This window comes from Neolamprologus brichardi, chromosome 11 (assembly GCF_056152115.1).
Source record: "Neolamprologus brichardi isolate AB-2024 chromosome 11, ASM5615211v1, whole genome shotgun sequence".
Lineage (NCBI taxonomy): Eukaryota > Metazoa > Chordata > Actinopteri > Cichliformes > Cichlidae > Neolamprologus > Neolamprologus brichardi.
This window is the reverse complement of record NC_142114.1, coordinates 23,531,593-23,602,477: the sequence shown is the minus strand read 5'-3', so window position 1 is coordinate 23,602,477 and position 70,885 is coordinate 23,531,593. Positions and strand designations below refer to the sequence as shown.

Sequence of the window (70,885 nt, the reverse complement as noted above, 5' to 3'; positions counted from 1 at the left end):
GTGTTCAGTTGATCACAATGTCATTTAAAAAACTGAACGATATCACACATACTATCTGGCCTAGACTAATAAAAAGGATGTACTGTTGTATTTACTTATATTAACTGATAATAAAATAATAGAAATATCAATAAGAATCCAAGTCATCATTGTGCATAAAATGAAAGTGTAGGTTGATTTCCCAAGAGAAGAGCTAAACAAGTACACATGCTCAATTTTTTCTCTCCTTAGCTGCCACATTATGTAACAAAAGCCACATTTAAATCCAAGTATCTCTTATTGCTGAAGAATGAGTTTGCAAAGACTTACTGTTGGTAGCATGACTGCTTTCACCACTGGAGTAAATGGTATAAATTACAAATCTTAACAAATCTAATCCTATTTAATGTTGTTTTTTTGTTTGTGAAACCCCACACTGCTATTTCTGTATATTTGTTGTGTGTGTATGTGTGTGTGGGAATGTGTACCAGTATACTGCTGACTGCTGACCACGGTTTGAGTCCAAACCCAGCAGGTCTAATCAGCAGGTGGAGGAAACAGATGGTTCAGACATATGATTCAGCCATGACGTGTAACTCTAAGCCACCCTCTGCATTAATAAGCCATGTATATTTTGGTTGTTGTTTAGTGTAATGTATAGCTCGACCTCAGCCACTGATTGGTCAAGTTAACTTTGTATCTCACATATATTTCTTCAGGATGTGGTGACGTTATCAGTCAGTCTGCTGATGCTCAGTGGTCCATCTATGAGCCTCAGGTCCACTCAGGGATTCCCAACAGCACAGGGCTGTGTCAGCATGACGCGGGTGCTCCTTTGCAGCAAATAACAGTGGTTGAAGCTGAGCAAGGAGATGTATTCCAGCATTTCATGAGTTGTCAGTGCTGGGGAGGTCCAGGGATGGAAACCCAGAGATGTGCATGTGTTTATAGACAGAGGGAACAAGATGTTTTGGGTCACTGCTCATCAGGATCTCCATTTATCTACTGTGGAGGTGAGATTACACCTAGTTTCTAGGGTCTTTTCCTTAATGATATCCTTTCCCTTTACCTTAGCAATTGTGATATTCAATGTACTGAACTAAGATGTTCCATCGGAGTGTTTAAAGCTGAGATTGCTGTTGTCATTCAGCCAACGCACACATATATTTATGCAGGCATCCATTTGAGACATATCAAAATGTTCTTGTATTTGATTTAAGCAGTGAGGAGGAACGTGATCGTTGGAGTGGAGGTTGTAGAGGAGGTTGCAGTTGAAGACACTCTGGAAGTAATGTAAGTATTTAAGAATTATTATATCATATACCAAAATCATTACAGCAAATAAAGTAAATGTTTAAATATTATTTTGCACAACTAACACTTGTACACCTCATAACCTTTTTGTCTAACACATAAATACACTGCAGTTCGTACAAACATACTACATATGGTTGAAAAAGTTTGTTGCTTGTGTATCTCTTCCCAGAACAGAGGATATTTATGCAGACGATCTGCTGGATCCAGATACATCACAAGAAAACCAGCCGTATCCCACATGAAGCCGGAGTGCCTTTCAGTGTTTCTCAGTTTCACTGTACGCTCTGTAAATAAAATTTAATTCACAGTCAGGCGACAAATTTAAATGAAATGCAGTTGTATGTATTATGAAGACGCAGGGCTGAAAAGCTTACCTGGTGTTAACATGTCTCCAAAGCTTAGGGAGTCAATGCCACTCTTCTAAATGCCATAATTTGGTGTTATATGATGATAGTAAAAAATCCAATAGAAGATGTCCCATAGGTGTTGATTTGGGTTAAAATTTCATCACTTTTCACCACTCACATCATATGACCGAAGTAATTCTTATGTTTATCAAACTGTACAGTGACAGAGTGACAACTCACACCCAATTAAAGTCCTACAAAGCACTAACCTGTTACAACGATCACCAATGGGACAGAAATATTATATCATACCATAGAAATGAGCACTTGGAGAACAATTTTCCATCAGTGTGAATTGAGTATACTCAAGGGGACAAGAAGAATCAAACTATGCTGCACAGTTCTAAAATCCACTGCGTTATGACTGTATGGTTTAGAGTAATGTATTTATCAGATATGTTTGTATTCTACATGAGCCCTTGTCTTTGATACTTATGTATACAAATAAAAAATTTACAACTAATTTCTGAATTGCTATTATTTTTTATAATATAATATAATATAATATAATATAATATAATATAATATAATATAATATAATATAATATAATATAATATAAGCCCTGCGACAGACTGGCGACCTGTCCAGGGTGTACTCTGCTTCTTGCTCTATGACAGCTGGGATAGGCTCCAGCGCCCCCCCGCAACCCTGAAAAGGATAAGCGGAAGCGAATGGATGGATGGATGGATGGATGGATGGATAATATAATATAATATAATATAATATAATATAATATAATATAATATAATATAATATAATATAATATAATATAATATAATATAGCAACTATTGGACTTCAACTACCAGCATGCATCGCTATTGTTCTTCCGTCATCACTGCGCGCAGGATGTTCCGCTCTCCAGTACAGTGAACGATCCTTGTGATGATTTCAAGGGAAAATCTTTGTTCATTTTGATATAAAAACCCATCATGTCGGATTCATTACCGCCGCTAACTCTCCAGGACCGCATGGAGCGTCTTCAGGAGCTGACGGAATTTACTGAAAAGTGCAAAAAACAGATAAACGACATATTTGAAACGCTGGGATGGTCGCTAGACTACAAGAACTCCAACCAGGTAGCTAGCGTTTGTTTGGCTAATGTTAGCATTTATTGTTTAGTCAAAACAGCAGAAAACCTTCTCTGAATGTTTTGTTTTCCGTAGCAGCAATAGAGCAGCATCAGATTTAAGCGTTTAACTAAGTTTGAGTCCAGAGAGATTTGCTTAAGTGACTATAATGTAGTTTTTCTCTGCTACCTAAGCTAAGCTAAGTTTGGGGCGTTTTCAGTGAGTTTCTAATATTTTTTTCTGAAGGCACTCAAGCTTGGTGGTAGATTTGCTGGTTGCTCTCGCCTAATTGGCACTTTTATTTGCTGTAATGTGGTTCTATATTGCCCTTGTTAGTGGTCTACGTCTGATGTAATTAATATAACTATAATTAATATGTCATGCGTCTTCTAATAGTGTTTTTATGGTTGCATCTTATATTTACCGGATTTTTTAAATGCCGCTTTTCTTTTCCTGAGTTTTTTGTTATTTATTTTTTAATGTGCTCTTCTCAAAAGTTTCAACGAGGATGCTTTTGAAGCTACACTTTGGTTCAAATGTCTTTGTTTACATTAAATGGTACAAGTTTTCCTTCTTTTGATTACCACATATATATTTGTATCTTCTTGGCGATCATTTTCTGGTACTGAAGATTCAAAATAGTGACATCTCAAGTCATAATTCCCGCTCTGAGCAGCATTTGTCAATGACTGAAAGGAAAAACTCCCTTTGAACTTTACATTAGGAAGATTTCTTGAACAGCATTCAATAGAACTTGGCAAGGAAAGAAGGACATAGAAAAACAACGGCAAAAGTACGGAAGAGAGCAGACAAAAGTTAATGACATCTAAATCCAAAGGATTTGTCTTTTACAAATCCTTTTAGAATTAAATGTCTTTTACAAAGACATTTAATTCTCAGTTTGAATTAGACCTATTTTAACGAGTTTTGCTATGGGGTTAATTTGTGGTGCTAGTTGTTACATCATAGAAAAATATGCGTATTATTAGCTTTCATACATATTTACACAATACAGATTGTATTGAATTCTGGCCATGAGGTTGTTTAGTCCTTATAAAACAGTTTTAATAAACACTGCAGAAAAAAACCTTTCAGAAGGTAATTGTGTTACAGCAATGGTATGTTAATAATGCTTCTGTGTAATTCATACCTGATGTTAATTTAAATTCATTATTTGCTAATGTAATATGCTTGCATTCTCAGGAACCAATGGAGCAGTGTCCCTATGACCCTCACCACAGGGTCCCGGTCAGGACCATGGAGAAGCACAAAGCCTCGTGCAAGCTAAAAAAGATGGGCTACTCTGCCGAGGAGCAGGTAACACATGTAGTTACAGATTAATATGTTGGTGCTGGAATCTGCTGCTGTAGCCTGGCTGTACCAATTGCACCAGAGACAGCAGGGCAAAAGCAGTAAAGTAGACTACAAAAGCTTCTTGTTATTGTGCAGCCGACTACTGAAAACCTCATAACCTCCAGTGTTAATGTAAAGTTGTGTTTAATAATTGAAAGAGCTGTAAAGCTTATCACTACTTTACAGGCGGAGATGTACGACCCCTCCGTGAGCTATGAGAACACCAGCGTCAGAAGCTTTACAATGGGTAAGTCATCACAGAGGACTTTCTCTGGAAATTATCACCTTTCTTTAGTATAACCAAAGTTCACCCTAGTAAGATTAGATCTTTTCAGAAGACCACCTCTCTTCTTTGGAAATTTTGCAACTTGTGTTGTTAAAAGAAGGAAGAAATAATTCATTTTTTAAAAAAATTAAATAAAACAATCTCAACAAGAAACACTCAATTTTGTTTTCTTTGTTCTTTTTAAATGTACTTTAAAAAGTTTGTAGTGCAGTAAAAAAGATGTATACGGCTTTTGTTATGTGCCCTGTTGAAAGCCATTTTTATCTAGTTAATTATATAAATAATTTTGAATATTACTGTTTTGTTTTTTTTTCTTGGAAAAAGAACATATGTCGCCTTCATTTCATTGTTTACTAAATGTTCTTTGAACGTTAAGTAATGATGCTTTTGTCTTGGCGCGTAGTGAAACTCTTAAGAGATTTGTAGTAGAAAGGAAGGTAAGGATGGAATTTTTCGGTCAGGAATGTTTTAGTAATGTTTTTTCTGTTCTCATTCATCATGCAGACAAAACCACCCAGCATCAGGTGATCCTACAGGCGAGATCTGCTGCACCAATGATGAGGATGGAAGGAGTCTTCTGGCAAGGTAGCGGCTCATTTTATTCTGTGCATTCTTTTTCTAAGTACAACACACCAACGTACATTTACTAGAAGCAAAGGTACAAAGTTAACTCTGTCATCGCCAACTCATCATTGGCGATGATGAATTGGCGATTACTCAACCCCGCCACCAGACCTACATTCAGAATCCAGACCTGCTGTTAGATGTTGGAAAAAGAAAAAAGTTTGTTTTTTTTCCCCCTTTGACATGGTCAGATAGAATGGTTGGGATTAGGGTCATTCCTCTCCAGTGATAAACATGATTTTACAGGGTTATTCTTGAATATTCAGATGTTTAATTTTATACACCAAGAAAAATGCCATTAGTTTTAAAGTCCTCACTAAACTCATTGTAAATTCATTGTTCACTTTTTTTGGCTCTCACCCTCACCAAATAGTAACTAGTAATTAGTACTAGTAATTAGTAAAAGAGGAGCTTTTACAATTTCAATTTAGGATCGTCACGTCCTTTTCTAGTTTTGCTCCTAACATCCATGTGTTGTTTGTTCTGTTTGCAGCGATTGGGGTGAGTATTAGAGGAGATGGGCTCTAGAGAGGTCTGCCACTGGTTTCATGCCTCATATCCTTTACTGTCATATCCTTTCAAACCACAGGGGTTTGGGTGTGGGAAGGTTATCAGTCACATCTGCATCCTTGAACATACAAATACTTTTCCCTTTATGTGATGGGGAAAGTCCATACATGTAGACTCATCAGTCATATTTAGACTGAATGTTTAAAATACTTATGTAGTTTCTGCTTTCTGTCAAATCATCATCTAAAAGTATTGCAGTAGAAGGCCACAGTTCCTTACTGATGCTGAGTTATCATCAGAGCTTGGAAGCTGAACGGAAACGGAAACTAAACAGCAGCAAAACAAAAAGGGAAACCAGTCATTGCTGTTAGGTAATAACTAGGGACTAAACTTTAAAGTAACTTCTGTCTTTGTTCCTCACCCTAACATTAGAGCTAACAGGTGAATTTCCTCTTATTAGTGCAGCTACCAAAACAACCAATTACTGTTTATTCCTTGATTTTAACATAAAACTCATTGTTACAGCTGGGGGCAGCACAAACGATAAACCGATTTTTAGTTAAGTCCCCATATTTTCCCCTCAGTTATTGGTTCTGTTACTAGTTAGCTAACTAATGTAAGTCTATTGACTGCAGCCAACCGACCCAATGATGTCATGCTCTGTGCTGGCACAAGATGGCGCTAAACATAAAAAATCTTGAAGCACTTATTTCCTGTCAGTGTTAAATCTATGTCACTTTTTGAGAACAGGATCCATGGTGTAAATTCGCCTTTATGATTTTCTACTTTAACACTTAAAACCAAATTACTTTTATGTAGAATCCAATTTTGGCTGAATACAGAGCTACTTTGAGAAGTGATCTTAGGAATAATTAACCTTTTGACTTGCATTATGTGGACGTGTTTTGTAAGAGCAAACAGGTTATTGGTGACTCATCTGGGGTTAGAGTTGGGTTTCCCTTTGGCCACATGCAGAGAAAACTAGAAATTTAGAGAAACTAGAAAGATTGAATTTTTTGTTTTTCAGGATTCCAAACAAGCAAAACTTTAACTTATCCCAAACCTCTGACTCCGAGTGATCAGGTGGCTGTTTTGAGGTTGAAGTCCAGGATTCGTAATTAGATAAATGAACTAAAATCTTGTCTTTTAGTTTGTGTTTTCTCACTTAGCTTGTAAAACTTGTCTGATCCTTTATCAGGTCAGTACTCCGGTGAGCCGGTCGACGTGCCTCAGAACCACAAGCGAGCCGTGTGTGATCTCACTGTTGCCGACCGATTGGCTCTGTACAATCATGTGGTCGGCGTCATCAATGAACAGAAGGAAGCATCGTCCTCCAACGACGATCTCTACGTAGATTTGGTGTCCAAACTCCAAAAAGGTGAGATTTAACTCTAAGTTTAACTCTACACTTAGAGTTGCTGTAATTTTAGTGAAGGAAAACTTTTTTTGGGCTTTCTCTGGTGCAGTCCACATAAAAATTGTGTGTGTTTTTGTTCAGATGAAGAACAAAATGAACCAAAGACTAAACTGGAGCTGATGGCAGAAATGAGGGACTACAAGAGGCGGCGTCAGTCCTACAGAGCCAAAAATGTTCACATCACCAAGAAATCCTACACGGAGGTAAATGAGTTGATAAAGAACAATAAGTGTTGTCCTGATTCTAATCATTTACTTCATTTATATATAATCCATGATGAAGGTGAAATAACTTTTTTTTTAAATGATGAAGGGTGTTGTGAATCACAAGAACCGCTTTTCCCATCTTTAGTTGGAAATATCAAAAGTAACAGTACTTTAAAATGGTGAAAACGAAGGACAGCACAGTATAAATGACCAGTGGATTTGGTGAGCCGGATTTGGAAATCCAGTTACTCTTATTGTTGTTGTTCTTATTGAGCTCTTTCAACATAAAGTGTTCATGAAGCTGGACAGGCTTTTTTTTTCTTTTGTTAATTTATATAATTTGACTGCCACAAAGCAGCAAAAGAACAGACTGTCTGATAAATTGTTGAGTACTTCTTTTCCTCAGAAAACTCTCAGCCTCTGCTCCACTATCAGTTTTTCTGCTACATCACCCTACCCAACTCCAATGTGGACAGTTTCTCAAAATGCACAGAGACAAAACAGGCTTTATCTTGATGGACAAGAGGGCGAAGAATCCAGTTTAGATTCTACTGAGCAAGATGCTGGTCATCTGAATGTTGACTGACTGCCCAGATCTCAACAATACGTGTGTCTGTTTCACACAGGCAGAGAATTTTCGGTGGGAGCAGTATAGTTTTGAAAGACATGTTAGCTTATTCTGTTGAGCAGGGTAAACATTTATGGGAAGCAAAGCAAATTTTGTTTTATAAGTAGTTTTCTTGTCTTCCTTCTCTCACCATAACCGGTCGCGGCAGATGAGATCTTGTTTAATGAGGCATTAATAGACATGTTTATTGAAACTCTGGATTTTAACTGCTTTCAGTGTGTTTTTCAATATAATATCTGCACTGATTTTCCAGAGTCTTGGCTCTAATATATTCCCTTCACACTGTAGCAATAACAAGACTGGAAGAAATAAAACTAAACATTTTTGAACATTAAAAACTAAACTGAAATAAGAGAGTCAACTGGAAACTTTTTTTTAAAGTCAAAATGAAATAAAAATAGAAACTAATTAGAAAATGCTAAACTATGATAACTCTGACTGGAATACTAAATAAACTCTGCCTGGGAATCTCCAAACTGAAAATCTGATGCTAAGCTCAGCGTGTCGGTCCTCAGAGAGACCTGTCCTGTTTAAACCAAGGTTAGGAAACAGTAATGTGGTCTCTATGATCGCCCTGCAGGTGATCAGAGAGGTGATCAGCGTCCATTCTGAGGAACTTGCCAGACAGTGGAAAGAGGAGGAAGACGAAGAGGAGTCGATGAGAGTGGAACAGTCTTCCCACGGGTACACGAAGCACTCCTCATGATCATGTTTACGCTTCATTGACGATTAAGATATTGCATCAGAGGAGTTTATAGGTTAAAGACAATTTTTAAAAATTGTTTTGTTTTTCAGGCGGCAGGTGGATGAAAGACGCTCACCATCCTCAGAGTCTCACCACTCCCACAGTAAACGCCACCGCAGCCGGGAGCGAAGCCACGAAAGGGAGAGCAAGAAGAAGAAGAGTAGGAGGGACAGGTGAGAAAGGAGTTATCTAAGGGTTGTGGATGTTTATGGGAAGTTGTATCTTCTGTTCTAGCTCTTGTATACCACACACCAATTACAGAAACAACCACATGACATAATTTGCATCATCTTCACAGCTTAATGATTGAAAATATCTTGTTTTGTAACACCAAAATGTATTATGCATACTGCAGAGTTAACTTGGACTTTTTGGATCTTCACAGGGATTCCCATTCCCCAGATGACCACCACCACCACCACGATAAAAAGAAGAAAAAGAAGAAGAAGAAAAATGAGAGAGACAGGGAGAAGGAGAAGTGAGAGTGCTGAATCTGCAGTGACTGAAGTCGACTCTGAAGTCGCAGTGTTCACAAAGACGAGACTAAAAATAGGTTTACACACTGACGCATTTTGTAAAGATTTAAACGCAATAAAGTCTTTAAACCGAACATTCACTGGTTGAGTTTTATTTTGCTTCACTGACACCATTTTCAATCAGCACTTCAGCGTTTTACAACACAGCCACATCTTACCTCCCTCTGCATGATTGGCTGGGCTTTTTTTTTTTTTTCTGTTTTAACGATAACTTGGAATCTCAGACAGGAGTGTCTTAACTGTCCTACTTTCACCATAAGTTCAAAGGTTATTTTTTGGCCTTTAGTCTTTGCTGTTTGGGTGTGTTTACCTGGAAAGTCATTAAGAAAATGGAGTAAAGGGGGTTTGTGCAGTCTGTTTATAAAAAACAAAAAGCACTGCAAGTAAATGTAGGGTGATCATTTTACAGATATTTAAATTAATAGTCTGATAAAGAGTTCAGACTTTCAGGAAGAACATAAAAAGTAAATCTGACTGTTCACTGAAGAATAGTTGCAAAACTACGCACCTGTGATTCTTGTTCCTAGGTTGAAGAATGTAAAAATGACCAGTTTATACAACAAATTATTATTATTATCATTAATTGTCTCTATAGTCACACAATCTATTTGTGTTGGCATAAATGACAACATTGTTTGAAATTGCAACACAGCAAAACATTCGGTCTTTTGATTTAAGAAATCTTGTTCTGAGGGTAAAATGTGTTCCTCACTAAACTAATTTGAAAAAGTTTCACTGAAGCTTGAAAAATCATTAAATGATATAGTTTATTTTGAATGTATTTTTTATTTAGCTCATGAGAGGAAATACAAGGCATGATTATGGGTGCAAATTGTGGTCTAGATGATTACAATCCTCAAAACAGTTTTTTTAATCAGATGTTAAAACTGTTTTGTAACTCCAGACAGCAGCACATGGAAATGTGATATAGACATTAATGTGAAGACACAAAACCCCAAAATCTATTCAGCTTCCTTCTGTCCTGGTTTTTCTCTGCTCATGCTGGATTCTGGATCTGGTATTTCTCACCCTTTTGAGAAGCACAGATAGAGGACGAGAAGAACAAAAAAAGTCGAACAGGATCCCGTCCGTGCCTGGGAACCTGACGGATCCTGGAGAGACGAGAGTACAGGGGGAACCGTTGGGGTGATAATAGTGTAAGGGAAACTCCTCAGGGAACGTAAAATCGGGCTGTTTTTGTTCTCATCCATATCCCCAAAGAATCCTTTAGCAGGTCTGGTCTTGAGGGAATCACTGTGCAGCACCATGGGGGCCTCCTGTGATAAGGTAAGATTTGGCCCTGCACATTTTGAGGGAACTGTTAAATGTTGCTTATGGTAAAATAATCAGGGGAAGGTTTTAATTTGTCCTTAGTCCACTGGACAGTCTATAAAGTACCTCTCAGGCTGTTAGCAGGACCTTAAAATGTTGATATAGGCCTTAAAAATTTCAATATATAAGGTCTTAATTTCCATATTAAAAATGCAGATCTTCTCTTTTTGTTTGTGTTAAATCTGCAAAATCTGCAGACAGAATTTATCTAAAAAACTTTTTTGTTGTTGTTTACTGAAGTATAACTTGTGGTAATTTATTTTCATTTTTAAAGTCATTTTGGTGCAATACATCATAAACTAATTCTGTATTCAGCTGTTCAGTAAGTCATCTGTGTGGGAGTCATTTTGCTGAGCAGACACTTCTGATGAATATTTGTGGGTAATTTTTAGGTTCTGGGGAAGCTTTTTAATTCACAGAGCAGGCTGTGTTTAGATTCTTTGCTGACTTTGGATTTTTCTCTAGAATTCAAAAAAAGCCAAAGGGAAATTTATACATGGTGTAATGTTTGGCCATGTGACCAAATAGATTTTGCACACATTGGGAATGTTGGAGCAGCCTTTGTTTCTTTATAGCAATCCACAAATATGAACAAAAAAGTTAAATATGAAATGTGAGAGTATTCACTACCTCACAGCCCCAGAGGTCCAACGGGGCAGAGTTAATTGGGTTTGAATTTGCTTGTACGGTCTGTTACAGCTGTTCTCTTGGGTTGTTTAAATTCATGCACAAACTAGCCTCTAATAAAGGTTAACAAGGCAACATTTGTCTAGCAGAAATGTGGCAAATGTTCTTGTTAAATTATTGGATAATGAGCTCTTTTTGCTACTTTATTCAGGTCAATATTATATGAATCAATTGTTACTTGAATAAAGAAACAATATAAGAGTGAGGGATTCTTTAACACCAGAGAAGCTGAGCTCATTTGACCTTTTCAAGGTTTGAATCTTCCCAAAATTCTTTTTCAAGCACGTTTGATCTGAGGTTTCAGAAATCATTACAAAAATGTGGTTGTGGTCATTTTTATCCTCCTTTTATCCAGTTCAGTGACCTTGTGTTAAAATCTAATACACAGCCTTCCAGGTACAGAGCAGGTTTTTCCTGTGCTGGTCTGCAGCCTCACAGTGAGGCTTCAGGAATGTCAGATGAGTCTGAGAAGTGCTCAGCAGTCTTCCTCCTGACAAAGAAACCCCAGTCTGTTTAATTCTCAGGCAAACAGCAGCAACTCAAAACCTCAGCAACCTCATTGCAAATAAAGAGTCCTTTAAAGTGATTCTCCTTTGTTGGTGTAGCCCACCCAAACACTTCTCTGATCATATTTGATGCATCAAGTTCTGCTCTGAGGTCAGGAGGTTCATTAGTGAAAGCGGTTGCTTCACTTCTGATGTTTTTGATACTTGTCATTGGTTGTCCAACAAGTGGCAGTGTAAGATCTATGACTGTGAGTTAGAACTTAAAGTAAACTTTTAAATAAAAATAAAAAGACTTTAAATACAAGGAGTATTTTAAAATCACTTATGCAAAAAAAATGTTATGCCAGTGCAGCTCTGCTAAAACTGGTTAACTTGGTTATCAGTTTTAGTTAATAATCTTTCAGCAGAAATTTGAGCTGAAGCCAATGATGGTCCTTTTAGGAAGTACTTCAAAAAGAGCATTTCAGGAATGCAGCCTAGAGGTGAATGAATAAAAAACCACTGAGTCAGGAAAGGCTTTACAGATAACCTGCCTATTATTCATTCAATCAGACTGACCGTGTGGGTTAAATCAATATTTGCACATAGCGTTTACAGTGCTGGAAAAAATAACATGGAAATAAACAAAGACCATCAGAATTAAGGAGTTTTGTTTTTCTATTAAAATTTGTTTGGCTAATACAAAAACTGCCATAGGATTGTATTCTGTCAGTATCCTACCAGTAGTTTACTATGCTACCTCCAGAGGGCAGTATAACACCTGTCACTGGTCTAAGCAGAGACATAAAACCTGACAGTAATCAGTCACCTGAGCTGAGGCAACAAGACTGAAGACTGGAATTAGAGCTGAATTATGCTGAATTTCTGTTGATCAATATACTTAACACTCCCTTTAGGCTGTTTATGCAGCTCATGATTACTTTAAACTTTTTCTTTTTCTGAAATAAAATAAAGTTGGTTGGATCCTGGATAAAAGTTTACAATGTAAAAACACTTTACATGATGCACTGAGTAAATGGAAGAAAGAATCTGACTTATCAAGTCCCCTGGAACTAAAAAGCCCCCATAAAGCAGTCAAAAATACTCCCAGTGTAAAAAATTAGGTCAAACAAGTCAAAGTGGTGCAAAACTACATCAGCATGATTGCAATCTTTTTTTCTTTTTTTTTTTTTTTTTTACCTTGTTTGTTTACAGTTTCCCTTCACAGAGAAAGAAGCACTGCTGCAGTCCCTGTAGAATAATTTGTTTGTTTTTAGCCTGTGAAATATGATGAATCACGAGATGGATGAGCTACCTCACTGACAGCTAATTGATACCCTTTTTTGTGCATAACATTAAAAAAATACCAACAAGGGACTCAAGTCTAAAAACACAAGGTTCAGCATGGGCACTCTTCAAAGTAGAATAGTTGAATAGTTTGCAACAGTCTTTGTGTAGTTAGGGCTTGTCTACGATTTAAAATGGGGGCCTATCCCTCAAAGGATAGACCAATGAGCACCTGCAGTGACAGAAATGCAGAAGTCAAGCAGACGAGTGATTCTTGCAGTTGTCAGTGGAGGGATCCGGCGCTTTCTCTGTGAATTTCACATTCCCGTGGCAGAAGGCCAGGTGCTTGCTCAGATGTTGATTTACACATCTGTTGCTGCCACTGACGTCTCACGCGCCTACGTCATTGTCATCATACACTCTCACACACAAAATCACGGTTTAGTAACGCAGTAATGCAGTGTGCTTACGGGAAAGTAACAGTAATATAATTACTTTCTGTAGTAATCAGATTACAATAACGCGTTACTGCCCATCTCTGGTGGTCATTAAATGCACTTAACTGTTTGTGAATACAGGAGCCCCACCCACCTGTCGTTCAAATTCTTAGTGTGCAAGAAGCAGCCAATCAAAAGTTAGTTGGTTTAATTATTTAATTAAACCTAATTTAATTTAATTAATAGAGTCAAATGGAGGGATTTATTTAAATACAGCTGACAGCACTTGTAGTAGGAACAGTGGGTCAGAAAATAAACTCATCCAGCAGTGACATCTTAGTTTACAGTTTAATATTCATTCAGGTTGTGTGAAATGGTGAATTGTGTTGCATGAGTCTATCTGCTGTATTTGATGTGTCCCCTGCAGGCGTCGCTCCTCTCGGGGCTGCTTGTATTCATGCTGTGTGTCGCCTCTTCACACTGCCAGGAGGAATTTTCTGGATACCACTCAGGTCAGGGCTTCCTCATGCTGACACTGATTTAACTTTAACCTCAGGTGAAACAATAGCTGTTTAGTCTTGTTTTACTAAAGAACAACAGGTGACAGATAACACAATTATAGAATCCAGCTGAGGAATATTGTAAACTGGTTTCTTCTAGGTAACTAATCGACAGTTAATTATGATAAACACTGCTTAATTATTTTTAAAAAGTACCTTCACAACTCATTAGTAACTTTCTTGTTTAATATCGTAGTCAAGTAAAGGCTTATCTGGAGAAAAAAAGTAACAACTTTAAATGAAATGCATTGTTAGGCGAGCACAAAATTTATCACATATTCATTACAAACTCATATTTATTCAATTATTACCACAAATTATTGTTTGTTTCTTTGTTTTTTCAACAAAAAAAACCCCCTTCAGATTGTAACTTCATTTTATTCATAAACTTTAATGCACTGACTCAAATCACAGTTTTGCAAGAGAGGAGAGATGTTTTTGGAAGTTGTTGATCTGTATGTACAGTATGATGCAATTTTTATCCTCCCACATTTGCTGTAAGTTAAGGGCTCATCAGGGAATTGAACTCGGGTTCTTGCACACTCAAAACAGGAATCATACCCTTAAAACAACGAGTCAAATTTCCCCATGTGTCTCACACTGAGTTCTTACCTCATGTATTTTGCATGTCTATTCAGGTGAGGAACACACTTATGAAGAGTCTTCTGCAGTTGACCACTATGACAACTTAGCTGCTCCTCAGCCAGGTGAGATCAGTAACACAGTTAGTGTAAACTATACCAGAGGACACTCTCTGACTGTTTGAAGTCCTCGGGGCTCCAGACCAGGACTACTGACTGTAACAATGCACCACAAAGTCCAAACAAAACTAAATGTCTTAATATCTCCTTAGAATATCCACCAGAGCCGACTCATAGCTATGATGTGGACCAGATATTCGAGGAGGAGGATTATGACACTTATGGCCCAATCCCCACCCAAATCACCATGATCACTGAGGACACCTTTCCCTACATCACCACCACTGAGTCCCACTATGCCAAAGAGGACACTGAGATCGTGCAGGTGGGACAGCTGTGTGCTGGGAGTGTCAGGGGTAGCTCAACAACAATATTAAACTGCAGCAGGAAGAAATGTAGAGAGAGCTTTAAAAAACAAAAAGCCTCTATCAGTCTCTCTTTGTTCCAAGCCCCTCAACAATTTCATATTTGCTAAACATAAATAGGAACAGAGTTTTAGTTTCATATAGCATTCATAAAAACCTGACCTCTCTCTCGCATAAAAATCTTCCTATTAAAGGGCACTCAGCCCATTGTTAAGGGTCATTCAGTCCCTGTACAGCCAAGTGAAAGCTTGGTCTGCATTGTTGGCAATAAGTCGGATTTATTCCTTATGGGTTTTGGACTTTGGCAAGTAGCAGAAGGTTTGTACTTTGGTGGTTTCAGGATCTCATCTATGCTTTTTTGCAGATGATGTGGTTCTGTTGGCTCCCTCAGGTGGGAGCCTCCAGCATTAAGTGAGGTGATTGGCAGATGAATGTCCGCATTTCCAGGTCTGAGGTCATGGTTCTCAGCTAGAAACGGGTGGAGTGTCCACTTCAGGTCACAGGGAGGTGGCTGCCCCCTGGAGGCACTTAAGTATTATTACCGGCAGTCTTCTGTAATGGGCTAGATTTTCTACAAATTTTGTTTAGTGATGCTGAAAGCAAACTGCCTGCTAGAACTATCAGTCAGTAATTGCTCCAAAGTAAGGGCGCATCCACGATTTGAACCTACGAGAATCATAACCCTACACCATCAAGCCTCTCCTGCAACTTGTGGTTCTTCATGATGAAAATGACATACTTGTTCCAGAGCATAGCTAATCTGAAGCACTGCACAAGGCCAACAAGCGATTAAAAAAAAAAAAGATTGTTACGAATAATATAAAATTAGGATTATTGAATATTCCTCACCAATAATGAGATTTAAAATTATTTTAATGTGTCCATTTTAGTTTAAGTCAAGCAAATATGAGGTTGATTTGGTAACTGTTCTCTTATCGCACTGCAAAATTGTAGCAGCTTGATTTAAATTTCTTTAAAACAAGGAAAATGGAATCAGGAATGTCTACAAAACCATGTCTATGCGGGTGCATGGCATTGGGTGTAGTGAAGCTAAATTTGAAGGACACCATAGGTGTGATAATATTTGTTAATGTTGTGTTTTAGGTGCCATATGAGCCTGACACTGGCTCCTCAGAAGAGTCAGGGGGCGATGCAGAGCTTGGGCAGGTGAGGCCAACAGATTGTGACTGTGAGCCCGGAGAGCCTGGATTTGCTGGCTTCCCAGGACCAAAGGTACAGCCACATTGCATCACATCACTGCCTAAATGTAATCAATGGCCCCTTTGTTTCATTCTTACACTGCATGGCCTGATCCAAAACTAGGGTCAAATGTAGGTTTGTTCATGTTGTAGTTTTTGTTTTCCACAGTCTGATTCCTTTTCTCTTTCTCTCAGGGATCCAGAGGCCTGCAGGGTAAAACCGGTAAACCAGGGTCTCAAGGGAGAGAGGTAAAAGTCTTAAACATGAATAATGGATGTTTGTTTATGACAAGAATGCCTGATTAAAGTGATACTAAAGTAGCAGCTGCATATTCAAGTAGTTTAATTACTGGTTATTTATCCGTTTTGTGTTTTAGGGCTATAAAGGGACCAAAGGTGTTCAGGGAAGGAGAGGAGATACTGGACCAGTGGTGAGTAAATCATGCTACAGCAGTCACAGTTGATACTACCATGCAAAATAGCTTGTATTTACATTTGTAGCTCCCATAACACTGTGAAAGTAATGACAGCATTGGTGTTGTAACATAGAGTGAAAGTAAAAACTGAAGAAAAAATAAAATGAAACTGAAAATACTGAGTTTTAACGACCATAAAAGCCAGTCAGCTAAACAGAAAGTAAAAGAGGTATAAGCAGCAAAGGAAAGTTTGTTAAAAACCTGAAGCCAAACTGAAAGTGAAAGCTCTTCATTTAAAACTTAATTAAATTGAAAGTAATTCTGGTAATTTAAGTAATTAAAGACTAAAGCAGAAAAAAAAAATCTTGTTTATGACAGGAAAAGGGAAAAAAAAGTGTTTTGTGCTGTTTTAGTGTTATTTTACACAACAGACACCTCGAGGTGCCCCAACTAAAGTAGGATTAAGATATAATCAGTCATTTCAATAATTTCATTATTTTTATTTTTTAAATTGATTTCACCATATATCAAAAATTCACTGTTTATAAGTTTCAGCTGTTGCAATTTTTAAGACTATGAAACTGCTTTGTTGTGTGAGGAGAGTGAGTGTTGTGTATAAGCTTTGGAAATGCTTTTGCCCTTGTCTGTTGTAACCTTTGACCTCATCTTGCAGGGTGACCCTGGTCCTGAGGGAGATGAAGGAGCTTCTGGTTTTTCTGGAGCCACAGTGAGTTAACCAGTCCATCCTGAAGTGAAAGTTAACTGGCTACGTTTACATTTTATTGTGACTATTAAAAGATATAAGTGCAGAAAACCTTTTAAACTAATAACTGAATTTGTTTTTCACTAAAGAGTTAAGCTCTGTAAAGCTGCAGCTCCATCTGTGAGGATTTTTAAAACTTTCCTAAGCTTATTCATTGAATCTGTCAGGGAGAAACTGGACTTCCAGGAGAGCCAGGTGAGCCTGGAGATGTGGGTCTAAAGGTAAACACACACACACACACACACACACACACACACACACACACACACACTCTCTCTCTCTCTCTCTCTCTCTCTCTCTCTCTCTCTCTCTCTCTCTCTCTCTATCCCTCCCACCCCTCTCGCCTCATTGCTTACACTCAGTCATGTGGTTGGAGGGATGTTGATAGATGCATCATTGTTGAGTTAATGCACTGATTACAGTAAACATTTAGTATTTCCATAATGTCTGTGAATGTTTCATGCCGTTCTAACTTTTTTTTCATTTATTTATTTGATTAGCGTTCAAATCTCTCAGTGAATACAGAATAAAGATGCACGAGATAAGCACGAGATAAGGCTAATCAAAAAGGTATTGGCTGTAGCAAATGCTTATTATGCCAGCCCTTTTACCAAAAGATCCTTTAGGAAGCAGCTCATTACATAGGGCTCGAAGCAAAAGAGTAAAACAAAACAAACAAGCAAACAAAACAAGCTTTCATCTTAGATAAGTAAGTACATTAAATTAAATTTCATAATTATAATCCACTCAAAACAACTGAGAGTTTAAGTATTATTATTATTATTATTGCTCTTCTTCATTCTTGATTTATATATTTTTCTAATACTCTAGTTTTAAACATGTTTTTAAACAAGGAAAATGAACTACACCTTTTTAAGTCACTGTCACAACTATTCCATAAGTTAACTCCTCTAACAGAAACACATCTATGCTTTATGTTTGATCTTATCTTAGTTAAAAAAAAATCTGTTCCCCATAAGTCATTATTGACTCTCTCTGACTTCAAACAACTTCTGAGTACTGCAGCAAAGCAAGTTACTTTGTGCTTTATATGTTATCTGTGCCATTTTATATTCAACTAAATCATAAAATTTCAGGGTATTAAAATTAATAAACGAAATGTTAGTTAGTTCTATATAGTTTGATTGATTTATAATTCTTATAGCTCTTTTTTGTACCTTGAAAATAAGGAGAGTTCTGGTTTTATATGCATTACGACATATCTCTCGACAATAGGTCATATATGGAAGAACAATAAAGTGCGTATGATGAATTCCTGTTCAGGACATCCTTTATTTTGTAGAGAATAGCAACGGTTTTTGACATTTTTGTTTTCATGGTTTATATGAGACTTCCAGCTCAGCTTATCATCAATTATCACTCCAAGAAATCCATTTTTATATACTCTTTCAATTTCAGTTCCATTAACCCTGATTTTAGATACATTTTTCATTTGTCTAGTGCCAAAAATAATACATTTTGTTTTGTTTATATTTAACGATAACTTATTTATATCAAACCAGTTTTTTAATATATTTAACTCCCTTTCCACTGTAGTCAGAAGCTGTTCTAGGTTTTTACCTGAGCAATACAGAGTGGTATCATCAGCAAACAAAACACATTTTAACAGTTTGGAAACACTAGATATATCATTTATATATAATATGAATAATATGGGGCCCAGCACAGAGCCCTGAGGAACCCCACAAGTTACCTACAACTGATTAGATTTTACATTGTTGTTTTCGACATATTGATATCTATCATCCACGTAACTTTTCATCCACTTGTATGCTATCCCTCTTATACCATATATCTCTAGTTTATTCATTAATATACTATGATCGATTGTATCAAATGCCTTTTTTAAGTCTATAAAGAAACCAAAAGTATATTCCTTATTATCTATTGCAGTAGATATCCCTTCTACAAGTTCCATTACTGCCATCGAAGTGGACCTTTTCGTTTTAAAGCTGTATTGGTTATCACTCAATATATTTATCAAGTTTATTAACAAATAATTTTTCTGATGATTTTTGTGGGAGTAGTGATATTGGTCTGTATTTGGTAAACTGACATCTCTCCGTTTTTATTGATGGGAATAACTTTTGCTATTTTTGTTTTTGAGGGAAACACACCAGTTCGATAGGATAGATTACAAATGTATGTCAAAGGTTGCACTATATAATCTATAATACTTTTAACTAGTATCATGTCAATACCAAAACAATCAGTGGACTTTTTATTTTTAAGTGTTTTCACAATGTCAGGTATTTATCTACAAGTTACAGCATCTCTTCCCTTTGGAGCATTATTTTTTTCTGTGCATTATTTACAATATTTTTGTTTGTTTAAATGTCTTCTATGCTCCTGTCAATAAATAAGCAAAATATTTGCATAAAGATAGACAGACAATACCTAAGCAGCCTGCAATACCTGCAACAGATACATTTAGAGAACTATATGAAGTGTAATTATCAATTGCATCAACCCCATCAGTAAGTTTAAAATTCACTGAAGTGACATGTAATATAATAATAATTTAAAGAAAGCTCATTTGACCTGAAATTATGTGATTTTATGGTGAAAGAATTACAGTTCAGGGCTTCATAATATTACTTTGTGGTAGACGTCATAATTATTAGATCTATCTATTGCTATTTATATGATTTATTATAAATATATAATTAATTTAGAAATGTTATGGTTTTAAATTACAGATTTACATTGAGCCATTGTATTTTTATACTGTTTTGCATTTGTTTAGCCTAGCAGTTATTATGTGTTATTAGCAGCTCAAGTAGCCAATAATTAGCCAATAATTGCAGCGCCTCTTCTTGTTGACAGGGTGACATGGGATTGGAGGGACCCCGTGGAGGAGTCGGACCTCCTGGTGAGACTGTAAGGAACACAGCTACCTCTCAGCCTCTCTGTGGTGGAAAATTTTAAATCTAAGTTAAACTGTGTCCTTCAATAAGCTGAATAAGAACAGGTTTTTAGTGAAACATTGGCTTCAGCTCAACTAAATCAGACTAATTCTGATAAAAGTGAAAGTAAGGAAGTCGTGACTCCATGATGAGTCACACTATTTTTAAATTGGCAGATGTTATTTAGTCTACACTGAATCAATGGGTTTCCGTGTTGAAAAAAAAAAAAACAGTGCAAAAGCACAGAAAGTTTTAATAATTGGATTTCAACTGTTGTAGATGCTACGTAAGCATAGCAAGCAAATTATGCAGGCACATTTTTTTAAAAAAAAAAGATTAAATTAGATTAATTTAAGATATTTCTTTCTGACAAAACATGCACTGACACATTCAGGAAATGAAAGGCAGGAAATGAAACTGAAACCACCTCCCACTGCAGACTGAGACAACAGAGGTTGTGTCATTATCCTGGAAATCACCCAGAGTATCAACAAACAAATGACACATTTAAATAGCAGATTGGGGCTTTGGGGATTTTTCTGGCAGTTCCTGATAAACTTTGTGACCCCTAACTGCAGTTACACACACACACACACACACACACACACACACACACACACACACACACACACACACACACATTTATTCATGCACAAAAACAACCCATTCAATCCACACATGCTAAGAAAACAAACCATAGATGTTCAAAGTTATCTGTAATAATGAGAAATGGCACAGGAAAAGAATATCGAACACGCTGACTGAAATGTATGTAATACTTCGTAAAGAAGCCTTTGTTGGGGACAAGATGTCTCCTGCGTGGAGAAACTAGTCACAAGCATTACTCAGGTGTGATTTTGTCCCTTTCTTTTACATAGTTTTCAAATCCTGAATGTTCTGTGAGTTCCTTCTATGAATTCTGAGCTTTAGTTCTTTACATAGATTTTCCATTGGGTTCAGGTCAGGTCTGAGCCATTCTAGCAGCTTTATTTTCTCTCTCTGACACCAACTGAGTTTCCTTGCCTGTGTGTTTGGGATCACTGTCTTGCTGAAACGTTCCACCCTTGTTTCATCCTGGTATATGGTAGCAGATTTGAAACCATGAAATTCCCATCTCCAAACTTCAATGTTGCTCTGGTGTTTTAGGGTGATATGCAGTGCCTTTTGACTTCCAAACATTATGTGTATGAGATCCAAAGAGCCACTCCGTACTGGCTGAAGAATTGTAAAATATTATTACTACCATAGTTAAATAATATAGTTCCCTGCTCATGTAAGAAAGGAGTTATTAGCACTTTATCACAACCCATCTCACATGATGGCCAAGATGATTACTTCATCTGTTATGATGCTATGCTACCCGATCCATACGACGCACGCGAGAATCTTACTTCACTTCCTCTCTTTGCCAACATTGTGACAGTTAATGTATTTGAATGACACGGTTAGCGCCAAGTAAGCTCCTAGTATTTCTGGACATATTTCCTTTTCGACTGCCCGGGACATTTAAACAATGGATACCTCCATATACAAGCCTATTGGGTATAAAAATAAAAATTTGTAATAAGTCACGTGAAGATTCATCAGCCAAATTAAGTGTTTACTGACAATTGACAGTGATAGCGGACATCATCGTCACAATTCCAATCAATCCTCTCCACACAGACAAGCATAAACACACTCGACTATTACTAAATCAAATTTAACACGCATACACAACGAAACAGAAGAAGAAGAGAACATCTGCACATAGGCGGTACGATCGGGTAGACCGGATCTTTACGGTCTGACTTTTGAACATGTGAGTAAGGATTGGGGAGTCCTGATCCGTAACTTTTTTTTTTGGTCTACATTGTATTGAAATGTTTCATTATTGCAAACATTTTAACAGATACTTAATATTGTTAACATCTTAACAGATACGCTGACCCGTAGCTATAATAAAATGCTTCGAGCGGAAATAGATGTCTTTCGCACATGCGTGGTACGGATCGGGTTTCCGGTACGGATCGGGTAGTGACAATGGGCAATGAGTTTTTGCCTGCAAAAAAATCCTGCTCTTGTAAACACATATTTCTTTCAAACCTCTAGAGTCGTTCTTCATATTAGGCACAAAGTTTCACTTTGACTCAGGAAAGAACATAAATTTTGATGTTCAAATTAGGACAAAAAATAAATGAATAAGTGATGATGCAATTTTTAACGAATGGATGAGACAGCATTTTCCAGTTAATGTTTCAGTGCCATAATTCACCATAAATCACCACATTTTACTTTTGGCTAGACCCTGGATTGGGGAGATTAATATTATAGACATGGATGTAACCCTAGAACTTGATGAGCTGACGGAGCCACACAACTGGAAAAGGTGGTAATTAAGTTTTTTGGATATTTCAGGGTCGTCGTGGTGATGCTGGGCCTGCTGGAGGAAGAGGGACTAAAGGTACCAAGGTAAAAGAAAAAAAGAGTGATAACTATGTCCTCATGATAATTACACGACTGGAATACAACAACGCAGCTGTGTTTTATGTTCAGTAACATTTTGATGAGGCAAATGCTGAAATTATTTTATTAATATTTTTATTAGTATCAGCATTTATAAACTCAAATATTAGTGGTTCTTTTCAATTTTTATCTTTATTTATTTATTTGGCCAAGTCAATAGGCCCATAAAGACATGGAAATAAACTGATTTGTATTGTTTTGTTTTTTTCTTAATAAATTATTGAATAAAATACTGTTTTAAAAAGTAATAACAGTAACAATCAGTACTTGTTACTAAAGTGTATACAGTATGTATATGAATTTTTTATTTTAAGTTTCTGTATTTTATGAATTTATTTACACTGAATAATATAATAAAGTTTTTAACCATGTGTTTTGAATGCTCTGGTGTTTTATTCATTTTTGGCACTTTGGATGGATGTGTTTCTTCTTTTTAGGGCGCTCCTGGTGACAAAGGCAAACAAGGTCCTCAGGGAAGAGACGGACCAAAGGTATACAAGTATCACGTACTTAAATTCTTCAAAAAAGAAAATGTTTGGTGATTTCCCCTGGCACACAACTGTAGATGGTTTAAAATGTCTATGATCAAAAACTGACACAGTTTCTTTGCCTAAAAATAAATAATATTCTTTTTATTCTTCTGCATTATGTCTAGCTGTTTATTGCACAGTTTTTTGCTAACCAGCAGTGCCGGTTAAAGTCACAGCTGTCTTGGTGTCGATCTAAACATGTTTGTTCTTCGTCAACAGGGTCAAACAGGAGCACCTGGGTTTCCAGGTGATGTTGGCGAGAGAGGCTACACTGTAAGATACATCATTACTGGTCATGGAAACTACCTAAACATCTTAACATTTACTCTATGTGTCATCATTTGATTTGAATTTTAATCTCATTTGACTTCCATAACCTTTCCTTTCTTGGCAATTTTTTTAAATCAAAACAATTGATTCAAAAAATTGTATCAAAGGTTTTTAAGACATCTGATGATGCAGTTTCTCTGGTGTATTAATATATATCTGGGACTCTATGCATTAGTTATGTTATGCAATAGACAAGTTATGTTATGCAATAGACAAAATATCTTCAAATATCTCGGCATGCTTGTTTTTATCAGCATAAAAGTGTATTAATAACTTCTCTGTCTGTACAGTCTCAAATTTACTCAATCTGAGAAGCACAGTAGTTAGTTTTACCTCTATTAGCAAATGAGCAGGAGGAAATTTCATTAGCTGTGAGCTGTGAATTTGATTAAATCTACATGAAAGGCAGAACGTACAACATTTTTTTTCCTATGTTCTCCAAACACGCTTTTCAAACTGTCCCATTACACAGAACAGAGTCACAGATATAATTCCATAAACCTTTCCTGGGTTGAGGAGATTCACTGTTTCTCTTTTCTTCGGGTTTCCATTACAACAAATACTGACGCATACTATAGCGGTACACATGTGACTCTGTCAAGGGTTGCCTTGTGGTTTAATCTTCCTTTATTTAATTGTGTTCCATCTACGTAGCAACAGATGATATCACTCAGACTCCTCCTTTTAAAGTGACACAAGCTCCTAAGCTTCAGGCTCTAATACAAAGTGGCTTATTTAGTGTCTTCATTTCTAAAATTTCCCGAATTCACTGTTTTATATAATTTTCTTCTTCACGTCATATTTGAACTCATTTCTCTTTTTTCTTCTTTGATTTAAAAAATTCTGAGAACAATATTTCTTGTTTATCCTCCTCAGGGTTATCTTGGACAGCAAGGGCCAATCGGAAAGAGCGGTCCGAAGGTACACAAATAAACTGAGGCACTTTTATTCTGCTCAAATCTTTTTTTTCGTGCCCGAGTGTCTGTATTTAAGTGCACCCAGTCATCCTTTCAGTTTCCAGATTATGACCTTCATGATTCAGCCAGGGAAGAAACGTTTGCATTTTATGAGTCTGAGAGTCACTCTGGCTCCTGGCCACATTTCACAGGAATCTCACATAAATATTATTAGTGCCCAAAGGGTACATTTTTTTTTTCCAGTTTGGATATCTCATTTCTGCCCTTTAGCAAGACCACATCACAAACTAATGAATCAGCCATAAAAATAGCTGGTAAAACTCCCTACAAAAAAGCTAAAATAAAGAGAATGATGTAAATATTAAAGAATTTAGTATTAATGTAACACACAAACATATGCAGTGTTAGTTGACTCTAAGTACACACTTTATTAAGCTGAATAAATGACAAAAACACTTTTGTATAACAGTATATTTTATAGCAACACACAATAAAAAAACCAAAAAGAATAAAAACGGTTGAAGTTGAATTTTACTTAAATGTGCCAGCACAAGCACATGTATGTTTCCTTGCCTCCCCCCCCCCCCCCCCCCCAAAAAAAACCATTGTTTTTATTCATAATTTATTCATTTGTTTAACTTTATATTTTTCTCCTGTTTGCTGGCACCTCACCAGTGGTCCTACTGAGACTTCAGAGTAGTAGTCAGGAAAACTTCATGTTGACTGAAGGCTTTCAAAAGCCTCCTTCAGCAAAACCTTTTAAATAAATGATTAACAAGGTACAGAAACATTTTTATCGTATTAAAATTCAAATAAAAATTAAATTAACCACAACAAGAATAAAACAAGATGATTTGTAGGAGATCTTAATAACCTTTTTGCTCAGTTTTATCAGAAAATCAAAAAAACAAGATTTCTATCTTGATGCATGCTCAATCATCCAGGTAAGTAAATCTCCAAAAGTTGATTCTGTTCATCTGGATGTAACATTTTCAGTGGGAGAAACTTTTTGTCATTCATGCAGGTTTCCCCAATCTTATAAACAGTACATTTGTATAATGACTGAAACCAGCCCACTGAAGAAACAATGGGCTGGGAGGTCAGTTCCTTCATTGTGATTATGCAAATTCTCATGACCATTGATCAACAACCACTGATCAAAGCCCACTGATCAATGGCCATGAGTACCATTCACAGAGAGTTGGGGAATGGCTGCAATCACAGCATTGTACGATGGCGAAAGATGTACCCTTAGGCCCCCTCCTCGATTCAGAGATGGTCTTTCCCTTTTCACGTAAATGGCCTCCTTGACTCAAACCAGCATTCCTCCCTGTCCAGGATGGTGTTCGCTCTGTGTTGTAGCGTCCTGATGACACCCACTTTACACTCCAGTGGATGATGAGAGTCGAACCTTAAATACTGATCCGTATGCGTAGGTATATGGTACACATCAGCTTTTAGCTGCCCCCCATTACTGATGGAAATCTTACAGTCTAACAAGGCTAACCTGCCACTTTTCATATCCAGATGAACAGAATCAACTTTTGGAGATTTCTATCAATGGAAATCACTGACTGAAAAATGTGTATGTATATTAAAAATTCTATCATATTGAGAAAAGTGTGGAAATATATAAGAAAAGTTGGGAAAATATATAATAAAAGAAGAGGATGCACAGTTTCCAGTAACAAAATTCCAAATATTTAATGTGTGTCAGCTATTAACTAAGTGGATCATGTGACAAGTTGGCTTATTAGGCAACACCAAGCCAGAAAATGTGCTATATAAAGCAATTACACTAATTAACTAAAGAACACACACACACACGAGATGAAAGGATGAAGATACCTAAAAATCTGTTTAACGAGTAGAAATCAGGAGTATGCTTAGTTTAGCTTAGCATACAGACTGGAAATGGAGGGAAAGAACTTGTGTGGTTTAGACTAAAGACAACAAAACCACCTACTGGCCCTTACTAAATAAGAAACTCTTTGGCAACCCTTATTTTTCACAATATTTTTTATTGCAACAAACTAAACTTATGACAGACGATCATGTTTGTCAATCAGTCACAAGCGGAAAAAGATCATTTCTTCCTGTGCTTCATATGACCTTTGTAATCTAAATGTGACACTGAAAAACGGGAAATATATTTGATCTGATATAACGGATGATAAGCAGATTCAATAAATCAATGTAGATTCTCATTGGTGGCAGGCAAAATCCCCATAAGCTGTTTTTCTCTCAGTAGGAAAGAAAGTAATTTTCTTGTGAGTCATTTCTAGCTCTTATAACTTTAGGTCTCCCTGAAACTTTAAGTTCAGAGAGGAAAAAAAAATACCATATATTACACTTATTGCTATAGGGTTTTAAAAAAGTATATGTTTACCTTTTCTAACTGTCTATACGTAAGTGAGCTATAGAAGCCAAAAATAAAGTAGAAAAATGAAAAGTGTCAGTGATGTAATCAAAGTAAAGTAGAAACTGGAAGCACTGGATTAAATCACTGTATTAGCTGTTTTGGCAAGAGAATCGAAAACACAGAGTAGTTTCTGAACTTTCCCAAAGAGTTCTCTCTTACTTTGATCTCAGCCATCTGACTTTTTGTTGAATATTTTTACACTTACAGAGATGTTTACTGAAAAGTTTCTGTACAAAATCCTCACTGAAATACTGAGTCAAACGGGGAAATGCATGAACACTGGTGTCTAATAAGAGTGCCAGTAAACCAAAATGAGGCTAAGGTTCTTTGAAGAGCTGTAGTTGAAGGGTAGTATGTAAAAGTGAAAGTAAAGAGTTAAGTTAGTACAGGAGTTCTCTTAACTTGAATTGGTTCCCAGAAAATCTATTTAACCTGTTTAACCAGTTCATAAACATTTAACAGTGTGCTGGTGCCAAAGTTATTTATAATGTGTAGTGTAATGAACAACCCAAGTTTTTGTTTAACTAGTTTCACACACAGCAGCACGTCAGTGTGATTCACTGACAGGAACAAACAACTCAAAACTTCATTTTCAGTTTTCTCTTAGGATTTCCTGAAGCTGAAGCGGTTCCGATCATTATATGATTATCAATTGATTCATTGAGTCGTTAAAAAGTAGATTAGCTAGTTACATTTTCTGGAGTCCGTTATTCCTACCACTCCTTTTTATTTTACTTTTTTGCTGAGTCATTTTACCTAACCTAATCCTTGAATCCTAATCCTATCCTAAGATAAGGTGTAGAAGTAGATCAAAGATGCATCTTTTACTCTTTGGGAACATTTTTGTAGTGTTTTGGCTCACACATAGTTTCCTTGAAGTCTGTGTGTGAACAGAATGGGAATAAAACTGTGTTCAGACTGTTCAGATTCAATTAAGTTTGTTGCTCACAAAGTTTTTAAAAGCACATTATGTAATATTATTGCTGTTCATACACTTTGTGCTTTCAGTGATTTTTTTTATTGTGGTGATATGTGCATCTTCACCAGTAGTATTTCTTTGTTTTTCTTTTATGTTTCTTCTTATGTATAGTATAGTAGAAAAAGTGCTATACAAGAACCAGTCCATTTCACATTTATCATCCTTTCAATATGACTTTTGAGTTTTGTAGTTTTAGCAGTCATTAAAAATTGTAATTTTGGATGACGTTTTGCAATATATTCAAAAGATTTATAGACAATCTTTGCTTTTTGTCTGATTATATCCTTCTCTCCTTCGGTCTCTTTCAGGGGACTAAAGGTTACAGTGGCTTGCCAGGACGAGGTGGTGACCCTGGAGAAGATGTGAGTAGATTAGAAGAAAAAGAAAAACTGTGCACCTGTTTCTATGTCTACAACCATTGACTCCTACCTTTTGTTTCCACAGGGTCCTATAGGAGTCCCAGGGTTTATGGGAGAACCGGGGCCATTTGGTGCCAAGGTAACCACAGGCAGAACAAGGCTTTGTTGTAAACATCCAGTTCATGTTTCTAAGAAATTGCATGAACCTCAGTAGTCATTTCATTGGAGAACACAGAGCTACGACTTCAGAACATGTAATTCCTACATGAATAAAAACATTGCGCTCTAACTGCTCAAGTACCAAATAAGCAGAAATAATTTGGTTCAAATTGCTGAATTCCTACGATTTCTGCAAACTTCTCATTTTGTCTTTGCCCCACTGTTGGAAGTAGACATCATAGTTATAAGTGAGTCTTTACTTACAGGTATTTTCTGAGTCAGTGTCTCTTTGTTTTATACTAATTGCATAAATAGCAGAATTTTTTGTGAGTCATAAAAAGAGTCTGGACTATTCAGTGTTGTCTAACTTACAAAACATGTTGCAGGGTCTCTGATTATTCCTCAAAATGACTCATGTCATGATTCATTTTCCTAATAAAGTACTATGCAATTTCGTGAAAAACTAAATACATGTCAACAGATTTTAGAACTACCTTTAGCAGAAATAACCAGAATTAATGGTTTTCTGTATGACTAGAAGTCTCTCATATCATTGTGTTTATGTGCAGCATTCTTAAGGTCCACATCATTTCAGTCAGTTTCAAGTTCAGACTTTGACTGCACCATTGCAACACCTCAACTCTTTTCTTTTTCATTCATTGTGTTGTAGAGTTACTGCTGTGCTAGGCAGCATTGTCCTGTTTCATGATTGACATTTGACCAAGCTTTAGCTGCCAGACGGATGGTCTCACATGGTTGGGATTGAGGGTCGCAAATGCTAATGGGTTCAATCCGGTCTTTAAGTGATGACGTGATGAACCCTCCTTTTCGGGCCCAAACTACCCTGCGTTTATTAAGGCTGTTGTGTTTTTAACATGTTTTAATGCTTTGTATCTTATCCTATCTTATCCTATTCTTATCAACAAGCCCTTAAAAACTGTCAGTGATCACTGTTGGCCTCTCTCGGTTTTCTCGGCTATTTACTTTAAAGCTCAGTTTTTAAAACCTTACGTTGTAACTACAGCCCAGATCATAGAGCAATAAATTAATGATTAACCTCGCATTGTGGATGGATTATCTCAGTTTTTCTCCTGACTGAAGTTTGGTCCGTTTACATCATCCTGCCATGCAATTGCATTTGTCTCTAACAATCAGGATCCCTCACTATTGAGTGGAAAAAAGTTAGTGTTCATCCTCCAGCTTCACTGTGTTTATATTATGCTAACGTACCTGTGTCGCTAGTGTCGTAGCACATCATTATATACCAGCTAGCCCAACTTCAGCAACCCTACAAATGTCACTGCTGTTTAGTATTCTGTCTTCATTTATGTTGGACGTGATAGGAGAGGTGTACGTCTTAATTTTTTTTTCAGAAATCTCTAAGTCAGAACATGGTATATTTAGATGGAAACTAGCAAGCTAACTTCTAACTCCGTTGAATTTAATAAATTCTGTTTTCATGGATGCCTGGATGTTAAACTTAATTGTTACACCTGGTAAAGCAGCCACACGGATCATATTATTACAGATGAAAGAATTTAGACAGTTTTTCAACTCCCAGTGATGCCGCAGTGATGGTTTGACTTAGGGACCTGCGGCAGAGTTTGGGTACAGACACGGCTAATGACGTCAGACTTAAAGACCAGATAAACTGGTCCACAGGGCAAGTACTGTTGTGGGGATGGACTCTCTTGAGGTGGTTTCAGAGAGGCGGCTGTACAAGACAAGGACAATGCTGGACCAGCAACAAGAGAGACACGGAGATTACCCCAATGCACCACTGAACGACGCAGGAAATCATTCCTGCCTGTGCATCTCTGTACAACTCATCCATGTAAAGCACAAGTACACACTGCAATAGTTGTACACCCATTGTACATCCTCTACAAAAAACAAAACAAAGTACAGTGTGATAAGATGGACACCTAAATGTCAACCATATATGTTTAATTTGTGTAACATACTGGAATATTTATAATTAGGGCTATTTATATCTATTCGAGCCATTTTGTTGTATTTTATAACTTTCATATATGGTATTATTTATTTAGTTTAGTTATTGTTCTTATAAAATAATGTATTCTGATTCTGACTGTAGAATACTTTGGCATACACAGGAAATCATGTTCAACTCAATAATTTTGAAGTGCCCAGGCTCGAAAACAAGCTCAAATCATCACCCCTCTTTTTTTTCTAATTGAACTGTCGTCAACTTTGACAGTTTGCTGAGGACTTTAGGATCTCAGATGTAGCTTCTGGGTTTTTTGCAGTTTCTTTGAGCACTGCATGGTATTGTGTTAATGCACACCTAAATGCTCCAGAAAAAATGTATGCTTTTTATAAATGTTCACACTTGCTGATGATCAGCAAATCAAGTGGATTTGATTTGGATTTCCGTAGTTAACTCCTATGGAAGCAGTAAATGTGTACCTTTTTTCAAAGGACTGTAAAATTCCAGTGAAAACCTTCTTTTCTTGTCTTTTTTACTGTAATTCTGCAATACTTTGGCCTTAACAGCAACACACAGCTGTAGCATATACCCTGGACCACCAATGTTTCTTTCACCATATGACTCCTTTTGTAAAAGTCATTGAAAAAATAGATCCTAAAGCCACCTACTGTACCAGGAATTAGCCCCAAAGGTGGTTTCTATACACTGAATGGTGCTTAAATGTCAGGACAGGTTGTTGTCAGCATGATACTGAAATGTGAACTGTGGAAGTTACAGTCATGAAACTTTATAGGTTATTGTCATCCAGACACAAACTGGTCTCTAGTGTCTATTTTGTGTTTTCTTCCTTTAACCTGTTATTACCTGCTCTTCCTTGGCAGGGGAGTAAAGGCGATGGTGGCATCAGAGGACCTCGAGGCAGAGTGGGCGCTGGGGTGAGTGAGTGGCGTCAGAGTTATAATACAATGTGGGAAAGACAAATTGCAAAATTTAGACACCCATAACCACTTAAATGTCTTGAAACACCAATCATGAAAAACACATACATTTTCAATTGATCACACTTAGGAAAGCCCAGTCAATTAACTCAAAAACTCCACTTTCAGTTTTTCCTTTTTCTCCCACAGTCCATTTCCGTGTTTGGTTCTTTTCCTTATTTACAAACATACAACAATTCTTGTGACAATTCCCACAATAAATCACGCCCATTCCAGTTCTTCTTTTGTTCCCTTAAACTGGAGGATTTTCCCATGAGCAAAAGAGTTACTTTTGCACGTGTGTTTTTACTTACAGGCCAGTCCAGTCTTTCTAGTCCAGTGATCTCAGGTCCCTGCCTGTCACAAGTGGTTCTCAGACTTTTTCTGGAATGCCCTGCTGCAGGAGCTGAAATATAGTTTATTCCCAATGCCCCACAATTTTTATCAATCATTAAATGTAAGAAAGGATCCAAAATGCATGCTATATGGACAAAAAAGACCACCTCTGAATTCAGGTGTTTTTAGTCCCATTTCCACAAGGTGCACAAAATTTAGCACCAAGCCATGCAGTTTGTGGTACTGTAATGGTTAAAAAAAAAAAAAGCCATTTTGCGAAAATCTTACCTTCTTGATATTCAGTGATAAATTTTAAGTGTTGTTATTGCTTAAGAACGGCAGCAATTCAGACATGGAGTGGAAGATCACTGTTCAAGTTACAGAGCAGGGTTTCTGAATACTGAGGCACATTGTGCGATAAATTAAAGTAAGCGTTCCAAACCCCCTCTGGCTTAAACAGTAGCACAAAAACTGAGCATGGTACGGACTTCGATGGCCAAGCTGTTCCTCTATTATGCAGCTGCCCAGGTGCTTTTGTCCATGTAATGTTAGTGAAATACAACAGGTAAGAATTATAAGAACATTGGCAACATTTTCTTAAGAACAACTTCTTTTTTTTAGAATATCATGTTGCCAGTGCCAAAGTTTTCATTTTGCTTAACAGAGGTGATGACTTACGATACCAGCTGTCATTCACCTACAGTCCAGTCTCGAGATCCCTCCCCAGGTGTTTCAACCGCAACTCGCACCTTGTCTGGGTGACCTCAAGAGCTCAAACTATGATGGAGTTGGGCAACATCTTACAAAGATTTCACACTTTCACACAACTCAGTGACCGAATGACCCAATGCTTTATTCACTCCTTGACTCATGTGACATCTCACATGATTATTAATGTGTCAACAACCCTGAAGACCACTTCCAGTTCCCACTGGAGGTTAACACTGCATACTGTATTAATTCTAACCCGCTCCTGAATAATTTGGAATTAGTTCCCAATTGAAAAGATGGAGCATACCAACATGGCAGCACTGAATGTAAACAATAGTAAAACTGCAAACTTTTATTCTGTATTCCAACTCTTGTGTATTTTTCACTCATTAAATAGGTCCTATGCAGAGCAGTGATCAGGTTCTATCCACAAATGTGTTTTTTTAAGCATAAAGAATAAATATTGTGCTTTATTTCTAGTGATACCTGAATGGCTCTAGCTTGCTGACAGTCAAAACAAATTCTGTTTTTCTTGGAACGCTCTAACTCTGGAGTGATGTCACTCCTGACTTCCAAGATATCTGGAATCTGGAATGCAGCATAAATCCCTGGAACTTTAAAACAGCCTCTTGGATGAGAAGAGAAACATCTTCACAAACCTAAAAAAGTCCAGTTGGTTTCTTTTTAGGCACTCAAGACTACCATGTCCTGGATGACTAAGAACCTACACTCACAATCAGTAAACTAAATACATATAACCTTTCATCAAAAACAAAAGACAAATCTTCATAGCCAGTTTGTAAAAGTAGTTTTCCCAATAACAGAAACAAATTACTGAGAAAGTACCCTAGTTATGACCATCTGGGTTATGTGGTCTGAGAAGCCAAAAAGCCAAAGTTACACATGGGTTTAAATTGAGTAATAGGGACAGACCCTTTGGTTATCGCGACATCTGGTGCTTTGTTGTTATTCATTGTCTTACCACTCTTTGGCCAGTCCCATGTAAATGTCAAACTAATGTTGTGTGAAATATATGGTCTCTGTAGGCTTAGGGGAACTTTGGCAGTTGCATTTAGCTTTTATATGCCAGGGTTTTTTTCTTTTTAATTTTCTGGGAGATACCAAAGGGAAGTGAAACATATTGCTAGACATAAACAAGTTCATATCTGTTTTTATCCATGAAGATAATATGAATAATAGGGCTGCATTTTATTTAAGAAATAGAAATTGAAAGCAGAAAACATCAAACAGTTACAGATGAATGCGGTGAGATTATTTATAATCCTGGGGAATATCAAACCTAACAAATTAGTTACAAAAATATATTGAATCTGGGTACATTCAAGCTATTTACTGGATGCACAGAATAGATACTTAGCAGTGGACTGCTTTTTTATTATTATTTTTTTAATTCTTTCTCAGTTCAGCTGATCTAAGTTATGGAAACTGTCCATAGATCAGCGAATTGCAAGTCAGGGAAAATCCAGAAGTGGAAGTGAAGATAACGGTTTTCATTAAAACATAACACTGTACAACTTTAAGCAGCTGTTCTACTGAATAAGTAAAGAATTTTCCCAAAGCTCAAATCAGCAGATTATTTTGGCATGAATACAGTCAATGAAACCCATGTGACCTTAACAGTGAAACTATGAAAAGAGGATATCGCTAATAGTAAAAAAACAAATAACAAACACACTGTTAGTTTGGATTATAGCTAATAGATCCAACAGGCAAACTTAATGTATTTTTATGTGTCTCTAATATACTTTAATCCAGAGTTACATATCTGGAACATCTGGAGAAGATGTTGACAGAGAGATGAGAAGCTCAGTAAACTGGTGACTGACCATACAGTGCTTTTACATTTTTTCATTACAATGGATTCTATCAGTTAAATCCTGAGTAATTATTTCAAAGTTGGTGTTCAGAGAACTTTTCAAAACCAAACATTGCTTTAAGCGCAGCATAACTGATATACATTTTGGCATATAAAAATGTAAGTGGTTGATGGATTTCCTTCAAATTCAGAGAAAACAACAAGTAACCCCAGCATAGACCCTTGTGGCACTCCACAAGATATTTATTCAGAGAAATGCAGATTTTTTCCCCCCATCACTTGTTTTAGTCTTGACATGAATGTGATTTCTAAATGACTGAGTCAGTTTCAGTAAGACTGTTGATTATTCTGATGAAAGACTTTTGACTGATTACTGTAATGTAAATAATATCGTTAAGTGACCAATTGTTTGATTTTCATACCTCATCATCGTCTATTCAAAGTTACCGTATAGGCAATAGCTTAAGATTTCTTTAGCTGTTTTTAATATAATTGTAAAAACAGCAGAAATGATAGATAAAATATTTGCACAGTGCAAGCCTATTTCATTTTCAGTTGCTGTTTTTTTTTATTTGTTCAACAGGGAGCCCAAGGAGAACAAGGAGATGCTGGAATACCAGGAAAACCAGGAGCAAAGGGCCTCCAAGGCCCAAAAGTGTGTGCACGCAATACTCTGTGTTCAACATCTTCAAGGATTTCTCTCTTCTATCTTTCAGTCTTTTAAGAAATATCAAACATTGCATTGTTTTTGCTGCACCAAAAACCTCCTTACACTTGATTTTTTCAGCAAATTACCACAGTTGCCAGTAGTTTGTTTTGAAGACACCAACCTGTCTGCAAACACTTGCCAACTACTCAAAAGAGCAGTAGTGAAGTTCCACCAAAAGTCAGCAAATAGTGAGTTTTTGCAGACAATTCTGTGTCTTCCACGCAGTCTCCTAGTGACCAAAACAATGGGTGGTTACCAGGCGGTTTTGCAGTCAGGATTACTGCATTAGCAACTTGTAATAAACTAATAAAAGCAGTTATAGTTTAAATATTAACTTAAGTATTGTGCTAATCATTCTATTTGTGTTAGTTTAGTGTTAAGTCATTCTTCCAAACGTCTTCCACACATTTTGATAATTTTCAGAACTGACCAACAGACCTTTAATATCTAGATATATTATTTAGTTGTGTGTTTAATTGATTTTTTTTAACAGGGGCCCAAAGGTGAGACGGGACCTGATGGGGAGAAGGTGAGTTCTTTAACTACACAGTCAAACTGCATTACAATAGTAAAATAAAATAAAGGTATAGCAACTGTAACTTGTGACCTTTTGTATGCCTAAAAGACCAGACACACTTTCACTTGTAAACAAAACATAACACATTAGCTACCAGAGAGTGCTGACTCAAAATTCAAATTTAAGGCTTTGAAGTCCATCATAAATTGTTGAAAACTCTGAGTCAGTGAAAAAAGACAAACAATCTTTTGTCAGTTGTATGGTCAGAATAAGTAGCTAGTAAAATACATTCCTATTTAGAATCACTTTCATGTGTCTGTGTGTGGGCGGAGGTGCGGTTTGAATAGCTAAGTTGGGGAGTTCCCTTGTCTGTGTTGACAGAGTTTTGTTGTGTTTGACATGAACTTTGTTGGGTATTATTTAGTGTCAAGGCTCAGGAGCTGCTAGTGTTTGTGTGTGTGTTAAGGCTTTCTTTTATCTCATGGGTGTAGCAGTTTCTCATTTATGTTGGAGTAGAATAAATGGAGGAAAAAACTACCATAGCAGTAAAACCACACGTCTTAATATTGTTGAGATCTAATTCAAAATGAAAGTTGGAAGGTTGTCGCTCCACTTGTAAATTTGGCTGAAAGTTAAAAATACTTTTCCTTTTCAACACATCTGCAAACTACTCAGTCCCCCACCAGATTAACACCCTCTTCCTATGAGGCAGCAACTATAGCACCACCATGATGTCCTCAGAGTAGAGCTGCTGCTCTACTCTGGCTCCTTTTGATGTGAAGGAATACCAGCTGTACTTTGAGTTCCTCTCGAATGGCCAAGCTCAGAACCCTCTGAGATGCTCACTCTGAGCATGAGCATAAACATGCTTCGGACAAAGTTGTGCTGCAGTCTTATTCTTTCAGTTACTACCCTGAGGTGGTGGCCCAGATGAGGGTGGAGATGTAGAATGAGCCATAAACTGAAAGCTTCACTTTCAACCCCAGCTCTCTCTTCACCACAACAGAACAGTGCAGTGTCTGTATTACAGCAGATGCCTCACCAATCAGTCTCCCAGTCTCTTGCTCTTTTCTTCCCTCACTCATGAAGCAGATACATAAACTCTTTGGGCAGCAACTTATCCTTAAACCCAGACAAATTTTACTCCACACTTTTCTTGTGGAGAACCATGGCCTCAGACTTGGAGATGATAATTCTCAATGTTTTATAGTCAGATGCAAACCACCCCAGTGCAAGCTGAAGGTTACCACCTGCAGAAAGCAGAGATGATATCCTGACACCACTGAACTGGGTCTCTGAAACATTTGTATTTTTAGAAAGCACTACTCAAAATAGAAAATAATGGTGTCACATCATTTGGAACAAATTGACTGAAGTCATAAAAAAATGGGAACAACAGGAAAAAGGTTATTCTGCAGGAGTCTGCGAGGACCCCTGTCAGTAGGATGTGGGTAAAGACATTGTTTCTGAAAATGTCTCCTGACCTGATTAAACGCAGAAGGGAATTACCCACCGTTGAGTGGTGTTTTGTTATTCCTGCTTGTCCTGTTAGTTCTGTTATCGGTGACTCAAGAAATAAAGCACCTGCTGCTGGTTATATTTTATATCCTCTGCCAATCATAACAACTTCCTCTTTCATCATATTTACTTTCCCCTGCAGGGTGCAGCAGGGAAGAAGGGCACGAAAGGCGAGAAAGGACAGAAGGTGATTTTATCTGTTTACAGTTAGATAAAGAAACATCTTCCTACAAACCGTACTCTCCATTTCATTTCCTCTTTCCACCCCCGCTGGGATTTATTCACTGGGTTTGTTCCTTTTTCGTTTTACCTTTCAGGGAAGCGTAGGAGACCGTGGAGACAGAGGACAGGTGCGAACGTGATTTACATTTCTTGTTTTTACTCTAACGTCATAGAAATACATGCACATGATGCAGCGTGAGTTTCTGAATCCATAAAAAAAACATTTCATGCCTTTCCTTATTATACTGATTCTAAGTTGTTATCGGTTTTAGTAGAACATCCTACATATATCTGGCAAAAATCTGAACACATTACTCCATATGTAAAAGAAATATATAAATAATTTAAAACCATGAACATTAAACAGGGCTAATCGGTCTTGATAGCCTTCAGAGTTTTAAGGTCATCCTAAAGGAGTTGGATGTCATTGAACTCAGGTCAGGCCAGTCATTTCTTTCCCACACTTACATCAGAAAACCCACTTTTTAGGGAACAGGCTTTATACACAAGGGTATTGTCATGTTAAAGCTGAAAAAGGCAAAGTTATACAGGGACTGGTGTGGAGTACTGCACCAATAAGCTTAGAAGGAGATAAAGTTAATACTGAGTACAACCGAGTTAAGTTTGTTGGTTCAGTCATCCACAACAGCCCCAGTTAGTCACATGGCCCTTTGGGAAAACTGACAGTCCAGCCCTGCTCCAGTATTGTCCGTTGCTTCAGTGCAGCATGAAGTTTGTTCTAAGCTATGAAACAACAACTTTTAGAATAAACAAACAAACAGGCATCCAGTGTAACATTGTTTCAAAAGACATTCTGATGCTGCAGCTCTATCACTTGTCTCAAAGCAGAGGTATCTACATTAGCATCTATTCTTCGTAGCTGCCAGAACTGTTTATGATTTCTCCATACTGACTGCCAGGTTAACAGCTGACAGTTGAGCCAAAGCTTATGTTATTATGATGGGATTTCAAGACAAAACATTCAAAAAATTTTTATCATCATCACACATTTTCAAAATCCCTTCACTTCACTTCCCCGTTGCCCATGCTGTAATCTGTGTAAACATATAATTTGCAAAAACTCAGACAACTAACTAAAAGTTAGTCATACTAATTTCGCTTTTTGGGGTATAAACAGTAATCTGTTGTAGTGTAAACGTACTCACATGCCTCTTTCTTCTTCATTTGAAACATCTTCTTTTGACAGCGTGGGCCTAAGGGAGCTGTTGGTCCCATTGGGGCTCCAGGCCCGGTTGGACCTCCTGGCATCCCAGGGGTCAGAGGACAACGTGGTCCAGCCGGGGACCCAGGTCTTAAGGGTCGAGCTGGACCTAAAGGAGTGCAAGGTCCATCTGTGAGTAACATCTGCATGGGGGAATGCATGGATTTTTGAATTAACCAAATTGAACATTGAAACAATATTCATTTGTAACCATTGTGAACACCAGTTCATCAGTGTTAATACTTGAAGGTTAATGTGAGAATTTGCTGTTTTTCACCACTAAACTGAAAAATCCCTGTTTTCAACTTAAGTTAAACTTGAAACACACTCAGTGTGTTCTAAATAATATCTACTGCCTTATTTAAAAGAGGAACTAAAAGTATCGCTGAAACTTATTTCCCTGACGTCATTTCCTTCCTGGTTCCATTATTTTCACTTCAGTTAGTCATTTTGAAAAGTCCAAATGTTATATGAAAATATTAATTGGCTTATATTATTTTAGCTTTTATACATCTCACAAACAGAAGGCTGATAATACCACAGAAAAAATTACTGTTGGAGAAATCACAATAACGTGTCTTCTTAAGAGCTGGGCCTCAGTCTACTGAGATCATTAATAATTAGAATGAATTCCCATTATTAATTAATGTGCACAATATTTTTGTGATTAACTTATCATTCATTTTGTATCTTAGACGTCAGAGAAACGTCCAACACCTCCAGTGATCAGCATCAGATGTCTGATTTTCTCTGAACCTGATCAGTTTATTATTTTGTTCACACTTAAAGAGTAAGATGATAGCTTCTTACTGTAACGCTGGAGTTTTGCAGCATTGATGCAGAGAATTTGAATTGTTTGTTGTCCTGCAGGGTCCTGGGCTTACTGATGAGCAGGTCTTGCAGCTCTGCAGAGGTGTTGTCACAGCTCAGATCTCTCAGTATGCGTCCTCCATCAGAGCCAAGTGCTCTCAGGGCTGTCCCATCAACAACCGGACACTTATCGGGCCCCCAGGAGCTCAAGGGCCACCAGGGCAACCAGGCAAAGCTGCAAGTCCCTCTTCAGTCTTTTTTATTATTTATTATTTATTTGTCATTTTAATAGCTGCTGTGAGATAAACTAGGGATGTGATGTAAACTCTTGAATGTCCTGCCCTTATACCTATTAGTACATTAATATAATTTCTGCCTTCATCTACCAGGGTAAAGTAGGAAAACCCGGAGCAAAAGGAGCCAGAGGTGTTCAAGGTGACAGAGGACTGGAGGGACAAAAGGGAACACCCGGCGACAGAGGCAAGAGTTTCCTACTCCCTTGACCGATTAAATACCTATGTTATTTTTTTACATTTATGCTTTTTATTGAAGGTTTTAGAGTTTAAGAACTTTGAAAGGTTAAGATGGACATATATGGGCACATAGTGGGGAAAAAGTTGGATAGCTAAAGAACAACGCTAGTGTAAATTAAACAATTTAAAATTATTTAGAATAGTATTCTTGCCATGGTTTTTACTCACAGTGTCAGTATTTCATCAAAAGGAAAAAAAAACATAGTTGTGCAGCTTTGTGAGTTGTATCTTTTATCTTTTTTAAAAGGTCGAAAGGGACCCAAAGGCGTTGTAGGAGATCCGGGTATAGGACTGCCAGGACTCGACGGACCACACGGACTCAGAGGTAGGACACTGGTCGCATCCACACTGTCAAACATTACTTCAGGACTGGGGTTTTTTTTGTTTTTTATCTTGAATTAGATTACAGTGAAAGATAACAGTGTATCTGTAATAAACAAGTAGTAAAGCCTGAATTTTTTAAAAATAAAAAACATACTAATTTATTTATTTAGTCCGTAGTTAGTTAAACTCAGTACTGTCTTGATATAGCGTAATGAATGTTTACACCATGTTTTCTTTTTTCAAATTTTGCTTTTTACAGGTTCACAAGGTAACCCGGCAGAACCAAAAGATGGCATGGAGGGTCCCCGTGGGCCTCGTGGCTTCCCTGGTCCCGTGGGTCCACCCGGCATGGTTGGATTTGCAGGTGTACCGGGATTTTGCGAGGCACGAGACTGCAGCATTTATGCACCAGTGATGCGCAAAGAGCAGGGTCTGGTGAAAGGGCCAGTGAGTTAAAAAATCTGAACCTAAACATCAGATATTATGGTGCTTATATGAATAACTTGGCGTTAACAATGAAATATTTTACATACAATATTGTGACAATAGTCTGTCAAAAGCTGTGATATAAATGTCAGTGGATAAAGTGTAGTGTCATGATGCACTTCAAGATTGTGCAGAAATCTCATGCCTCTAGTCAACATCTGATACCACACAGGGATTATATTTCATACGTGTTCAAACTCTGCAGCAGTTTTTACTGCTGTGTATGTTGTGATTTTAGAAAATGATAAATTATCCCAAGCTGATTCCTTATTTCTTCATTTTAGTTTTTTAATTTCTCTGGTACCCAAAGAATAAATAGATAAATCTATGTAAATATTTTGTAAAGACTCTAAAGTACATGTACTGCTCTCTGAAACAAATAAACAGATGTGTTCTTTAGTCAGTCTGAGTCTTCAGTTTTTCTGACTGGGTGCATTTTTATTTTATTTTACTTTTTGCAAAGTTTTTGCAGTCAATGACCCCAGAAATGACCTGGTTTCAATTTCCTGGATCTTCCACGACATTATAAACATCTTTTTTTCAGTGATTCAAATAAAAATGAAAAAGGAAAATAGCATATTACACTCTTATTATCAGGGTTTTTTCACTGGATTTCTTTCAAATATATGAAAAGTACACTTATGGTAATGTGTGGCTTAAAAATACACATTTACTATGTGACCTAAACAATGTTATAGTTTCAAACTAACAGTTCAACAAAAAAATGGCAGAATGAGTAGTACAGAACAATTTTGTGCACAACAAATTGTGCAACAAAACCCAACTTAAAAACTATGATTATCAGTGACATGGACTTTTTGTATAAAACTACATCTGTTACCTCTTCATTAAGAAAGCACTCAGCACACACAATAATTGTGTTTTTTTTTTTTATTTCATAGCTGTGCAATAATATTTTACTACCAGCATAGACAGCATCGATGCATTGATTAACATATGATAGCAGCAACACAAGAAGGAAAGCACATAAGTACCCTATACCCTACTGCATGAAATGACACATGACTGTAAAAATATGGAATTTTACATTCTAATGTTTGGTGCTTCGATAGAACGTATCACAACAGTGTGGTTAAAAAAACAAAACAAACAAACAAATCAAACAAACAAATAAATCCCTATTCGGCAGTAGGCTTTTCAAACACAGCAATGTTTTTTATTATTAATTCTATTTGGCTCAGTTTTTGTTTTTGATAGTTTCACATTTTTTTCCAGTCTCTGATGAAGTCTCTAATAAAAAAAAAAAATACTAAAAGTCCCCTACCTCACACACAGACACACAAACACACACAACAAACAAACAAAAGCACCACTTAATTGGCTGCATAGTTTTTAAATACTCAGCTGTTACGTTTGATATGTCCTTTTTGTATTTCAGCTTTTTAGTGCTTTTATTGGAGTGTTTCTATTATTAACTTAATGCCCAATTTTAATGAAATAATCATTTTCAAAGATAAGAGATAATCAGGAAGCAAAAAAGAGCATAATTGTTTGTTAATTAAAACAAATGTATTGATTTGATTTTATTTAATCAAAGGCTAATGATATGATTAAAAAACTGATAAAAAAAAATCACAATTAAAACATGTTGTATTGAAAGTACACGGACTGTCTTGATGATAAAAAATTAGAGAAAATCTAAAGTTTGTATGTTTTTTCATATTTTTTAATGCATTTTTTAATGGGCAGAAAGAGTTTAAAGGTAATGCCTTATATATAATGTAGTAGATGTGTAGGAAAATGTATTACATATTCATCTGCTCCAAATGAAAACACTTTTAATATTTAATTTTTTAATACTTTAGACTTTAAGTTGGTAATAAAATGTAAAATAGTTTCACTAGTTGGAGGGGAAGTGTCAAATATTTGTAAAACACATGAGAGGTCAATAAAATAAAACAAAAACGAAAATAATGTATTCCAGAAAGAAGACACATCTGGGTTTAATCTGGCTATTTTATGGCAACTGGCAAATGGTGCATCTGCCAAACATGGATAAAAGGCGCAGAGTGGACCTAACATTGGTCACAGCTAGTGTTGGGTCAGATGTAGCCTAATAAAACTGGTATCAAGCCCATATAAAAGTGGACGTGGCTGACTTGAGGTATTAAACTTACTCCACCAGTACCAGTACAGTACCATTAGTCAAGGCCAAAGTGCCTGTAGAGAAAACTGGAGATATGGGCCACATTTGGGCGAAACAGTTATTGTAGGGAGGAGAGAAATGGAGTGGAAAACACTGGTAAAGAAATACTGGCAGTTTATCTCATTTCCACTCCATCTATACAGAGAATGGCTTTGGTTCTGCTTTACTAGTTGTAGCTGTCATTTAAATGTAGAATGTAAAACCGTTACAGTTACTATTCAAATACATATTGTAAACATTCATAGCTGCCATTGCATTAAGAGTTCTGGAGGAAGAGCTGTACATGAGAACTGTCCGATCAGGGAATGTTACTCCTTCCACTGCTGGTTTTGTCCTTCAGCTATTTAACTATGTGCCATGTAACTGTATTTATGTCATCTTTTAATAAGATGAGCCACACATAAATTTGGCATTTTGCATCATAAGAATGGATTACAACATAAATAAAATTCAATAATCTATGAGTATTGTCTTGAATATTGACTGATTCTTTATTAAATCTCAACTAGAAAGAGTTTACTTTAGCCTGTCAAAAAAGCTGTAAATACCTTACTTTTAGTCACTTAAAATGAATAAAGATATATTTTTGTAAAAAAAAAAAGTCAATTTCCAATTATGAAATTAAAGTACTTAAAGCCTAATCTCAGTTCCCCAAGGCACCAATCACATAGTTTAAATAGCTTATTTTGTCATAACTTGAAATGTTTATATGGAGCATATTTATTCAAAAATACAATGGTTTAAAGAAAGTAGCTTATTTATTAGCAGCTCAGTTAATGTCAGTAAGTGGTTTCAAAACTGATGTTACCTGAATATTTGCTTTGTTACTTTGGATAGTGTCAGTGGTAATTGTTTTGACCAGTTTAGATTAGTTTAGTTAGTTTTGAGCAGTTTGTTTAGAGATGCTTGTAAATGTATGAAACACTAAAACAAGCTGTGTTCTGTGCTTGGTTTAGTCCTACAGTAGTAAAATACAGCTTTGAGGTCGCTGGTGCAATTCAAGTAAACCAAACAAACACAAGATGCTCTTTTCTGCTTCGACAATCTCTGACCTTCTTTCAAGTGCATCCAGAGTATTTTTTTAAATAAATAAATAATAAATTAGTCAGCACTTCACTGTATTTTTGTTTCCTGAGATTATAACAGTAAAGTGACAAGTGGGACCTGTTTATATTTTCAGTTTGTTATAATTAGTACCTGGATTTTTACCATCACTGATTTGTAAACATCAAATTGGCATGCATCACATTTTTAACCTCTTCCAGTCCTATGACACAACAGAAACCTTCTTCCCTTCATAATACACTAGTCACAATTTCTGAAAGGTTTCTGTGAGCAGCTTTGTTCGGTGAACTCTGGGAGTTGTATTTACCAAGTGTAGCAGCTAAGTACACCTCTGAACTGTAGTTTAGTGTGTTTCAAATAAATTGAATGTTTATCTTCATCAATAAATTTGTCATTTAAATAGCAGCAGGTCATGTCCATCCACATTCAGTGTCAATAAATAAATGGCAGTACCAAATTGTCTCCTTAATAAGATATTTTAAATATTTTGACACTATTTAACACTAAACTTAAACATTTTACCAAAAGGGGAAAGGAGACAAAAGTTAAAAATTGACTGGTGAGCATGATTATTTTGACTTGTGGAAGAAATTCATGAAATTTTTAAAGGGTCTTTCTTGGTAAATACACCCCTGAGAGAAACACAACTCGGATAAAAAATAAAAAATAAAAATTGTTGAGGTTATTATGTCTGATGCTCTCTAAATCACATTCATTTGGTCATTTAACAGTAAAGGATGGAAACTGCTGTGCCTGAAAAGTCATAAAGTGTTTCAGTGCTGTAAGAAAAATTTAGATATATTATATTTGAGCTTATAGTTGGAAAAGTATAAAATTACCTTCATGATAAACACTGTTTACAAGGCACTGCTTGGCAAGACAGCCATTAAATGTAAAGGTATGTGCAAACTGACTCAAGCTGACAGCAAGCAAAAGCATAGTTGTTCCCTTAGCAGAAATACCCTTGGTGTTTGCTATTAAAAAGCAGTTTTACAACGGTTGAAACAGACAAGTCAGGAGATCATATGAAGCAGATGGTCTCCTGAATAATCTTAACAATCCACCCTGCTGTCAGGAGGGCCAATCCAACGGCGCCTGCAGCACAAAAGAAAATTCGTAAGTAGGTCAGATTTTCACGCTCATAAAATCAGCAACTCTTCAAGTACATGCTAATATAGCATTCACTAGTTTTAATGTATGGATCCTTTATCTCTATTGCAGCCTGTCTTTTAATTTTAGATTGAAATATTTTTCAAGTTTTAGTTTGTTCATAACTTTGATAAAGTGATTGTGTTCATTGTGCTAATCAGCTAAGCATTTTCTTGTGTTTACCAGCAAACACTTTCTTCCTTATAACGGCTTTGTTTCCTGGGAGATGTGGACAGTTAGTAGCGTTGCACCCCTATTGTAGACTATGTAAGTGTATATTATGTTGAACACGTGATGGGTAAGTTTGGACAGTATTGTAACACTTAATTTATCATGTTATATTCCTTTTTCTCAGTAAAGATTGAGAAATTTTGTCTTCTAGATCTAAAAAAAAAAATCACAAGACAACTCATCTCTAACCTCTAACGCTATATAGGGTTCAATCAGAGATTCAAGTGTGTCCCAATAACACATTACACTGTGTGATGTGTGATGGATACTACGGTCTTCACACCAAACTGCAATAATGTGATCAGACTGAACTGTTTCTTATTGCTTCATGTGATATATGTTGTTCCTAAGACAGCGGCGCAGAAGCAGATCATATGACTCAGCAGACCAAGCTTTGTTTTCACTCACTTTTTAATTCTACCTTCACATCTTATATTACTGTTTTGTTAGGGTTATTTGCTATGCTAGATTTAGCCACCATAACTACTTGGTTATGTTTAGGAAAAGATGGTTTCGATTAAAAAAACAACAACAATTGAACATTTTATCAAACATGTTGTAAGAGTGACATGAGGCTCGTCTCTTAGTAATCAGTAATCCTGTTATAAAAGACTGTCAGAAATAAATCTGTTGGTGTATAAAATAGGACTCACTCTGACTAGGTGCTCCATTAGCAAAAGACCGGGGACACGGATGGCTCTGGTAGTAGAGAAAGTCTTCTTTAACCATTCCCAAATGCTATGAATAGATAAGTAACAAATTAGTAAATTTGCTTTATTGATTGAGTAAAGGTTAATTTACAAAATGTTTAGGGGGAGAAGGGGGGGGGGGGGTAATTTAATTAATTTAAATATAAGAAAATGGGTGACGTACATGCTGGCAAACCATGGTAAGGTTTACATCCATACATACATCCAAGGTCATCTGCCCACTTTCAATTTTCTTGCATGGAGCTACGCAACTAATCTTCCCTTTAGCAAAGTGGGCAATGTTCTGTAAAAACAACAACAACAAAAACATAAATAAATATAGACAGTATCCAAAATTGTGTATTCTTAGAGACCAGACAAAAATCTCATATTTAAACTCTGGATGAAATAATGTATCTGGCCAGGATGAGCAGAGCACTATGCATGTTTCAAAACATGCTGGAACAAGTTCTGTCTACATGTGATTGATTTAAGGGGAAAGAGCAGAAGAACAGGAGAAAGAAAAGAATAAATGTTGATAAAACTCTGAATGTGCACTGCAGATATGACAGCTATTCAATTCAGTTTTATAGGTGTGTTTTTATAGGTGATGGTATATAGCATAGCCATCACCTCAAGGCTCTTCACATGGAAGTAGGCTAAAAGCCATACAATTTGAGAGTAAAAACTCCAACATTCAGACAGGCATTTTTTTTTAAATATCTTTTTGTTTCTACTTTTGAGTTTTATGAAAATCACAGACAAAACAAACTGTGAGTAATCACACATAACTTTTTGGAACATCGTGAGATCTTTGTATGGACTTGCAGGGTCATTTTTACCTTGTCGTCAACACTCCAGGTGTTCTGACATCTCTGGTTAAATTGCAGTACTGGGCTGTGGCAGCAGGAGTAAGGAACCTGCTGCACCATCACCTTTGAGCTGACACTGACAGACACAGCAACTGGCAAATGTAAAGAAGAAGAGTTGTATCAAGCAAGAAATACATTAATCATTAGACATCATCCATGCAGTGATTGTTAATTTCTCTCTATGTAACGCACTATAAAACCATTGATCTCTAAAACATCCGTTTATTAAAATATATATACTGACAAAGTAATAAGCTTTAAAAACTCATATAAAATATAAATTTTGCACCTTTAGACTACTTGGAATCGAGTGCAGAACAACTTAGTTTAGTTGAGTTTAGTTTGTTTGGCTCTTTGTTTTGTTTCTGCTTCCACGTGTACTAGCAGTAGTAACAGAAACTGTGCCTCTAAAATGGGAATTTCCCATTACAAAATAATAGTCTCTCTGTCTCTCTTCGCTCATTACAAATTACCAGGGAAAGCACGGGGAATCCCGTGCCTCTTTCTCTTTCAGCGCACAGTATATCGATCATCAAGTCTATAAAGAACAACCCTACACAATGAAATTATCTTAAGTAACCTATTAGCTACTGTAGGTCACCAGTAACGCACCCTATAATAAAAGCGAGCAACCCTCCCAAGAAATACATTAAAACACATTCAAATTTCCATGTTATAATGTAGCCCTTTTCTCTGTGTATTCATTAAACAAACATACATCGTAAATCTACACAATTATGTCTTTAATCCGGCTCATACTAGACTTACTTTCATCTAATATTTTTTGACCCACTGAACCACAAACTCACTGCGACATTACGACTCAGCACTCTCCATATTATAAGACATAGTCGACACGTATAATCGCAGCTTAATACTCACTATATTAAGCTATAAATCAGTAAGTAATAGCTACTTACATAAACAGAATATCAAAGTTAGGTGGAAATTCATGGTGCTGCGTTGCGCTTGCCTCGGGAATAGAATGTATGAGGTGGAAGTGATCTGCTCCCGAGGTGAAGTAATTCCAGTAGTAATGTTGGAAAAGGAAAGAAGAAAAAACAAACACACACTGCTGGAGCGCGTTCGTGAATGCAGCCGAGTCGGTGCTCTACATATGGCTTATTTAGCGAGACAAAAATACACAACAGTCGCACTACAGATTAAAGATTACAGTTTAAATATTAGACTATGCTACAAACTCACTAAGAGACAGAGCTAAGCACGGCTCACTCGTGCTTCACAACTGATTGGGTAAAGGGCACATTTTGCTCCTCCTGTTAGTCGTTTCCTTTCTCTTTCTCTTTCTCTCTCTCCATCAGCTGTCCTTTACAATACAGCCCCCACCTTATCAGTCAGTCTTCCTAAAACATCTCAATATGTATAGAAAATTTATTATTATTATTATTATTATTATTATTATTATTATTATTATTATTATTATTATTATTATTATTTTATTATTATCGCTGTGTTGTATTTCAGTATCTGTCGAAGTGTCACCTACTGGTTACTTAATTTTTTGTGTTTTGTTTGAGTCATAAAGACATTTATACAACACAGTTCTGCGCAAAAGGAAAAGTTTGTGTGTGACCAGTCACGAGAATACAGGAAATACAGAATGCTTAAAATGTCCCGGTTTATAACTTCCGCCTTATTCATGTCACATGGCGACATGACTCGTTTTTCAAAACAAGATATGAGACTTAAAAAAGCTTCACTTTCGGTTAAAAGGGGCTGTCCCAGGATCGCGTATAAACGTATAACTCCTGCACTTGTGTCTGTCATTCTCAGAGCTGTTCATCCACTGTGATCATCATCATCATGAATTCTCTTGATTTGCTGAAGATGGCTGTAGTGTTGTCACTTGGTAAGTGTGTTTAAAACAGAACTAATCGGGAAATCACATGATAGTTTAAAAAGAAGATCTCGCTGCGTTTATTATGTCATACTGAGAAAATGTTTGAACCTTTGAAAATTTTTGCAACCAGAAATTTTCTGCTAGTATACTATAATTTCTTATTGTATTCCTCAGGCGTGTGCCTCGCTTTGGGTGCTGCCGTCAAGGAGGACATACCAGAAGTCGTAGCCCTTTCGGGTGAAGACGCTATCCTTCCCTGCAGAGCGAAATACAAGCCCGGTGTCGAGTACCTGGCAGTGAGATGGTACAAGGTAAAAACGCGTTTATCTTTGCTTACAAACTGCACATTAAGGGGGAAAAACATATGTCAATGTCTCCTTGTCAGATTGTTGGAAACTACTATCACTTTTTAATTTCTTTCTTCTTTGAAAGTCAAAGTATTTTTAGTAAACCATTTTAGTAAACAATGAATAGACTACGGCAATGAAAACACAAAGTACAGCAATGCGAGGTAGTGCCATTGTGAGTATGCTGTAGTAACAGGAGCAGTAGCAGTTAAAGAAGTATAAGTCTAATTAGGAATGTTAAAATAGGCTACTACTCAAAACATACTTTTCCTTCTATTTCTGCAGTAATAATAAAGGAGTAGGGGTAAAGTGAACAGCAGCAGTGAAAGGAACAGTAAACGTTTATTCAATCATTTTATTTCTCTTCTAAATACTATACTGTCATAAAGATTATTACTTGTCACAAGACACTCCTCAGCCTTTGTGTATAAAGGTTAGAATGATACTACAAACATGTGTGGTGATTATTTTAATCCTTGTTTTTATATTTTTATTTAGTCTAAAATAAAAAATGTTCAACAAAATGTGTGGCGTAAAGTAACTGTGGTTAATGGAGTAAAAGTTTAAAAAAAAAAGAAAAGAAGAAGTGCTATTTATAGTAGTGGCATATGTTTCCATTAACAGAAGTGATAATGACACTGACATCAGGCGTGTTTGGTTTGGCTGTCTAGTCTCAGATCCTGTTAGGTCATTCATCAGGCACATGACTCTAACACTGGACTGATGCTTTTTCAGGTTTCAGAGAGCCCATCGTCTGCTCGTAATGGCCTTTTGACCAGAGACCTCCCAGATGGTACGACGAGATGGTACGCTGGCGTGGAGAGAGATGTGGCGCTGGTCAACGAGACCCAGGACATCATCCTGGCCGACACAACGTGCAGTGACGCCGGCGTGTACATGTGTCACCTGGCAGCACCTGTGGGAGAGCAGAACCAGGACAGCTACGTTCGCCTGGTGCTGGCAGGTAAAAGTTTGTCCCAGTTGTCTCTGGGTTCTTTAGGTGCTCATGCATATTCAACAAACAGGCTTCCCAAACTTTCCCAAGTTCCCATAGGCATCCATGACTGAAATTTGACTCAGGGGGAACTTCCAAACATGAATCAACTGTTATATTTGGAGCATCAGCTTTACAAAACCATCACTCTTTGGCCCAAGGCATCGAGTGTGGGAATCATCTGTCAACCACATGATTTGGAAAACATCAAGAGCATTAGATTTCCATCAAAAGCTGGTTTAGAAGAAGCTTATTTTGGAAAAGCTTTTAAAGGCTTTTACGGTGGCTAATGCTGATGTTCAGCTTTTACTATTTTCTATATTTTAGCAAAGAAAGACAAAGAAAAGCTCATTGGTAAAGTCTGAGCAGATTTATTGGGATACCAAACAAGAGGGGATGTTTCCTTAGATATCTACAGCAAAGTGCACCTCGTGTTTTCTGATATGAAAGTTTGAAAAGTGCACAAAATCCAGCCACACAGGAGTTTCCTGTATGCAGAATAGCCTGACTAGGATCACAACCTGAGCTAGCACAGTGTGGTACAGTTCAAGTGAGTTCAAACTTGAGTAACTTTAATTTGTGTTTTCATTTTCAGATTGTCCAGCTGCTCCCACAGAAAGTCTGGAGAGAGATGATTATTTGATTCTTTTCGCCTCCGTAGTGATAATGATAGCACTTCTGCTGTCTTTCATAAGCTATGTAAGTAATGGAGGATAATTATATATAAACACACTAATATTTAAACCAATTTTCCACAAGAGATTTCTATTATGTGCATCCACTTAGAACCCAACTTACCTAATAATCATTTTGTTGTACTACCAAAAGATTGTAATGAGCATCTTTAAACATACTCAAACAATATGCATATGCTGGTCATTCTTAATCTAAATGTGTTTCTCACATCTCCACCACAGGTTTGTTTGACGAATGGATTGAGAGAAAGAAACAAACAACAACAGCAAGAAGAAACAACAAAAGAAGATTTTTTCCTGAACAAACCATTGGAACCAAAAGACTTGAAGTTGATCCAAAACCATCCACAAAGACTGTACTCTGTGTGTAAAGATGAGGACTAATGTTGGCCAATAGAATAAGTACACTCTGCCCTGACATGTGGAAACTGGTGGAAAATGGAAGATTATGCGACAACCTTTCAAAAATCATCAGAAAAGTCAGATATAGAGCTGGATCTCCACAGATGCCAAGATGCTGGAGAAACTGGTGACCTGGTTCAAAGAGCAGGCCCAGTAATCAGACGTAGGTTGGTCAGTCTGTGGGTTAAATATAAAAGAGCCACTGGTTAAGACAGAAAGACAGTGAATTTGCATGAGCAGTCAGTCAAAGATTCACATTTGTTTTGTAAAAACCGGAATTTTTCAGGTGATATGACTTTAATTGCGCCCCATAGCTAAAAGTTTTATTAAGAAAATGATGTTTTTCTGCAGGCAGACAAACACAAACATATAAAAACTGTACTGTCAAGTCAGGCAAACAGTGACCGTGCAGGATGGAGCCAAGAAGATGTGTCACACAAGATGTGTGAGTATCAGGAGTAAAAGGCACTGATGTTATTCATGAGACTGAAATGTCCCACCGTAGTAAGAGGATCTGTATTTTTATGTGTTTGTCAAGAATTCTAATGTTTACACAGAGGATGGATGCATTCCTACAAGTTTAAAGTGTCCACACTGAAAATTACTTTAAACTACCTGCTTTAAATGAGCCATGACAGAATCTAGAGTTCTGGATTCTGTTAATTGTTTTATGTTCTCATATTTTCTTGTTTTTTTTCTTTAAAGCAGACCTTTTAATAAGCTATTGTTATATAAGTGATTTTCTGGATTAAATCCATATTATTGACTTATTAATGTTGTAACTTGAAAAAAATATTTTGTTCAGAGACTTATTCTCAGGAAGTACCACATCTGTAAATTACCTTCAAGAACAACAACACCAAAACAAGGAGACCTTTGTCACTTGAAATGTTAAAAAATAAAGTGACCTTCTAAAGAAGAAGTGAAACATGATGACATATAGGAACACCCGTGATCTATTTGCATTTAGCGTGACATTTGTTTTGGGGAAAGTCCTAAGAGCGGGTCAGTGTAGTCTGGATTTATTTTTATCGGTCCACTTCTCTTTTTTTTATGTCCGCATTTAGGTCTTCGCCTGTTTGTGTCAACGTGTTTGGCAACAGACATAAAAGTTCTTTTGTTGCTGCTCCACAGCAACATGTATATTGCCTAAATCTTCAACAGAAAAAGAAGTTTGTGAAATCTACTTTCAGTCTGGGAACACTGATATTCTGCATTCAGTCAGCGTAACATGAGAAAATTATTGCTTTATTTTCTGTATCTCAATTAATGATTCATGGATACTTTTTTGATTCAATGATACACATAAGAAATGCATTGGTACTTCTTATGTGTATGTGCTTCTCCTAATGTTGTGTTGTTGATATTTTAAAAATGCATAAAAAAAACACTATATGGACACAGCTGCAGTACCAGTGATCTCCCAAATACTGCCTGTATATTAAATAAATACATTTTTGAGTTTGGATCTGTGTCTCTGCAGCTTTTTGGGGTCTGTTCATCAACTAAAGTGCAGCACATTAGTGTCTAATAATATATGACTGATCATGCATATATTTGGAAGTCAGAAATTACTCAGAAGCTTCTACCTCTCCTGGACAGACTCTGGGCATTCCTTGTTGCTTTCCAAACTCTCACATAAAATATAAGAGGTCATTAATAACTTGTGGGATCAGTTGTTCGATCTCCAGTTCCTTGAGTCTCCGTACTAAAGTGTTGTTGGGCAACATGCTTGGTTTGGGATTGGTGGATGGAGTTTGTAGTGTAAAAGTGTTCTTAGAGTAGAAAACCACTCTACCAGTCAGTGCCAGTAAATTTACTACAAACTGAAGTAGGTGATAATAGGAGTAGTTAGAAAAGCTAATTTATGAGTTATTACACTGACACTTCTAAGATGACAGCTGTTAAACTGCATCTTGGGCTTCATTGTTACCTGACAAACCTTACTAACTAGTAAGTGTAGTTAGACATGAGCTTGCTAAGAAATGAAGTGAAGAGCTGGGCAGCATGGCACTGCTTCCTCTCAACAGAACGATGCTGGAGTTGAACCACCTCTGTCAGCTTGTTCTGGGAAAATGCCAAGTGTTAGCTGGAACAGGCTCATGTGAACTGGATAAGCATTTAAAAAGGGGATAGATAGATAAATGGCTGCATTTGAAGTGAAGGGAGAGCTGACACAATGGTTAAGGAAGCTTTATATAGATGAATACATACAGTTCACTGTATATTATGGAATTAAGTTGCCGCTGGATGAATGCTAAGCTTCTAAATATATTTTATGTGTCATAATGGAAGCAGGGCAATCCCTCAACCTGAAGAGTATTGTATAAAGCTCTGTGAGTGTTCAGGGAGAGTAGTATTCTATTTTATTATTCTATTTTTTTTTTTTTTTTTATAAAACTGTGAAACTCCCTAAAGTCTTAATTGATTTCAGGGAACTTCGTGGAAAAGCGTTGCACCTGATGGGAAGGCACCTGAACTCGTAATACGGGAATACGACTTGGGTTTTCTTTAATGTTGAATGAGCAGGAAGTCAGACTTGTTCCTTGACCCTAAACAACTCAACTTCAAGGTTAACCAAGTTTCTTCCGCCGTCTTCACACTTCACCGTGTTTGAGTGGTTGGGACTTTTTCAAAGCAGCACTTCTTGTAAAACTCAGACCTCGCGTAGTTCTGCGGAACTGTACTTGTACTTTGTACAGTACAGTTCAGTAGAACTACGCTATGAACCAAAAGAACTCATTCTGTCGTTCGTATAAGACTAACGTAGACTATTAAAAACGTGCAACTTGAAGGTACAGCTCCATCTGGTTGTCGTGGCCGAGTGGTTAAGGCGATGGACTAGAAATCCATTGGGGTCTCCCCGCGCAGGTTCGAATCCTGCCGACAACGAAGCTTTTTGGCTTATTTTTTTTTTAAATGCAATTTGCAGTTCTACATTCTCCAGTTTTCAAAGAACTATTTTATTGTTCACAAATTAGCTTACATTAGTTTAAGCTAGGTGTGAATGTGCGAGTGAATGTGAGTGCGAATGGTTGTGTTGGCCCTGCGACAAACTGGCGACCTGTCCAGGGTGTACCCCGCCTCTCGCCCTATGACAGCGCCCTCAGCGACCCTGAAAGGGATAAGGGGAAGTGAATGGATGGATAGATAGTTTAAAAACGGTTGTTCTAATGTTATGAGCAACGAAAGAACAACTAACAGTACATCCTGTCACATTTTCAAAATAAAATAAGTAATAAAATAAGCGTTCTAATTAAACTTATTGAAACACAATATATTACAGAGCTACAAAACAGAACAAAATCATGACTGAGATTTATAAACATTTAAAAACAACACAGATGACCAAAGTGCTGTACAACTAAATGAAATAAAACACAGCAAGAAAAATACAAATAGCTCTAATAAATACAAATAGCTCTATTTATAAATATCCCATTATAAATAAACATCCCAATATATAATAGAAGTTGCGTGCCCATGTTGTCAAATGTAATTATTTGATAGTTACCTGTAAGATATCATTATACTTTAACCTGAAAAAAGGTTAGACATAGACCTTTGTTTCTTCTGTTCAAAGTGTGTGTTCCTGTATGGGTTTTTTTTGGGTCTCACTGCTATCTTGAGTATTTCTTTCTTCTACTGATTTTCATTCGCAATCTCTCTAGAGAACAATGACCCCACTTCTCCAGACCCTATTTTATCAGGTCCCTACTCTCATTATAGATAACACTGTTGTCTACAAACGTCATAGTCCAGGAGATTCATGCCTGACCTACATATGCCAGGTAGACACAAACATCTGCAAACCAGCAGAGGCTCTGGGGCAAATCCCTAATGTAATACCTAATGTCAAGTATAAATTAAAACCTTCTTTGAGCATGATTCAATTTAGACTTTTATTTTGAAGATACCGCAGCTCGCCTTCCGCCATGTTCCACTGTTGCTTAGCAACGACGAACGCTCTCATGGTTTCGGCCGCTAGCTTGTGCTGATTAGCTGGAGTGGGGGTACAGCATTCTGTCGGATGAACTCTTTACGATGGATGATGAAGATTTGGACGAGTTGCTGGATGAAGTCGAGAAAAAGTTTTGTCGCAACGTTTCAATCGCGTCCTCAGCGGCTCGCACCAACTCAAATGTGATTGGAAAAGACGAGAAAGACAAAGACGGACAGAAAAGGCACGGGTAAACAAAGCTAACTTGGCTAGCACATGTCAGGTATAAGTTAGCTGAGCATTACTTCAGCTTCCATGCATTGCTACTATTTAACTTAATAATCAGTTCAGTTTATATTCAATGGCTTCAGCGTTTTCAAATTATACTAGAAACTGCCGAAATATGCAGAATATGGGTTATTGTAGATACAGAGGTTTGCTCTTAAAAACAGTCATTAATATCTGTCACCAGCACCTGCTACAACCCCAAGACACTAACCCATGTATTTGTTTCTGATTTAGTGCCACAAAGCCTAAACGGTCAGTGAACAGTGTCACTGAGGATATTGACGCCCTGCTAGAGGAATTACAGGAGGAAGACTGCAGTCATTTCCCTCAGCCAAAGGTAAGATTGACTTGAACCCGCTCGGAATTCTGGAAAGAGAACTGTGAATTACAAGAAGGCACGGCATATAGGAAAGCTTGCCAAGTACACCTTAAAACATCTTTTAAGTCTTGCATATGATTGAGGGTCACACTGCTGTCATATACTTTAAGTTTTTAACTGATGCTGAGCTGGCACTGCTTGTATCTGAAATTGTTAGGAAGGCTTAATCTTGTGTTGTGGTCCCATAATCTTATTTTGCACTGCTGTATCATGTCTGAAGTGATGAAGTCATGAATGAAATGCACAGGTGTGCTTTCTTCTTTCTCAGGCTCGGGATCCTCATAAAATCTTACCAAGAGCTGGTGTTGGCCCTCAGGCTGGCATGCCCCAGAGATTTTATCAAGCCTTAGCAATAAGTATATTTATTCAACTAGTTTCACTTCACATGTTTGTTTTCATGTAGGACCACAGAGTAAGTTCAAAATGTCAAGATTAATTTATCTCAATATCTGCATTCAGGTTAAGCACTTACACAAAGGTAGTTATTACCTTCATAAGTCAACCCGGCATTTGTCAGCAGTGCCTGATAGGAATATGTGTGGTTTAGTGCTTTAGTCAGTAAGCCTTGAAAGGCCCTATATACATTCACCAGCCATTTCATTAGGTATACACCAGTTAAGTGGTTGTTAATGCAAATCCAATCTAAATAGCCAATCACACGGCATACAGTCAATGTATTTAAGCATGCTGATGGTCTAGACAAGCTCCTTAAGTTCAAGCAGAGAATCAGAAGAAAGATGATTTTAGTGATTTTTGAATGTGGCATAGTCATTGGTGACATGGTCTGGGTCTAGCTGGTCTACGTATATCATAAAACGCTGATCTGCTAGGATTTTCTTACACAACCATCTTTGCAGAGAATTTTCTGGAAAAGAGAAAATATCCAGAGAGCAGCAGTTTTCGGGGTCAAAATGCCTTGACCCAGAGAGGTAAGAGGATTAAGGCTGTGGGCTGAATGGAAGGCAACAGTTACTCAAAAAACCACTTGCGAGAGACCAGGAATGCAGATGAACATCTCTAAATGCACAAAACATCAAAGTTTGAAGCAGATGAGCTACAGCTGCAGAAGAGCACACCAGGTGCCACTCCTCTGTGGTCACTGCTTTTTAGAAAACTGATAGTTAGCAAAAAGTGATTTTTATACGTGTTGATTTGCAGCACAAGTTACCATCGCAGTGTATTCTTATAAGAAGTCAACCGCTTTTTAGGGTAAAACTTTAAGTTACTTTAATAGATCTCTAATGTTGCTTGAAAGTACGGTCCTCTGATTGTTCATGAGCCACAGTTTGAGAGCCACAGTCTTACAGTGCCCAATGAATGAAGCAGGGAGTAGCCTTAACTTGGATAATTGAGCTGATAGACAGGTATACTGAGGGGAAAAAACAGAAAATTATTGTTTGAAACTATTCTCAAAGGAGTTGCATTAGCTAATCATGATAATTTTGCATAAAGTGAGGGAAAATATATAATAAAAGTAGAGGATACACAGTTTCCAGTAACAAAATTCCAAATATTTAATGTGTGTCAGCTATTAACTAAATGGATGATGTGACAAGTTGACTTATTAGGCAAGAGCAAGCCAAAAAATGTGCTATATAAAACAATTACACTAATTAAATAAATTGCTGCCACAAAGAACCCCATAACACACACACACACACACACACACACACACACACACAGGAAATATCTGTTCCTAATACACTGTAGTTCCCTGCTATGCAATTTGTTACATTTTTTCCTCTGTTTTGCCTTTGTGCCTTAGAAATTGTTCAGTTCAGCATCAATTTAACAGAAAAGCTATGATCAACCAATTTGACCAATAAAAAGAAAGTTAGTGACCAGCAGGTAAACACAGCGGAGCATTTCAAGCTGGAGAACCAGATACTCAAAGGATTTCTTTTTTCAAGTGGGGGCAAAATCTATTAATTTAGGTACGGCTCAAATTCTTATGTTCAAAATTATTTTTCAGATCCTCCAAATAACACATGACTCAGCCGCTCTGGTCCTCTGACAGAGGGAAACTCGGTCACTCGGTCACAACACTAAAACTGGCTGTGACCAGCTATGTTTGGTACAAAGAGGATGCAGCACAGGCACCAGGAGCGGGTTCTAAGAAGAGGCAGGTGGAAGAATACAATTATGTGAAACACTTAAAGTGAAGTGCCGATATCTAGGTTCAGCTTCTGCCTTCACAGTCAGATATTATTATGATGTACCTGTCTCATCTTCAAGTCTTTACCTGCATTATGAATAACCAGTTAGAGCCATAAACATACACCTGGGTTTTCAAATGTGACTAAGTCAGTTTAAGAAAGAAATAACTCTTTTTTTTTTTTTTAACCTTTCATTTTAGGCTGAGCAGTTTCCTAAAGGGCCACATGTGGAAAAGAGGCTTCCATCTCAGTCGGGAGGGAGAAAGTAAGTCTTTTAGTTTATTCAAACTTTAAAAAAAAAAACAACAAAAACATGCAGGCATGCAATAATCACAGGATGCAAGGAAGTTAAACTGCATTTGTCTCGGAGTTAGTATTTCTACATGTGCCATAAGTTTGGATATTCACTAAATCAGTGTATGGAGGATAGTTAACCAAGATAAAAGTCAGTAACAAATTATGTGGAAGCGTATCAGTGGCCAGATAAAAGTCTTTATATTAAATATAAAAGTAACAACCAGGTTGTGTGTTTGTTCAGGCTGTGTATCCTGTTTATGCAGGATTTTGATTTTCTTGCTCTTTCTGTTTGTCTGGACACAATCTGCACTGTGTGTTCTGCATCCAGGTGCTGTCCTGTTTTTATTGGCGGGAGCTCTGTCGCAAATGGTGTCGGAACAGCCGCATCCAAGAGGTGTGAAAAAATAATTTCATACTGAGAGCGTCTGTCAGGTCTCGTCTGGTCCTGGTTTATAAAGATGTAGAACTCTAGGATCCACAACATACTTTTTATTAGTTTAAATAAATTATACCACGGTGCATTTTCAAATGATTATAGACCAATGAGTGATTACCTATAGTGTGTATTCATTGCCTATTGCAAATAATAACTGACTGTATACCAATAGATCATGTGACCAGCTGAGGTGTATATCCTGCGACTTTCGGGTGCTGATGTTTGATGACTGTGAGTGGGATTCAACCTGTGATTACCTGTTTCTCAGGTGAGTCTGCAGGCTCAATGCCATGTTTTTCTCATCTTGACAAGAAAATGCGTGATTAAAGAAGTTTTAAAGAGGAACACGAGTAACAGATTTAAATTGGTACCTCATGTATGGCGCTAGTGGTCACCTTTTGTGTTTTACATATGGTGTGTCTATGGGAATGTATTTAAGGTAGACACACGAACACCTCACCTGCTTCCAGTGTAGGCTTAGCCTCTACAGACTGTATATGCAGTTTAGTGTGCTCTGCTAGTACTTCTTAAAAACTTTGGTTTTTGGTCAGCCTATAACCTTCAAGTGATTGATCGGGATAATTTATGAGCCCAGCAGTGATTATTTTTAAATATTTGAACTTTATCTGCAACTTTTCATTGAAACTTTCATAGTTTTTTACAGGAATTATGATGACTTAGAATAGTAAGATGTGCAGCTGCATAAGGCTTGTTGCCAAAGTTGATGATGAAAATGTTTTGATTACTTTTTACATAATTCTAGTTTTCAGTCACGTTTAAGTCTATTAGAACATTTTAGAATATCTGTCACATATAAATGAAACACCAGAGGTGAGATAAACACGAGTAAAGCCATCAGAAAAAATATAATAAAATGACCCCACTCTGGCATTTTAGTCTCTAGAATAGCTTGGTCTCTTGAGACTCAAAGCCACTCACCACTCCTTTCATCAGTTTCAAATGTTTCCCAGCTGTGAACTTTTCAGATAAAACAGATTTTTTTTCTGCTTCATTTTTCCTCTTGAACACATAAAAACAAAATACAAAAACTTGCAAGGAAAACAATACATTTGAATCAAAATAACTATATTTGTCTATAAATTTGCCATACATATTTTTAAACCTGCTACTGGTTTTATCTTGTGACACCCCCCACCCCTCCCCCAACACACACACACACACACACACACACACACACACACACACACACACACACACACACACACACACACACACACACACACACACACACACACACTTATTGTCATCCTTATTGGGGATCCTAGGTTACCAACCAGTACCAGTGGGGCTGTACAGAAGTGAACTTCCACAGCATTTCATTGTTCTCACCACTTTTCGACTTATGTGGCATCAATTTGATGATCCATAACACACACACTGAGATCCCCTGTGTGAGTTTCAACTATATTCACTCCACCTTCCCCACAAAGCCAGGGAGCAGTGATAAAGTAGTCTGTTACACATAAGTGCAGATCAGTTGTTGTGGACTTTAGCTGTATGTTGTGTGCGTACTGAGTAGTGTGCCATGTTCTGACAGGTAACAGTGTGAAACTGAATGAGGCCAATTTATTGATGCAGCAGAGGGACCAAAAAAAAAACCTCTGAACATGACATCATCATCTGGAATGAGGCTTTACTGGCCAATCAAGTATGAGCAAACACATTTGTACCCAAATAACATGAAAGTCATGAAATCCTATTTTACAGTATTAAAAGCCTCTGTGCTGCCTTTTATTATTTTATAAGGAATTTCCTGGATGTTTATCTTAATACCAACATTGTTAAGTGTGAGACTCCAAATTATCCACAACTCTTACTCACACATAATGTCAGGAAGGCTGGAGATTTTGGGGATATTGAATGAATGTTCTAATTATTATAGTCTACTCATATTGTAAGTATGTAAGTGAATTATAAAAGTCTTTCATTGCTTGTGCTCTATTACAGAACCCTTTCAGTATCTCAGTGTTTCAGTCTTAGTGCATGGAATGGCTCATTGACCAAAACAGTGTTTTTCACTTGTTCCCATATTTGGGACAGTGGACTTGTTGGTGTCATTACCTTTACCATATAAAGCACCTTAAGGTGACCGTTTTTGAATTGGCACAATATAAAAATGAATCACAAGGCATAAAAATTGAATTTAAATGTTTATGTGTTTTAAGAAAATTAAATTATTATTTTTTCTCAAGATTTATTGGGTTTTTGTGCTTGACCAGATGGGGGCAGTATTGTTCTGTGGAGCTGCTTTTAAATGTATATGTTTTTGTTTTTTTTCCTTCTAGACGAGCTGAACTCTGAGTAAAGTAGAACAGGGCACATTGTAAAACATGTTCAGCCCTCATTAATCCACCCACAGTCCAGATAAGAGCAGTTACCTTTCCCAAATGGAAACAATTCAGCATCTGCAGATCTTTGTGACTAGAATATAAACAACCACACTAACCTACTCCCACACCCTTGTTAAGCCTATCCAGAAAACTATAAACTAAGCAGACTGCTGGTACAAGCTTACAGACTGAGTATCACAGTTATATAAATGTGACCATATTAGGTTTTCTTTCTGTAAACTTTCTCTTGACAGAATTCACATAATATCTTAGTTATCTGTGAGTCGTGCTACTTGTCAGACAAGCAGCAGTCTGTTTTTACTCTTGTTGCTTGTGTTTACAACCCAGTTCATAGATTTCTTTCTGTTGCTCAGAAAATATATGAAAACAAAGTTCATAAGGACATAAATAATTAGTAATATGTGATATTGTGAATGCAGTTTGAACTACACAAACAGGTTCATCCTCATGCTTTTATCTACTTATGATGATGTGAGAAATGAGCTTTCCATAATTTTAATACTAAAGCAGTAGAATACCATTCAGATAACACCACACAGGGGACCTTCATTAATGTTACAACAGGTAATGGTGTCATTTTGTCCGCACGTGCAGCTGCAGCAGGGACAAAGGTTGACTTCTGGTGACGCTGTCACTCGTTATTGCGGCGGTTCTTAGACTATGGCGGGTCACACTAATGGGCCACAGATAATCAGGTGAAAAGTATGAAGTGAGACTAAGGTGTCTGACCATTATTTAAGTAAAGTAAGTATTTGAGTAAAAGTTTGAGAGCTACTGTAAAGGCAAATAAATAAATAAATAAAGGAACTGAGGGTTTAACTGAACAGTGAGGCTGATTAACGTCTGTGTCAAATGTATGGAGAGCCTACAGTGTGGGTGATGTCGTTGCCAGCATTTGTACCTGCACATGGTGTGACTGCATTGTTCTATTTGCAGGTGACTTTCTCTTTTCAAGTTGATCGATTCTCTTCCATTTCAATAGCTGAAAATACGTAGGTGTAAATAAATTGATTGATAATACTTTATTCATCCCAAGGGAAATTGGGTTAAGGCTGATGGTGCTAAGACACTGATTCATGATTGAGTCTACATTTCTTTAAATATTATTGGAGATTGGATTGAAGTCAAATTTGTTAGTAGATTAGCTGATGGTGAAATTCTGGTCCAGTACCATTCTTAAAAAAATTGCCTTAATTCCTCAAAAACAGAATTTATTTGCATCAGTTGGCAATGTGATCTTAAAGCATTCCATCTGATCCTTTCCGAATAAGGAAAACTCAGTCTAGACATATTTTCACTTTGACAATGGAAACAAAATAACCTCATTAATGAAGAAAAATTGCTCCCCCATGTACCAGATGTCTATGGACATTATTTTGTGGATTAAGTCTCTTTTAAAAATAAATCTGAATTGAGTTGAAAAGAGAAAGGTTGTCATTTCAGGCCTTTACACTAACACGAATTCAACCTAATTTCAGCCATTCATCCATACCCCACTGAGCAATTTTCTGTTGATTATGGGTCTGAAAGGGCGTGTAAATGGTACAGAGCTGTCGAGATTAAAATCATGTTCATTGTGGTTCAGAGGTGAAAGTTTAGTAGATGTCTAGATCACACATAAAGTTACTTTCAGGTGCTCCTTATTCACAATGGGTCACCACAGCGGTTATCTCCACACGCTTAATCTGGCAGATTTCACCAGACTTCACAGACTTTCACCTGTTAGGCAAATATGTAACTACAGTTTTAAATCCAGTCTTTGTCCAAAGCAAAGCATGTTTCCCATGGGGTTATGCCTATACCGCATGGTGAGCTTATTTGCATGGAAGTCTGGGAAATCAAAACTTGTGGTCCCCACAATAGTAAGCATGGTGAGGCTGTGGTTAGATCTGCTGCCTTGTAGTCTTGAAGACTGCAGAGAAAATGTTTCCTTCAATTTTTTTATGTGATAAAAAGGCTTTTCAGCCTTTACTTTTTATGAAATTCTTAATCCTGTTTAGATGCCCATCAAAGTTGTCTTCTACATCTTTTCACCTAACTTCTGCTAAGTAGAAGGGAGATATTCTCAATCTCGTGACATAAAATATAAAGTTGTAATAGAGGAGCTGTTTGGTGCTTGGGTCTGTATAGTTTCCTTCTGAAAGACAACACAGATATGCATGTAGGATAGATCGATCGATAGGCAGGTGGGTAGGTGGTGATTTATGAGTAATATCGGAATTAATATATAAGTACATACACAAAAGATCTAATACATCTAAATGAGTTGTTGTTAGTGTGCGGGTAAAACACCAGAAATCTTCTGACTATGAAAGGTTTCCAGAGTATATAGAAACGGTGAAGCTGGCTCTGTGAAGCTTAAGACGGTCTTAAAGTGTTTTTCACTGGAAAGTGCAGGAAACCTTAACGTATGCGTCCAGAAGGCTTTTAGTGCTTGGGAAGACATTATGAGATGTTAAGAAGGCTGTAAATGTGTCAAGTTTTCACACCAGGATATACCTAAAGATATACATCCACACCAATGACATGTTAGCACTTAGCAATGTTTTTACGCCACAAGTGTGCAATTTACTTTTAGTGTGACTTTAGGTTCAGAGCACTTTGAAGCACTCAGGAGCACTCAGGATGATGAGTTTGCCCTTCATGTCATCACGTCAGTGTTATCCTCAAGCTTCAGTCCGTTAGGAGTAGAGCTTCGACCTTTCAGCTACAAAAGGTGAAGTTTAAAAAAAAAAAGAAGCATCACATTGGAGGCATGTACATATGCACTTCATAGCCTCTAAATGTAAATGTAGGGAAAACATATTCACATGCAAATTGACTTTTCTTTTTTACAGACCGGGTGACAGATTAAAATAAAAGTTATGCTATAATCTATTCAAACACATTTTACTGGAGGGTTAAGCTACCGAGCTGTAATTTAATTTCACACTTGATCTGTGTTGAACTAATTAAATTCATTGTTTTTGTCTGAATAGTACATTAAGTAGTTTACCCATAATTTGTTAATAAGGAATATCGTGTTTTCTGTCCTCAGTGGTCTGAGTAGGCTTTCCTAAACAGGCGTTTCCTTTCACACTAATTTGACATTTGGCTGGTCATGTGTAGCTTATGCATCCATTACTACCCACACGGTTGTTGTTTCTTGTTAATTAAGAGGCTTACACGAGGACATTAACAGTGATAGAAGTGCTCGTCTGCTGTGCCTATAATTTTAAAAGCAAAAGGGAGTGGCACAGTATGCAAATTTAGAATTGTTTGCATAATTTTCTACTCATAAATTATTATGGGGTGACCTGCATGACACCGATTTTATTTCAAGCATAAAGCAGAAGTTAAAAAAACATCAACCTCAAACAGCACAAAGCTAGAGGAAAATACGTGTTAAGCACACTTGAGCGTAATGTTAATGACTGTCTGTATTCATTTGTCACGCATAAGCATGCATTTTAATTTAGCGAAGATCAGGGTACTGTTATGGATGAATCTAGGTCAGTGGGTCAGGATTATTCATATTGGACTATTACTGGTGTAATCTTTAAATATGTTTGATTTTACGTTTTCATGTCTAAATCAAATGTTTCATATTTAATTACAGTGTTTAACGCAGTGCTGAACACATATATTCGACCGCCTGTCATAAAAACAAAGAAATACAAAAAATTCAGAAATCTGTCAAAAACTTGTTTAAACCTAAAAATGACATTTGCATTTATAAGCAAATAACAAACCAAATTCATGTTTTTCTACCCAAATTTGAGCCGGCACTTTGGACGTCTCAGAAATATATCAAGCCAGACATTTAACAACTAAAACTAACAAAGAACTGTAATTTAGCATCTTCATCAAAAAGTAATCATCCATGCATCCATCTATTCAAAAAAAATATGATAATGTGCTTTACTATTTTCTTTTCAGCTTTTTTTGGAAATTCGGAAACATGGAAAGGTTTGATTAAAGAGTTTGTGCGCACCGGTCATTGTTAATCACTGTATATTTAAAAGATAAAAAATAAGTCATTATATAGTTATTTCCGATGAATGACTTTGATTCCTTTATCTAGATCATTCAATTTCATCATTTAATATCTAAGGATGTTAAAATTCACATTTTTTCTCTCCTCATGCTAAAGCCAGGACTTTAACTCAGTGTTTCCTAAGTTGCAGAGTTTCAGTACTGACTGATGTAAAATCCGCAATGAAAAGACTTGCATTGAAATGAAAAGACCTACTTTAACCCAAACTGACACAGTATAGGTTGGTATTATTGTTTGTGTTTTTGGAAAGGTTACTATATGGATGATATTTGTCATGGAGGATAGATCATTGTAACAGTGTATACATGATCGAAAACAAAGAAGTAGAAGTGTACTTTAACTTCTATCTACTTTTAATTAATTACTGGAATGCTGCAGCCTTTCTGTTTATTGTCATCAATCATGTTCATTCTTTTAAGGAAATAATTTTCCATGTTTAGTGGCTGCTTCCAGGATGAGCAAAAGTCATGTCAGACTGGTTTCTTGAAACATAACAAAGAGCTCTGGTGATGCATTAAAACGGACGATTGTATCAACTCTGAAGAAATTATGTGATGGCGTTGTGTCAAACTCAAAGGATTGTTTCCAACATCCTGTGGAATCCATGACTGCACAAATTGAGGTTGTTTTGTGAGCAAACTGAGGTCCTGAGTGTACCCATCTACCAGTTACAGAGCAGCACTGACATCAGTTTAAAGTGGTGTTTGTGTCCAAAGAACATTATTTTTTAAATTACAAACTTCCGAAAAAAATTAACTGTCTCTAAAGCAGCTAGATTTTCCCCTTACTTCACCGTCTAGTCTCTAACTGTATCCATCTGCTGTTTGGTGAAGTCTGTCAGAGGCTGTGTGATGAAAACACTGTCTGAGCTGCTGGAAACACAGAAATGGAACCAGTCGGTCAGTGCGTTTCATATGATAAAGATTCCTTTATTGTCGCTATACTTTGGCATCATACAGTGAAATTGGAGCAGAGCTTACGTTTCAGCAGACTAGCATACTTACATTCTTACATGCTTTTCACTCATGCATAGTTGCGGTGTATGTTTTTTTTTGTTTTTTTTCCCTATAATTTCTGACATTAACAAAAATGTTTCTTAATCAGATGACTTTCTGTAAAATTGCAAAATTATCGCTTTGGTCATTCTACGTATCTGTCATGTAACAGATATAAAAATATACGCATCTGTTCATAGCTAAAAAGTTCCTTAAGGGCAAGAATCCTTTTTTTTCTCTCGCTTTCATCTGTGCATGTCAGATATTTTGTCCTTCCAGCAGATTGCTCTGCACACATTATTTAATTTATCTCTTATTGAGTTTGAAATGGAAAAGTTAGTACTGCGCAGTAGGATCACAGAGGAGCTGTCTGCAGGGCTGCAGCTGGAAGGGTAAGGTCTTATCCTTGTAACGATTAAAGTTCACTGTCTGTCTTTCTCTGCCGGCAGGAACAACATGCCGGAACGTCAGAAGCTCGGAACCAAGCTGAAGAAGAGGAGAGGCTTGCGGGCGTACGCCTGCCAGTGCAGCTGGATCTCCACGTTAGAGCCGACAGACCTCAGGGACCAACCTCAGCTCACATGGGTCTGTGGCAAACACCAAGACTGATTTTCCCTAACCCCTAACCCTCAGTGCTAGAAAGACTGTCATCTCATTGGACGGCCACTTTAGTGTTCAAGAAGTACAAAAAAAACTCCAAAATTTCTGAAAATGTAGGAGTTTTTTTTAAAATATTGTATAAATGGACTGATTCTTATATAGCGCTTTTCTACTTTCCCAGAGTACTCAAAGCGCTCTATACAACATGCCTCATTCACCCAATCACACCCATTCTCACAAGCACTTTATCTATACGTAGTGCTTTCTAAGTACATTCACACACATTCATACTCCGATGGATGCATCGGACAGCAAGTTGGGGTTAGTATCTTGCCCAAGGATACTTGACATGCAGACTGGAGGAGCCAGGGATCGAACCACCAACCTTCCGATCAGTAGGTGACCTGCTCTACCTCCTACAGCCACCCAGGACAACAGGACAAAACTGCAAACGTGAACACATTTCTTTCTCACTCTTAACTGAAGTCTTTCATTGAACTACCAAATAAACAAATTGGTATTCTCTCTGGCCAGACATGTGGCAGCACTTCTGCTATAATTTTGTTTGTATTTAACAAAATAAAAATGCAGACAAAGGTGTACACATTAGTTTTTGACTGCCAGTGAAAACTGTTTTCTTTACAAATAACTTTTGCTGAGCTAACACAGCCAATCCCTCAGCATGTTTGTGCTCTCTGCTCATATTACCGTCATATTAAATCATTTTTGGGCTTTTTAAAGAAATTGTTTTAACATTGCACTCAACAACAAACAAATCCTCCCTAAGAAAAAAGTAACTTCAAGGGCCAAATTGCATCATATCTCTTCACATCAATGTACGAGCCACAAGTAGGGGTGACATGGGCCGCAAGTGGCCCCCCAGGCCGTGAGTTCGAGACTCCTGCTCTACACAGAGGGGCCCAGACTAGATTAAAATCCAGGTCCTTCTTTTCTCCAAATGTGTAGCTGTAAAATGATTGAAATTATCAATAAAATGAAGATTTTGATTGATAATTGATCTATGAAATGTATATTTGTATTTGAAGAGTTTGTTAACTTCTAGTTTGATAGCTGGCATCAAAATTTGCACCCAAGCGCAGAGTTTCGCCGTTTTTAAAAACAGCAATGTCAACATAATAATGTTTCTTTTTTAAAAAAATGTCAGATGGCCCTAAAAGGCTTTGACTGCCAGAAGGCAGAGGAGTTCAAAATGAAAGTTCTGCAGTAAAAGGAGGAAAAACATCTGCAGCACAACAGAGCAAATGGCACTTGTGATGTAACGGCTGTATTTATTTTTTTGACCTGCTTGGTTGTTTGCTGTCCCAGTGAATTAGAAAATCTGAGATAAACTCTGTAGCTCTGTTGCTCAGCTGCTGCATTTTTTGGGGGGGTATTACTTATTGGAACATTTTCAGCAAACATCTTCTTCCTTTATTTCTCCCAATTTCTGAGTTGTGCTCATCTGAATGTAAACATGTTTAGCATTAACCTCTTTTCAGAGTTATCACAACTCATTTGAGTGTGTGGATATAAAATCCAGAGGAGATTGGGATATGAAGCAAAAACAATTACAAAGAATATTAGGCATCTGAAAATGATTTAGGGACTACCAAATGAAGCGCCGTGTCAAGGTAAATATTTACTTCCTGTCGACTCCTCTTTAGCTGCTAAATCCTCCACAGGCTGGGCTCACAAGCTTTTTTTTTCTTGCAGAGAGCTTCTGCTTGCAATCAAAGGCAACCGTAGGAGTTCTCAACAATGAGGCCAAAACCTGATATAAACTTGCTAAACCAGGTGATGCTGCAGATTCAGCTCATAATTCTCTGTGGTATAATTTCCAAAGTGACTTTATACATGTTGGATGTTAATATTTGATTCTGCTAGGCCACAACAGATCCTTGCATTTTAGTGTGTAATAATTATGACATTGTATCTGCTGTTAATCTTTACAGTTAATTAAATTATGGCATCGCTGTTTTTTCACCAGCAGTGAATTTTGCAAACTGTAAAGACAACAATTGTCACTTCCTCCTCTCAGCTGAGAGTAGCAGCATGTAAACTGACTTCAGAGCTGCTCTGTTGGACAAACAGTGTAATGGCACCATTTCCAAATCACCCCATGGGTCTTTTTATGCATTATGTTGTCCATAAAAAAACTGCAAAGAAAAAGAAAAGTTTGCATGTTGATAAATGTCTGGAAACATTTCCTGATGCCCGTTTGTCTTTCTGACGGCAGCATCTGGCTCCACACCAGTGTATTTGCTGTAATAAGCAAATGCATATTACAAGCTATTCAGTAATAGCAGTGTGTAAAAAGTGGGGTTAAGTATTAAAAACTTTTTAAATATTAAAAAAAATGCTGTGTGAATGTGTGTGCACTCAAAGCGCTTTGACTGGAAAAGTGGTAAAACTGTTAGCAAAGGTTATTTAAAATAACACCAATAATACTTGTGAGTACTATACAGATGACCAATTCAATATGAATATTAAAATGGCAAATGCATTGTCGGTCATACATTTCAATAGTAGAAGCCTGTATAAAAATTTTTCTAAAATTACAGAATGTTTAAGTAAGTTAAAAAAGTTTAATATAATTGCAATATCAGAAACATGGCTCGATAATGAGAAAGTTAGTGAAATGGGACTGGAAGGATACGAATTATTTACAATGAACAGGGTGAATAAAAAAGGAGGCGGTGTTGCCTTATATGTAGATAAAGTTTTGAAATGTAGTCTGATTGAATGTATGTCAAGCACCATAGATAACGTATTGGAATGTGTCACTATTGAAATCCATGTTGAAAAAGCTAACAATATAATTATAAGTTGCATCTATAGGACACCAGGTTCATGCCTTGAGACATTCAATGAAAAACTTGCTGCTATGTTTAGCAACCTAAATGATAAAAAAGTGCAAATAATTTGTGGTGATTTTAATATAGATTTGCTAAACCCAAATGGACATCAGAAAACAACAGATTTCATAAATACAATGTATAGTAACTCCCTTTTCCCTGTAATTATAAAACCAAGTAGAATAACAATTGATACAGCTACATTGATAGATAATATATTCACAAATAAAATTGACCATGAAATAGTAGGTGGACTTCTTATAACTGATATAAGCGATCATCTTCCTGTTTTTGCAATTTTTCAAAATTATTTTGGGATTAAAACTAAACAAAAGAATCAAATATTTGATATGATACGACTTAGAACAACAAGAGCCATTGCTGCCCTCCAGGTGGACTTAAAGGAACACAATTGGAATGAGGATTTTGCAAATGAAGATTCAAATAGTGCATATGATGCATTCTTATCAACTGTAATTTCACTATATGAAAAACATTGTCCTTTAATGAAAATCACTAGAAAGCATCACAGATCAAATAAGCCATGGATCACAAAGGGGATAGAAGATGCATGTAAAAAGAAAAATAATCTATATAAGAGATTAATAAAATAGAGGACAAAAGATGCTGAAATAAAGTACAAGTTATATAAAAATAGATTAGTAAATATTATAAGAACAAGTAAGAAAGAATATTACCACAAATTATTGGAGCAAAGTAGAAGTAACACACAAGAAACATGGAGGATATTAAATAGTATAATCAAAAAGGGCTCAAAAAATAAGAATTATCCAGATTATTTTAAAAAAGATAAAGATATTGTGCTTGATAAAACTAAAGACATTGCAAATGAATTTAATGATTTCTTTGTAAATGTTGGCTTTAATTTAGTAAAAGAAATTCCAGAGTCAAGAAATAATAACGACCTAAATAAACATATTACTCAGAATGTGTCCTCCATGTTTATTGGTGCTGTAACTCATAGAGAAATAATTAACATTGTGAAGACATTTAAAAATAAAAAGTCCACTGACTGTTTTGGTATTGACATGATATTAGTTAAAAGTATTATAGAATATATAGTGCAACCTTTCGCATACATTTGTAATCTGTCCTTTCAAACTGGTGTATTTCCCTCACAAATGAAAATAGCAAAAGTTATTCCAATCCATAAAAACGGAGAGAGAAGTCAGTTTACCAATTATAGGCCAATATCACTGCTCCCACAGTTCTCAAAAATTTTAGAAAAGTTATTTGTTAATAGACTTGATAAATATATTGAGAAGCATAATCTCCTAAGTGATAACCAATATGGCTTTAGAGTGAAAAGGTCCACTTCGATGGCAGTGATGGAACTTGTAGAAGGGATATCTAATGCTATAGATAATAAGGAATATACTGTTGGTGTTTTTATAGACTTAAAAAAGGCGTTTGATACGATTGATCATTCTATATTAATGAATAAACTA

At 36.8% G+C, this 70,885-nt stretch overlaps 6 protein-coding genes and 1 non-coding gene across 9 annotated transcripts in view; 6 read left to right on the top strand and 1 right to left on the bottom strand.

Moving 5' to 3' along the window:
* Nucleotides 1–2,157, top strand: part of LOC102777365 (uncharacterized) — a 2,667-nt gene extending 510 nt beyond the window's left edge. Inside the window, exons 2-4 of one of the 2 annotated variants that reach the window (XM_006791760.3) lie at nucleotides 699–992; nucleotides 1,200–1,272; nucleotides 1,466–2,157. In XM_006791760.3, the coding sequence (XP_006791823.2) occupies nucleotides 699–992; nucleotides 1,200–1,272; nucleotides 1,466–1,538 (440 nt within the window). In that variant the 3' untranslated portion in view covers nucleotides 1,539–2,157. The remainder of the gene's footprint in view (nucleotides 1–698; nucleotides 993–1,199; nucleotides 1,273–1,465) is intronic. The other variant, XM_006791761.3, reaches the window with a different exon arrangement.
* Nucleotides 2,158–2,547: 390 nt separating this feature from the next.
* Nucleotides 2,548–9,151, top strand: snrnp48 (small nuclear ribonucleoprotein 48 (U11/U12)). Its single transcript, XM_006791759.3, has 9 exons — nucleotides 2,548–2,781; nucleotides 3,976–4,089; nucleotides 4,312–4,372; nucleotides 4,916–4,996; nucleotides 6,744–6,923; nucleotides 7,044–7,165; nucleotides 8,377–8,480; nucleotides 8,592–8,714; nucleotides 8,927–9,151. The coding sequence occupies exons 1-9, from the start codon at nucleotides 2,635–2,637 to the stop codon at nucleotides 9,021–9,023; spliced, it is 1,029 nt and encodes a 342-aa protein (XP_006791822.2). The 5' UTR covers nucleotides 2,548–2,634; the 3' UTR covers nucleotides 9,024–9,151.
* A 4,566-nt stretch (nucleotides 9,152–13,717) lies between these two features.
* On the top strand, nucleotides 13,718–40,951 carry zgc:113232 (uncharacterized). Its single transcript, XM_035908174.2, has 25 exons — nucleotides 13,718–13,817; nucleotides 14,504–14,572; nucleotides 14,719–14,891; nucleotides 16,036–16,164; nucleotides 16,326–16,379; nucleotides 16,508–16,561; nucleotides 17,220–17,273; nucleotides 17,477–17,530; nucleotides 20,157–20,210; nucleotides 22,634–22,687; nucleotides 23,179–23,232; nucleotides 23,491–23,544; nucleotides 24,478–24,522; nucleotides 28,228–28,281; nucleotides 28,364–28,417; nucleotides 31,270–31,323; nucleotides 34,833–34,904; nucleotides 35,452–35,487; nucleotides 37,136–37,180; nucleotides 37,311–37,343; nucleotides 38,423–38,569; nucleotides 39,308–39,484; nucleotides 39,637–39,727; nucleotides 40,028–40,105; nucleotides 40,364–40,951. The coding sequence occupies exons 1-25, from the start codon at nucleotides 13,718–13,720 to the stop codon at nucleotides 40,558–40,560; spliced, it is 1,986 nt and encodes a 661-aa protein (XP_035764067.2). The 3' UTR covers nucleotides 40,561–40,951.
* Nucleotides 40,952–44,843: 3,892 nt separating this feature from the next.
* Nucleotides 44,844–47,988, bottom strand: LOC148100564 (uncharacterized). The gene is made up of 5 exons (XM_087847948.1): nucleotides 47,684–47,988; nucleotides 46,734–46,855; nucleotides 46,076–46,195; nucleotides 45,856–45,940; nucleotides 44,844–44,917 (listed from the first exon to the last, which is right to left on the bottom strand). The coding sequence occupies exons 1-5, from the start codon at nucleotides 47,715–47,717 to the stop codon at nucleotides 44,844–44,846; spliced, it is 435 nt and encodes a 144-aa protein (XP_087704074.1). The 5' UTR covers nucleotides 47,718–47,988.
* Nucleotides 47,989–48,523: 535 nt separating this feature from the next.
* cd83 (CD83 molecule) lies at nucleotides 48,524–52,360 on the top strand. The gene is given in 6 exon segments (XM_006791757.3): nucleotides 48,524–48,633; nucleotides 48,799–48,935; nucleotides 49,707–49,935; nucleotides 50,561–50,664; nucleotides 50,883–50,991; nucleotides 50,994–52,360. Coding segments are annotated over 6 exon segments (663 nt in total). The 5' UTR covers nucleotides 48,524–48,587; the 3' UTR covers nucleotides 51,032–52,360.
* A 1,512-nt stretch (nucleotides 52,361–53,872) lies between these two features.
* Nucleotides 53,873–53,954, top strand: trnas-aga (transfer RNA serine (anticodon AGA)). The gene has a single exon. It is a non-coding gene; the product is annotated as a tRNA-Ser (tRNA).
* Nucleotides 53,955–55,041: 1,087 nt separating this feature from the next.
* cfap418 (cilia and flagella associated protein 418) lies at nucleotides 55,042–67,163 on the top strand. 2 transcript variants are annotated; one of them, XM_087848385.1, is made up of 6 exons: nucleotides 55,042–55,246; nucleotides 55,525–55,627; nucleotides 58,026–58,090; nucleotides 58,451–58,516; nucleotides 58,731–58,826; nucleotides 66,411–67,163. In XM_087848385.1, exons 1-6 carry the CDS (start codon nucleotides 55,107–55,109, stop codon nucleotides 66,568–66,570), a joined length of 630 nt encoding a protein of 209 aa, XP_087704511.1. In that variant the 5' UTR covers nucleotides 55,042–55,106; the 3' UTR covers nucleotides 66,571–67,163. The 2 variants fall into 2 exon arrangements, with proteins under 2 accessions (XP_087704511.1, XP_087704510.1); XM_087848384.1 differs by having other exon boundaries at nucleotides 55,042–55,252.
* Nucleotides 67,164–70,885: the final 3,722 nt, after the last annotated feature.

Coding starts and splice junctions, on each gene's coding strand:
- snrnp48 (XM_006791759.3), top strand. CDS start 2,635: ATGTCGGATTCATTACCGCCGCTAACTCTCCAGGACCGCATGGAGCGT. Junction 6,924..7,043: donor GGTGTCCAAACTCCAAAAAG/GTGAGATTTAAC, acceptor GTTTTTGTTCAG/ATGAAGAACAAAATGAACCA. Junction 8,715..8,926: donor AAGAAGAGTAGGAGGGACAG/GTGAGAAAGGAG, acceptor GGATCTTCACAG/GGATTCCCATTCCCCAGATG.
- zgc:113232 (XM_035908174.2), top strand. CDS start 13,718: ATGTGTCCCCTGCAGGCGTCGCTCCTCTCGGGGCTGCTTGTATTCATG. Junction 16,380..16,507: donor CAGGGTCTCAAGGGAGAGAG/GTAAAAGTCTTA, acceptor TTTGTGTTTTAG/GGCTATAAAGGGACCAAAGG. Junction 17,274..17,476: donor CTGGTTTTTCTGGAGCCACA/GTGAGTTAACCA, acceptor TGAATCTGTCAG/GGAGAAACTGGACTTCCAGG.
- LOC148100564 (XM_087847948.1), bottom strand. CDS start 47,717: ATGAATTTCCACCTAACTTTGATATTCTGTTTAT. Junction 46,196..46,733: donor CCTGGAGTGTTGACGACAAG/GTAAAAATGACC, acceptor TTGTTTTTACAG/AACATTGCCCACTTTGCTAA. Junction 44,918..45,855: donor TAATGGAGCACCTAGTCAGA/GTGAGTCCTATT, acceptor TTTGTGCTGCAG/GCGCCGTTGGATTGGCCCTC.
- cfap418 (XM_087848384.1), top strand. CDS start 55,107: ATGGATGATGAAGATTTGGACGAGTTGCTGGATGAAGTCGAGAAAAAG. Junction 55,253..55,524: donor GACGGACAGAAAAGGCACGG/GTAAACAAAGCT, acceptor TTTCTGATTTAG/TGCCACAAAGCCTAAACGGT. Junction 58,827..66,410: donor TGTGATTACCTGTTTCTCAG/GTGAGTCTGCAG, acceptor CTCTGCCGGCAG/GAACAACATGCCGGAACGTC.